This window comes from Hyperolius riggenbachi, chromosome 11 (genome assembly GCF_040937935.1).
Source record: "Hyperolius riggenbachi isolate aHypRig1 chromosome 11, aHypRig1.pri, whole genome shotgun sequence".
Lineage (NCBI taxonomy): Eukaryota > Metazoa > Chordata > Amphibia > Anura > Hyperoliidae > Hyperolius > Hyperolius riggenbachi.
Genome location: NC_090656.1, coordinates 16,485,813 through 16,557,901, shown reverse-complemented (window position 1 = coordinate 16,557,901; position 72,089 = coordinate 16,485,813). Strand labels below are relative to the sequence as shown.

The window sequence follows — 72,089 nt, the reverse complement described above, 5'->3', positions numbered from 1 at the left end:
GGACGCGTCGGGAGTTCATCGGCCGCCGGATCGACCCGTGTATGCCCAGCATAATACACCTACATATAATAGAGGTTGTGGGTGATTAAGCAGACCACATCTGCAAGGTAAGGTATTGGCGTACAGCAGAAGTACAGGGGTGGGGAACAAAGTACAGAGATATAGGGCAAGGATGCAACCCTATACAGGAACACGTACATAGACTACCAGTACACATATATAATAGGTTGAAAGTCAAAGTAGGTGGTGATCAGGCAGAGCCCCAGGTGTAGGGGCTGCAGAGTGGGAACACTATACAGATGGGTCTGTAGACCAATGTAGACAGATTTACATTACCAGTACATATAAATTATACAGGGGTAGGCAAGTGATGAGGCAGAGGCAGGAGTACAGGTGAGTATAGGGGTGGCAATACATTACAGATAGATGGTGTGGGGGAGGGGGGGCAGATCTATGTAAGCAGATTATATACATTACCAGTACAGTACATATACAGGTGTAGGTAGTGATGATGCAGGGGCAATAGGACAGGTAAGTATAGGGGTGGAAATAATGTACAGATATGGGGGAGGGAGGCAATCTTACGTAGACTGATTATATGCATTATCTGCAAGGAATTTGTATGTTCTCCCTGTGTCTGTATGGGTTTCCTCCACGCACTCAGTTTCCTCCCACATTCCAAAAACATACAGTGGTGGGGGCCAGCAGGACAGGTGAGCACAGTCAGTGGTGGGGCCAGCAGGACAGGTGAGCACAGTCAGTGGTGGGGCCAGCAGGACAGGTGAGCACAGTCAGTGGTGGGGCCAGCAGGACAGGTGAGCACAGTCAGTGGTGGGGCCAGCAGGACAGGTGAGCACAGTCAGTGGTGGGGCCAGCAGGACAGGTGAGCACAGTCAGTGGTGGGGCCAGCAGGACAGGTGAGCACAGTCAGTGGTGGGGCCAGCAGGACAGGTGAGCACAGTCAGTGGTGGGGCCAGCAGGACAGGTGAGCACAGTCAGTGGTGGGGCCAGCAGGACAGGTGAGCACAGTCAGTGGTGGGGCCAGCAGGACAGGTGAGCACAGTCAGTGGTGGGGCCAGCAGGACAGGTGAGCACAGTCAGTGGTGGGGCCAGCAGGACAGGTGAGCACAGTCAGTGGTGGGGCCAGCAGGACAGGTGAGCACAGTCAGTGGTGGGGCCAGCAGGACAGGTGAGCACAGTCAGTGGTGGGGCAGCAGGACAGGTGAGCAGTCAGTGGTGGGGCCAGCAGGACAGGTGAGCACAGTCAGTGGTGGGGCCAGCAGGACAGGTGAGCATAGTCAGTGGTGGGGCAGCAGGACAGGTGAGTACAGTTAGTGGTGGGGCAGCAGGACAGGTGAGTACAGTCAGTGGTGGGGCAGCAGGACAGGTGAGTACAGTCAGTGGTGGGGCAGCAGGACAGGTGAGTACAGTCAGTGGTGGGGCAGCAGGACAGGTGAGTACAGTCAGTGGTGGGGCAGCAGGACAGGTGAGTACAGTCAGTGGTGGGGCAGCAGGACAGGTGAGTACAGTCAGTGGTGGGGCAGCAGGACAGGTGAGTACAGGGGTGGTAACACAGTACAGACAGACAGGTGGGGGTGGGGGGGATGCAGGCAGATAATACACATTAGCAGTACAGCACATATACAGTCTCCGGGCAGCACTCACCGGTGTGGGCGGCGATCAGGCGGGGCCCCAGCTGCAGGGGGTGCGGATATCCCCTCTCCTCCCCCGCGGAGCTGCCCCCTCGCTCAGGCTCGGGCCGGTAGAGGGGGCCCCCGGCCGGGTGGTGCTCCAGGCCGGATACGGAGGAGACGGAGCGGCTGCGGAGCCCCATAGCGCTGTAATGTGAGGCCGGAGGGACGGCCGAGTCATCAGAGGAGACTCCGGGGAACGGAGCCCGGGAGCGGCTGCTCTGCTTCCCCCCCATCACTCTGCGCCCATCCCGGGGGCCGCGCTCCGGCCTCTCCCCGCCCTGCACTGTATGTCCGCGGAGCTGTGCGGCCTCCTCACCGCTACTGCCGCTTCTACCCGGGCTGCAACAATGGGGCGCGTCACTGCGCATGCGCGGCTCCTCTACAGCGGCCTGACCCCGCCCCCTCCTGTAACCCCTTCACTGCCTCTTCCCTCTGTGTGTAACCCCTTCACTGCCTCCTCCCTCTGTGTGTAACCCCTTCACTGCCCCGCCCCTCTGTGTGTGTAACCCCTTCACTGCCTCACCCCTCTGTGTGTGTAACCCCTTCACTGCCTCGCCCCTCTGTGTGTGTGTGTAACCCTTTCACTGCCCCGTCCCTCTCTGTGTGTGTAACCCCTTCACTGCCCCGCCCCTCTGTGTGTGTAACCCCTTCACTGCCCCTCCCCTCTGTGTGTGTAACCCCTTCACTGCCTCACCCCTCTGTGTGTAACCCCTTTACTGCCTCACCCTTCTGTGTGTGTAACCCCTTCACTGCCTCACCCCTCTGTGTGTGTAACCCCTTCACTGCCTCGCCCCTCTGTGTGTGTGTGTAACCCTTTCACTGCCCCGTCCCTCTCTGTGTGTGTAACCCCTTCACTGCCCCGCCCCACTGTGTGTGTAACCCCTTCACTGCCCCTCCCCTCTGTGTGTGTAACCCCTTCACTGCCTCACCCCTCTGTGTGTAACCCCTTCACTGCCTCACCCTTCTGTGTGTGTAACCCCTTCACTGCCTCCTCCCTCTGTGTGTGTAACCCCTTCACTGCCCCGCCCCTCTGTGTGTGTAACCCCTTCACTGCCTCACCCCTCTGTGTGTGTAACCCCTTCACTGCCTCGCCCCTCTGTGTGTGTGTGTGTAACCCTTTCACTGCCCCGTCCCTCTCTTTGTGTGTAACCCCTTCACTGCCCCGCCCCTCTGCGTGTGTAACCCCTTCACTGCCCCGCCCTCTGTGTGTGTGTAACCCCTTCACTGCCCCTTCACTGCCTCCTCCCTCTGTGTGTGTAACCCCTTCACTGCCTCACCCCTCTGTGTGTGTAACCCCTTCACTGCCTCACCCCTCTGTGTGTGTGTGTAACCCCTTCACTGCCTCACCCCTCTGTGTGTGTGCGTGTAACCCCTTCACTGCCTCCTCCCTCTGTGTGTGTAACCCCTTCACTGCCCCGCCCCTCTGTGTGTGTAACCCCTTCACTGCGTCCTCCCTCTGTGTGTAACCCCTTCACTGCCTCACCCCTCTGTGTGTGTAACCCCTTCACTGCCTCACCCCTCTGTGTGTGTGTGTAACCCCTTCACTGCCTCACCCCTCTGTGTGTGTGCGTGTAACCCCTTCACTGCCTCCTCCCTCTGTGTGTGTAACCCCTTCACTGCCCCGCCCCTCTGTGTGTGTAACCCCTTCACTGCGTCCTCCCTCTGTGTGTAACCCCTTCACTGCCTCACCCCTCTGTGTGTAACCCCTTCACTGCCTCACCCCTCTGTGTGTGTGTGTAACCCCTTCACTGCCTCCTCCCTCTGTGTGTGTAACCCCTTCACTGCCTCACCCCTGTGTGTGTAACCCCTTCACTGCCTCCTCCCTCTGTGTGTAACCCCTTCACTGCCTCACTCCTCTGTGTGTGTAACCCCTTCACTGCCTTACCCCTCTGTGTGTGTAACCCCTTCACTGCCTCACCCCTCTGTGTGTGTAACCCCTTCGCAGGCGCAGTAGCAGCTTTTCGATGGGTTCCAGTGGAAATAAGCCAAGCCCAATCGGGTCTGCTCAACTGCGCAGGCGTGAGGACCCAATCAGGGTCATCAAAATTCTTAAAATACTTTGATGTCTCTCTGCTAGCAGAGGATTTACTGTGTGAACTGAAAGCAGGAGTCCTGTTATAGTCTCACACTGCCCTCTAGTGACAAGTGGCCATAAACACACATTACAGCAGTGAGAGAGGGTGAGATAGCCATGCCCATTCCAGCTTACAATCTAAAGGGAGCACAAGGATGACAGCTTGCTCAGCCATGTTACATGATATTACAGGCACTTTATTAGACATGGCTCGAACCTCCGATTTTCGGTTCGCGAACCTCGAACGCGAACTTCCGTAAAAGTTCAGTTCGCGCAAACTTTCGCGAACCGCAATAGACTTCAATAGGGATGCGAACTTTGAAAACTAGAAACATTTATGCTGGCCACAAAAGTGATGGAAAAGATGTTTCAAGGGGTCTAACATCTGAGTTTTTGCACGGGTGAGTGGGATAGACGCCAAAAGTCCCGGGGAAAAATCTGGATTTGATGCAAAGCAGCGTTTTAAGGACAGAAATCACATTGCATGCTAAATTGGATGCCTAAAGAGTGTACTGCTTCACCCTCTCGCCCCCCCCGCCCCCCCCCCCCCCCCCCCCGCCCCGAGACACTCATATAGCCGGCGGTCATTGCTTCATTTTGATACACAAACCCCTTCACCACGGCAAGGTAACAATCACGAAGGGGAATTGACACATGTACATGCCTTTTGTTTTGTTGTTGCAGCTGCAGTGCAGCAAGAAAATTAGGCAGGCATGTGCACGCACCAGAAAAATTATTATAATTCAGGAATCCGCCAGGAGTCCTGGACCCGGTTGGTGGTGGCGGAGAAGGCAGTCAAGCGGCCTGCAGGCAGAGATGCTGTGTGGGGACCGACTTAGTCTTGGGGCAGGCAGCCAGTCACACGGCGTGCAGGCAGAAATGCTGTGTGTGGGGACTGACTTAGTCTTCGGGCAGGCAGTAGCCCTCCAGGATCCATGCCTCATTCATTTTGATAAAGGTGAGGTACTGAACACTTTTGTGACTTAGGCGACTTCTCTTCTCAGTGACAATGCCTCCAGCTGCGCTGAAGGTCCTTTCTGACAGGACGCTTGAGGCAGGGCAAGACAGAAGTTGGATGGCAAATTGTGACAGCTCTGGCCACAGGTCAAGCCTGCGCACCCAGTAGTCCAAGGGTTCACGGCTGCACACAGTGTCTACATCCACACTTAAGGCCAGGTAGTCGGCCACCTGCCAGTGCCAGTCGAGGTGTTGGTGGAGGGTGGATCCGGAAGGGCTAAGGTGAGGCGTTGGACTAAAGAATGTCCGCATGTCCGACATCACCACGAGATTGCTAGAGCGTCCTGTCCTTGCCTGCGTGGACATGGGAGAAGGATTACTGGCAGTGGTACCTTTATTGCGTTGTGCTGTGACATCACCCTTAAATGCACTGTAAAGCATAGTTGCCAGCTTGTTCTGCATGTGCAGCATCCTTTCTGACTTCAGGTAAGTTGGTAACATCTCTGCCACTTTGTGCCTATACCGAGGGTCTAGTAGCGTGGCCACCCAGTACAGCTCATTCCCCTTGAGTTTTTTTATACAGGGGTCAACAACAGGCTGGACAGCATGAAAGACGCCATCTGCACAAATTTGGATCCAGATGTACTATCCATCTCCTCTTGCTCTTCATCAGTGACGTCAGGTAAGTTCTCCTCCTCCCCCCAGCCATGAACAATACCACGGGAACGTTGATTAGCACAAGCCCCCTGCGACGCCTGCAGCAGTTGTTCTGCTGCCTCCTCCTCCTACAAAAAAAAAACACCTTCCTCATTATCATTTGACTCCTCTTCCCCACACGACCCTTCCTCCTCCTCCTCCCCCCTCAACCACGTACTCCCTGCTTGCCAGCGGTCACCAGGATGACCCAATGGGCTGTGTAAGTAATGTACCTGCCCTGACCGTGCTTGTCAGACCAGGCATCCGTGGTCAGATGGACCCTTGACTCAACGCTGTGTGCCAGAGAAGACACCACTTGCCTTTCAACTTCATGGTACAGTTTGGGTATCGCCTTTTTTGAGAAATAATTGCGGCCTGGTATCTTCCACTGCAGTGTCCCAATGGCCACAAATTTTCGGAAGCCTCAGAGTCCACCAGCTGGTATGGTAACAGCTGGCGAGCTGACAGTTCCGCCAAGCCAGCTGTCAGACGCCGGGCAAGGGGGGTGACTGGCAGACATTGGCTTCTTCCGCTCAAAGATTTCCCTCACGGACACCTGGCTGCTGCTGTGGGCAGAGGAGCAGGAACCGCTCAAGGTGAGAGGCGGAGTGGAGGGAGGGTGGCTGTGATTGTGAGGGTGCAAGGGAGAAAGCGGCTGAAGATGATGCACCTGAAGGAGGCAAGAGGAGAAGGAGGGTGGCTTTGCTTTTGTGTGCTGCTTTTCCTCTGGTGCTCTTCCCATTGCAGTTTGTGCCTTTTTTCCATGTGCCTTCGTAAGGCAGTTGTCCCTATGCGGCTGTTGGCCTTTCCACGGCTCAATTTTTGGAGGCAGAGAGAACAGATGGCATTGCTCTGATCTATGGCAGACACACTAAAAAATTTCAATACCGCTGAGCCCCCTGGGGTGATGGCACTATGGTGGCATCAGCTTCTGACGTTGAAGGGCATGTTGGCTGGCTGTCCATAGGTGGCGATACATGGCACCGGACACTGCCACCAGCTGTTTCTGACGATGAGCTCCCCCTGCTTCTTTCAGGGACTCGTCTCCTCCTACTCCTCTCTGACTCCCCCTCTGAACTGTCCCCTTGGTCATCTTGTCTATTAGGATCCCACGTTGCATCCGTATCATCATAATCATCCTCCCCAGCTTCGCTTGCCTCAGACACCTCATAAACTGCACCAACAGCAGGTGCTTCATCATCTTCACACGTTACATCCATAGTGTCGCCTAACTCAGACATATGAGGTGGTGTAACTTGCTTAGCGCCTTCATTTGGTTGTAACAATAATGTCTGTGAATCAGTTAATTCCCCATCAAATAACTCCTGCGAAGTGTCAAATGCAGCAGATGTGGTGCTTGTAGTAGCGCTGGTGGCTGCGGAAGATGAGGTGTTCTGTGTAAAATAGTCAACCACCTCCCTGACAATCTTGGGAGTTGATGGAACGTGCCTTCTTCAGAGCATTGTACTTTGGTCCAGGGCGGCACAAAATCTCGTCAGCTCGACTTCGAAAGACCAGCCGGGTGGCCTGCCTCTGGGTCTGCCCCTGCCTCTACCTGTTTTTGTCCATATATAGCGCCGGGGGGGGGGGGGGGGGGGGGTTGAATGTAGTGAAAGGTATGCAACTGACTTGACTAAAACAATGTGCAGTCACACAGGTGCAGTGAAAGATATGCAGTGACTGGTATTACAATACAATGTGCAGCTGTCACACAGGTGCAGTTAATAAGTATGCACGGACTGGTATTTTACATAGCGTGCGGTAGTGTTGGGCGAACATCTAGATGTTCGGGTTCGGGCCGAACAGGCCGAACATGGCCGCGATGTTCGGGTGTTCGACCCGAACTCCGAACATAATGGAAGTCAATGGGGACCCGAACTTTTGTGCTTTGTAAAGCCTCCTTACATGCTACATACCCCAAATTTACAGGGTATGTGCACCTTGGGAGTGGGTACAAGAGGAAAAAAAAATTTAGCAAAAAGAGCTTATAGTTTTTGAGAAAATCGATTTTAAAGTTTCAAAGGGAAAACTGTCTTTTAAATGCGGGAAATGTCTGTTTTCTTTGCACAGGTAACATGCATTTTGTCGACATGCAGTCATAAATGTAATACATATAAGAGGTTCCAGGAAAAGGGACCGGTAACGCTAACCCAGCAGCAGCACACGTGATGGAACAAGAGGAGGGTGGCGCAGGAGGAGAAGGCCACGCTTTGAGACACAACAACCCAGGCCTTGCATGAGGACAAGAAGCGTGCGGATAGCAATTTGCATTTTGTCGCCATGCAGTCATAAATGTAATACAGATGAGAGGTTCAATAAACAGGGACCGGAAACGCTAACCCATCACAGATGTTCATTGTTCATGTTACTTGGTTGGGGTCCGGGAGTGTTGCGTAGTCGTTTCCAATCCAGGATTGATTCATTTTAATTTGAGTCAGACGGTCTGCATTTTCTGTGGAGAGGCGGATACGCCGCCGATCTGTGACGATGCCTCCGGCAGCACTGAAACAGCGTTCCGACATAACGCTGGCTGCCGGGCAAGCCAGCACCTCTATTGCGTACATTGCCAGTTTGTGCCAGGTGTCTAGCTTCGATACCCAATAGTTGAAGGGTGCAGATGGATTGTTCAACACAGCTACGCCATCTGACATGTAGTCCTTGACCATCTTCTCCAGGCGATCGGTGTTGGAGGTGGATCTGCACGCTTGCTGTTCTGTGTGCTGCTGCATGGGTGTCAGAAAATTTTCCCACTCCAAGGACACTGCCGATACCATTCCCTTTTGGGCACTAGCTGCGGCTTGTGTTGTTTGCTGCCCTCCTGGTCGTCCTGGGTTTGCGGAAGTCAGTCTGTCGGCGTACAACTGGCTAGAGGAGGGGGAGGATGTCAATCTCCTCTCTAAAGTCTCAACAAGGGCCTGCTGGTATTCTTCCATTTTGACCTGTCTGGCTCTTTCTTCAAGCAGTTTTGGAACATTGTGTTTGTACCGTGGATCCAGAAGGGTATAAACCCAGTAATTGGTGTTGTCCAGAATGCGCACAATGCGTGGGTCGCGTTCAATGCAGTCCTAGGCCGAAGAGGTCATAGCCTAGGGTCACAAAACCTGTTTATTGGGCAATTTCAATGGTGGCGAGTCTGACGTACATAAATCGCAGCAATGGCCGTTAGCAACGTCTGAATCTCACGAAATGTCTCATGCAGGTAGAAGACATATTGTTAGACTTGGGCTCCAAAGATGGGTTCCCTACATCTCTGCAAACCAGAGTTACAGGGCTCCAAATTTGGTAAAATCCCCCATAGGCTTTCATTGGGCCTCCTATTTACAGTTCCAAAATCTCACATCTTTTCAAAGGGCAATTGCTCAGCAGTGGCAAATTTTCTAGCATTGTAGGGACCCTTAGGGGGAACATGACTGGTGAGTTTCGGGCCCCTAGGCCAAAGAGGTCATAGCCTAGGGTCACAAAAACCTGTTTATTGGGGCTATTTCAATGGTAGTGATGGTGACGTACATAAATCGCAGCAATGGCCGTTAGCAAAGTCTGAATCTCACAAAATGTCTCATGCAGGTAGAAGACATATTGTTAGACTTGGATTCCAAAGATGGGGTCCCTACATCTCTGCAAACCAGAGTTACAGGGGTCCAAAATTGGTAAAATCCCCCATAGGATTTCATTGGCTCCCTATTTCACTTTCCAAAATCTCACATCTTTTCAAAGGGCAATGGCTCAGCAGTACCAAATTTTCTAGCATTGTAGGGACCCTTAGGGGGAACATGACTGGTGAGTTTCGGGCCCCTAAGCCGAAGAGGTCATAGCCTAGGGTCACAAAAACCTGTTTATTGGGGCTATTTCAATGGTAGTGATGGTGACGTACATAAATCGCAGCAATGGCCGTTAGCAAAGTCTGAATCTCACGAAATGTGTCATGCAGGTAGAAGACATATTGTTAGACTTGGATTCCAAAGATGGGGTCCCTACATCTCTGCAAACCAGAGTTACAGGGGTCCAAAATTGGTAAAATCCCCTATAGGATTTCATTGGCTCCCTATTTCACTTTCCAAAATCTCACATCTTTTCAAAGGGCAATGGCTCAGCAGTACCAAATTTTCTAGCATTGTAGGGACCCTTAGGGGGAACATGACTGGTGAGTTTCGGGCCCCTAGGCCGAAGAGGTCATAGCCTAGGGTCACAAAAACCTGTTTATTGGGGCTATTTCAATGGTAGTGATGGTGACGTACATAAATCGCAGCAATGGCCGTTAGCAAAGTCTGAATCTCACGAAATGTCTCATGCAGGTAGAAGACATATTGTTAGACTTGGATTCCAAAGATGGGGTCCCTACATCTCTGCAAACCAGAGTTGCAGGGGTCCAAAATTGGTAAAATCCCCCATAGGATTTCATTGCCTCCCTATTTCACTTTCCAAAATCTCACATCTTTTCAAAGGGCAATGGCTCAGCAGTACCAAATTTTCTAGCATTGTAGGGACCCTTAGGGGGAACATGACTGGTGAGTTTCGGGCCCCTAGGCCGAAGAGGTCATAGCCTAGGGTCACAAAAACCTGTTTATTTGGGCTATTTCAATGGTAGTGATGGTGGCGTACATAAATCTCAGCCATGGCCGTTAGCAACGTCTGAATCTCACGAAATGTCTCATGCAGGTAGAAGACATATTGTTAGACTTGGATTCCAAAGATGGGGTCCCTACATCTCTGCAAACCAGAGTTACAGGGGTCCAAAATTGGTAAAATCCCCCATAGGCTTTCATTGGGCCTCCTATTTACCGTTCCAAAATCTCACACCATTTCAAAGGGCAATGGCTCAGCAGTGGCAAAACTCACCAGTCATGATCCCCCTAAGGGTCCCCTACAATGCTAGAAAATTTGGTACTGCTGAGCCATTTGCCCTTTGAAAAGATGTGAGATTTTGGAAAGTGAAATAGGGAGCCAATGAAATCCTATGGGGGATTTTACCAATTTTGGACCCCTGTAACTCTGGTTTGCAGAGATGTAGGGACCCCATCTTTGGAATCCAAGTCTAACAATATGTCTTCTACCTGCATGAGACATTTCGTGAGATTCAGACTTTGCTAACGGCCATTGCTGCGATTTATGTACGTCACCATCACTACCATTGAAATAGCCCCAATAAACAGGTTTTTGTGACCCTAGGCTATGATCTTCGGCCTAGGGGCCCGAAACTCACCAGTCATGTTTCCCCTAAGGGTCCCTACAATGCTAGAAAATTTGGTACTGCTGAGCCATTGCCCTTTGAAAAGATGTGAGATTTTGGAAAGTGAAATAGGGAGCCAATGAAATCCTATGGGGGATTTTACCAATTTTGGACCCCTGTAACTCTGGTTTGCAGAGATGTAGGGACCCCATCTTTGGAATCCAAGTCTAACAATATGTCTTCTACCTGCATGAGACATTTCGTGAGATTCAGACTTTGCTAACGGCCATTGCTGCGATTTATGTACGTCACCATCACTACCATTGAAATAGCCCCAATAAACAGGTTTTTGTGACCCTAGGCTATGACCTCTTCGGCCTAGGGGCCCGAAACTCACCAGTCATGTTCCCCCTAAGGGTCCCTACAATGCTAGAAAATTTGGTACTGCTGAGCCATTGCCCTTTGAAAAGATGTGAGATTTTGGAAAGTGAAATAGGGAGCCAATGAAATCCTATGGGGGATTTTACCAATTTTGGACCCCTGTAACTCTGGTTTGCAGAGATGTAGGGACCCCATCTTTGGAATCCAAGTCTAACAATATGTCTTCTACCTGCATGAGACATTTCGTGAGATTCAGACTTTGCTAACGGCCATTGCTGCGATTTATGTACGTCACCATCACTACCATTGAAATAGCCCCAATAAACAGGTTTTTGTGACCCTAGGCTATGACCTCTTCGGCCTAGGGGCCCGAAACTCACCAGTCATGTTCCCCCTAAGGGTCCCTACAATGCTAGAAAATTTGCCACTGCTGAGTAATTGCCCTTTGAAAAGATGTGAGATTTTGGAACTGTAAATAGGAGGCCCAATGAAAGCCTATGGGGGATTTTACCAAATTTGGAGCCCTGTAACTCTGGTTTGCAGAGATGTAGGGAACCCATCTTTGGAGCCCAAGTCTAACAATATGTCTTCTACCTGCATGAGACATTTCGTGAGATTCAGACGTTGCTAACGGCCATTGCTGCGATTTATGTACGTCAGACTCGCCACCATTGAAATTGCCCAATAAACAGGTTTTGTGACCCTAGGCTATGACCTCTTCGGCCTAGGACTGCATTGAACGCGACCCACGCATTGTGCGCATTCTGGACAACACCAATTACTGGGTTTATACCCTTCTGGATCCACGGTACAAACACAATGTTCCAAAACTGCTTGAAGAAAGAGCCAGACAGGTCAAAATGGAAGAATACCAGCAGGCCCTTGTGGAGACTTTAGAGAGGAGATTGACATCCTCCCCCTCCTCCAGCCAGTTGTACGCCGACAGACTGACTTCCGCAAACCCAGGACGACCAGGAGGGCAGCAAACAACACAAGCCGCAGCTAGTGCCCAAAAGGGAATGGTATCGGCAGTGTCCTTGGAGTGGGAAAATTTTCTGACACCCATGCAGCAGCACATAGAACAGCAAGCGTGCAGATCCACCTCCAACACCGATCGCCTGGAGAAGATGGTCAAGGACTACATGTCAGATGGCGTAGCTGTGTTGAACAATCCATCTGCACCCTTCAACTATTGGGTATCGAAGCTAGACACCTGGCACAAACTGGCAATGTACGCAATAGAGGTGCTGGCTTGCCCGGCAGCCAGCGTTATGTCGGAACGCTGTTTCAGTGCTGCCAGAGGCATCGTCACAGATCGGCGGCGTATCCGCCTCTCCACAGAAAATGCAGACCGTCTGACTCAAATTAAAATGAATCAATCCTGGATTGGAAACGACTACGCAACACTCCCGGACCCCAACCAAGTAACATGAACAATGAACATCTGTGATGGGTTAGCGTTTCCGGTCCCTGTTTATTGAACCTCTCATCTGTATTACATTTATGACTGCATGGCGACAAAATGCAAATTGCTATCCGCACGCTTCTTGTCCTCATGCAAGGCCTGGGTTGTTGTGTCTCAAAGCGTGGCCTTCTCCTCCTGCGCCACCCTCCTCTTGTTCCATCACGTGTGCTGCTGCTGGGTTAGCGTTACCGGTCCCTTTTCCTGGAACCTCTTATATGTATTACATTTATGACTGCATGCCGACAAAAAGCATGTTACCTGTACAAAGAAAACAGACATTTCCCGCATTTAAAAGACAGTTTTCCCTTTGAAACTTTAAAATCGATTTTCTCAAAAACTATAAGCTCTTTTTGCTAAAAAAATTTTTCCTCTTGTACCCACTCCCAAGGTGCACATACCCTGTAAATTTGGGGTATGTAGCATGTAAGGAGGCTTTACAAAGCACAAAAGTTCGGGTCCCCATTGACTTCCATTATGTTCGGAGTTCGGCCATGTTCGGCCCGAACCCGAACATCTAGATGTTCGCCCAACACTACACGTGACCCGTTCGGCCAATCACAGCGCTAGCCGAACGTTCGGGTAACGTTCGGCCATGCGCTCTTAGTTCGGCCATATGGCCGAACAGTTTGGCCGAACACCATCAGGTGTTCGGCCGAACCCGAACATCACCCGAACAGGGTGATGTTCTGCAGAACCCGAACAGTGGCGAACACTGTTCGCCCAACACTAGCGTGCGGTCATACAGGTACTGTGAACAATTATGCAATGACTGCTATTACAAATTTGCAGCTGTCACACACACAGGTACCGTGAAAAGGTGCAGTGACACTGCGTGCGGTCACGTAGGTAGGTAGGTGCACTGAACAACAACAGGTGGGTATGCAGTGATTGGTATTACAAATGTGCACCTGTCGCACACAGGTACTGTGAACAGGTGCAGTGACACTGCGTGCGGTCACGTAGGTAGGTAGGTGCACTGAACAACAACAGGTGGGTATGCAGTGATTGGTATTACAAATGTGCACCTGTCGCACACAGGTACCGTGAACAGGTACAGTGACACTGCGTGCGGTCACGTAGGTAGGTAGGTGCACTGAACAACAACAGGTGGGTATGCAGTGATTGGTATTACAAATGTGCACCTGTCACACACACACAGGTACCATGAACAGGTGCAGTGACACTGCGTGCGGTCACGTAGGTAGGTAAGTGCACTGAACAACAACAGGTGGGAATGCAGTGATTGGTATTACAAATGTGCAGCTGCCTGTCACACACACAGGTAGTCACTGAATGCGCTGGACCTGGCAGTGGCACAGTAGGAATTACCAAGGCTGTATATGCAACACAAGTGTCTGTGGGACACACACACACACACACACACACAAAAAAATAGATCACAAGAACAACATTAGCTCTCAAAAGAGGATAAGGAGTGCTTTTTAGCAATAATATCAGCAAGAAGGAGCAAGTTAACAAGCCTAACACAAGAGCCTAACTAAGCTTTCCCTATGTCAGCAGCAGCAAGGTTCTCTCCCTTCTCTAATTACTGCAGCCACACGAGTGAGTGAAATGGCTGACGCTACCTGAGTTTTACAGGGGGAGGGGCTCCAGGAGGGAGTGTGCCTGCTGACTGTGATGTAGAGGGTCAAAGTTGACCCTAATGATGTAATATAGGGGGCATGTTCAACCGCCATAAAGTTCGAGTTCGATCGCGAACCCACCGAATTTCGTGCAAATAAGTTTGCATGCGAACTGTTCGGGCCATCTCTACACTGTATTTGACTTGAGGAAGTGGCCTCTCTATCTGCGAAATGTATTTTCCCTTGTCCTATAAAAAAATCAACCTATTGTATTTGTACTGCACCATGCATGTACCATCCTCCACGCGTGCGCCCTCCAGTCACTGCCACGGCCAAATGCGGTGGCCTATCACAATGAGATGGAACAGGAGGGGTGTGTCTGCAATAGACAGACAGACACACTTACATAAGGACGGCTTGAAAATTATTATTAAAGATATTACCTCCAAGCGCCTAACTAGAGCACAAATCTGTGTTCTTCAAAGTAGCCTGTTACATCTAGCGAATGGTTATGGTATATCGTGGCGATGTAAGGTGGCTGATTTCCACATTTGAGCTGAGTAATCATTCTTTACTATCTTGCAGTAGTACATTGAGTGGAAAACTATAGCACAGGGGCGTAACAATAGACCCTGCAAGGGATGCAGCGCAGGGGGGGCCCAGACGCAGCAGGGGGGGGGGATGTTTTTTTTTCCCTGTCCTGAGAGACTGACAACTGAGGGCATAGATTTGTAGACGGTCCCTATTCAGTGTGTAGAAGGCTCTTGTGCAGGGGCGTAACAATAGACCCTGCAAGGGATGCAGCCGCAGGGGGGCCCAGAAGCCACAGCGGGCACTGTGGGGAAAGACTGACAACTAAGGGCATGGAGAGAAAAAAAATTCTGCTCTCTGCACAATTGTTCTAATGACTGCATCTGCTCAGCCACTGATGGGGAATCATACAAAGTTTTGCAGACAAAGATTTATAGACAGTCCCAATTCAGTGTTCAGCAGGGTCTTGTGTACAGCTCTGCTCCACCCCCAACCTTTCTACACCTCCGCAAGTGCTGTGTACTGTAGTAATGCTGGAGGAGTCTGAGCACAGAGAGAAAAAGCTTTCTATTCTCCGCACAATTGTTCTAATGACTGCATCTGCTCAGCCACTGATAAGGAATCATACAAAGTTTTGTAGACAAAGACTTGCAGCCATTCCCTATTCAGGGCAGAGGAGGGCCCCTTCCAAAGTTTTGCAGGGGGCCAAGTGATTTCTAGTTACGCCCCTGCTCTTGTGTACAACGCTTGGCCCACAAATCTCCCTCCTCCTCCCCAAGTGCTCTGTACTGTAGTGATGCTGGAGGAGTCTGCAGAGCAAGTTCTGCTCCATTAGAGGTGGACAGAGTGAGTGTAATAAGCTGAGGCTTCGTCTGTCGGTTTTCCGCATGCGTTTTCTGCACACCATGTGTGTCTGTAAGTGTGAAAGCATGCACGTTTTATCACAGAAGGTAATGTAATTGAAAGAGAAAATGTCCGCAGTGCTTCACTGCTGTCTGTTTTTATCTGCATGGGGGAAAAAAAAAACATTCAAGTGTGCACTGGCCAATTGATTAACATTGGTTGTGTTTACCTGTGCAGAAAGCAGGGGGAAGGGGACCCCATCCAAAGTAGTTTTGCAGGGGGGCCGGGTGATTTCTAGTTACGCCTCTGCTATAGCAGTTGGTTTCATGCCCTTTTGCCCACATCCCATCAGACATCCCTCTGACGCCCTCCCAGCCACAGAATGACTGCTATCCCCTTTTCCGTGTAATGTATACAAAACTGCAAAGAAAAAAGAAAAACAATCCTCCTAATTTCTCACATACAAAAAGTAAAGCTACAGTATTGCACTGGTCTGAGCAAAATTATGGCTGCCAGGGTGGTGACAGGTTCTCTTTCAAGGGACCAAGTGGGCTGCTCTATAGCCTAGGTTCTCAAAGTGTGGTACGCGTACCCCAGGGGGTACTTCTGATAGTTCCAGGGGGTACTCAGGCTTGATATACTTAACCAAGAATAATAAATTTAGTTTTAGAATGATAAATCTTATTTAACCAGCATAAAATTAGTGTTTTAGCTAGTTAAAAGCAATAATAAATGCTTGGAAATTGTTTAGAACCAATTATCATGTACCACAATTAAATATATATTTGTCAAGGGGTATTTGTGATAATGTTTACTATGCTAGGCGGTACATGGTGCAGAGTACAGAGCTTAAAAAGGGGTACATACCAATAAAATGTTGAGAAACACTGCTCTATGGTGACCCCAGGTGGCCGTAAAGGGGTAGAACACCCTCAGTGTGCACAGCGCAGAGGAGCAGAAAGTGACGATGTTGTGTCTGAGTGATCACGCTGCCCTAAAGATTACGCTGTCGCGCATGCGCAGTATAAAAATCATGTAGAGTTACACATGGTGGTTTAGCACATGTGCAGGTGCAGTAGTTTTAAGCTGCACAGACTGGCTGCAGAGTGTTTCTTCTTGTGTACTGTTATTGGCTGGCTGCAGAGTGCTTCCTGTGTTGTGGACTGGAGGAGGTCACTGATGACTGGAATAATGGATGCTTCACTGTGTTCCTCGCTGCTGGACAAATCCTACTGACTGGCCTGTAGCTTTTTAAAAAATGTGCTGGCAGCTTAGGGGTTAAAGGACTTACAAGCCCAAATCACAAAAAAAAGGTCTGTACCTGCATGAATTTTGAAGGCACGGAGGACGCCATCCACGCTCTCCGTGCAGTTCCGCCCGGGTCCCCATTGCTTATTCTCCCCCTGGCCGGATCCCTATCCTACAGCCCGAAGATAGCTCTCCGGATCTGGGCCCAGGTATCCGGATCCGGATCTGACCCGGATAGCAGAAAAATAGTCGGATACCTCCCTCCCCCATCCACGCTACAGGCTATCTCCTGTAGCGTGGATCGGGGGGGGTGGCCCTAGAGCTGCGCAGCTGCAGACGCGTCTGTGTGGACTGCGCAGCCGCGGCCTCCTCCGGCGGCCATATTTGAGGAGGCAGGAGAGCCCGACCCGGGCTGTGGGGTCGGGATCCGGCCAGGGGGAGAATAAGCAGCGGGGACCCGGCGGAACTGCACGGAGTTCATGCAGGTACAGACCTTTTTTTTGTGATTTGGGCTCGTAAGTCCTTTAAAGACATCTGATGCAAAAATTCCCTCGTGGAAGGAGCTGTCCAGCCTGGCTGGGCTGGGGGTGCACTCTGGTGCTGCTAGAGAGCAGCCTGCTGCAGACTGTGCTGTGCATCATTTCTGTACTATTATATACAGCATAATGTGTGTACTGTGCATGTCTGTGTCCCTGTGGTGGTCTTACTGACATTCACCATCATAACCCCCCCCCCCTCCGCCCCCATCCCTCCCAGCCTGTCATCAAACACAATTTCTGACATAATGGGGAGCCCTCTATACCCCTGTCTGTTGCACATCATTGCTGACTGAGTCCTCATGTACCTCTGTCATCTCATACCCTTACTGGCACATGCAGACCCCTCTATCTTTTTTGTCATCTTACATCCTTACTAACACATCAGTCACATCACCTGTTTGTCACCATACAAGCTTATTGACACATGGAGACCCCCTCTACTTCTGTCTGCCATTGTGCATTCAAACTGTCACATAGGAGACCCCTCTGTACCTAGGTCTGTGATCTTTACTGACTCATGCAGATCACCTGTACCGTTCTTTTGTCATTTTACATGTTTACTGGCTTATAGAAACCCCCTTTATTTTTATCTGTCATCATATGTCATTAATGCCACGTGAAGACCCCTTTATTTCTCTGTCTTTGTACTTTTAAAATGACACGTGAAAACCCCCTCTACCCCTGTCTGTCACCATACATCATTAGTTACTGATCATACACCATACATCATTCTCACTGACACATGGACACCCCTCTGTTTTTTTGTCACCATAGATCATCACTGACAAATTGCAATCTCAGTATAGCAGTTTGTGTTATCGTATTTCTTTAGTGACGTGACAATCCCTTGTCCCTGTTAGGTCTATAGTAATAATTGTACTCTTTGTTCTGCAGACTGTGGCTTTGACCTCACATTTAAAGAAAACCTGTACTGAAAAAAAGTTCCCCTGGGGGGTACTCACCTCAGTAGGGGGAAGTCTCTGGACCCTACTGAGGCTTCCCCCGTCCTCCTGTGTCCCACGGCGGTCTCGCTGCAGCCCACGGAACGCACAGGCGACAATTGTCGGGCTGTGTAATATTTACCTTTTCTGGCTCCAGCGGGGATGCTTTTCCCACGGAGATAGGCGAAAATAGCCGATCTCCGTTGGGTCCGCTCTACTGCTCAGAAGCAGGAAACTTGCGCCTGCGCAGTAGAGCGGCCCGACGGAGATTGGCTATTTCCGCCTATCTCAGAGCGGAGAGCTTATACTGCACCTGCGCTGGAGCCAAGAGGTTAATATTTACATCGCCGCCGCTCCGGGAGGATTTTCGCCACCGCTGTGGGACCGAGGAGGACGGGGGAAGCCTGAATAGGATTCGGAGGCTTCCCCCACCCGAGGTGAGTGCCCCCCAGGGGAGGTTTTTTCATTACAGATTTTCTGACAGCAATGCAATGCAGGTTACAGTCATCTGTCCTCCTGCGCTCTCCTCCTGTGTCCTGTCTTCATCCTCACCGGTGTGTCTGTTCCCCCTGAGCTAACAGCATGGATGTGACTATGGAGAACATGTAGCCAGCTGGGATGGAGAAAGGACGCAGGAGGAATCACACCAGCGGACAGCAATAGCTGTAAGCCGAATTCCGTGTTACACCAAGTCGATGGCATCCTGGAGGGGGAGAAGTAATTAATGCCACTGGGACTTTAGCAAGAGCAGGGTGAGGCAGTTTTCAGCTTTACCCTGTGTCCGAATTTCCCGCGGCCCTAATTACATGTGTGCCACAGAGGGATCTATCTCTTGTTCGAATCTGGGGGTCATCTGTCAGTGTATGGCCACCTTTAGTTTATTGGAGGGAAGTCAATTAACCTATTTTGGTTCCTGGACGTAGAAACTACGTCCAGGAACCATGCGTGCTACCGCGCGATTCCGCGGCCGATCGCGCGCGTGCACGCGCACTCCCGGCCGCGCATTCGGTAGCCACGGAATCAGTGTATCGGGCTATGGTGCCCGATCACTGATTCCTCTCCCCCGCTGAAAAAGCGACAGCTTCTCTCGGAAGCTGCGCCTTTTCTGGCTGTTCCCTCCCCGATGCGTCACTCTAAGCGCGTGTTACGCTTAGAGTGACGTCATGTAAAGAAACTCATGGCCGCCATCTTGTGGCCAAAAAGTAATACTACATCTGAAAGTTAAAAAAAAAAAAAATTAACACACATTTACATTATAAATCTATTGTTTACCTCCCACCCTCCCAAAACTACCCAAATAAAATGTTTACTATAAAAAAAAAAAATTACAATAAAAAAAAACAAAACATGAAAATATTTACCTAAGGGTCTAAACTTTTTAAATATCAATGTAAAGTCGAAATATTTCTATATTTTTTTTATTTTAAACTTGTAAATAGTGATAGATGCAAAATGGAAAAAATGCACCTTTATTTACAAATAAAATATTGTCGCCATACATTGTGATAGGGACATAATTTTAACGGTGTAATAACCGGGACAGATGGGCAAATACAATACGTGAGTTTTAATTATGGAGGCATGTATTATTTTAAAACTATAATGGCTGAAAACTGAGAAATAATTAATTTTTCCATTTTTTTCTTATTCTTCCTGTTAAAATGCATTTACAGTAAAGTGGCTCTTAGCAAAATGTACCCCCCAAAGAAAGCCTAATTGGTGGTGGAAAAAACAAGATATAGATCAGTTCATTGTGATAAGTAGTGATAAAGTTATAGGCTAATGAATGGGAGGTGAACATTTCTCACGTGAAAACGACGGAACCTGAATGGGTTAACTAACCACTATATTTTTGAGATATGGGATGCAACTAAAGCTTCTGGACGAAACTCACAGTAACACAGGGTGGAACCAACAAAGTCCATACAATACTTTATTGCCATCTCATATCTGCTGCAGTGTACATCTCAATGGTAAAGCAATCCCATCCAATACTAGTGCTTCATCCCCTCAGCCTTCCCTTATTATGCCAGCGCCTTCTCCATGATGTTCAGCCTCTTCATCTTCAGCATCGTCTTCCTGCACACGAAGGAGAAATCTGAGAGGCTGCTGGTTCCACGCAGCATCGAGAGCGAGGCCTGTCCACAGAGGCCAGCGGGCAGCAGCAGGGCACCATGGAGAAATTCCACTTTCCATTTACGTTTAGTAAATTTGGAGTCATCATTCTGTCATGACTGTATTGTCCGCCATATGACACACTTTTTCTCCTTTAAAAAATGGCGAGAAAATCACTGCATCTTATACTCCAAAGGCAGGGAATCCCCGACTTACAAACTCCCGCCGTTATGATCCGCAGGCATGTCGGGTATTCCATGCCTGTGTGTTTGCTTCCCCCTCTCCCTCCCCTTGTATCTCCTGCCCTCCCCCCCCCCCCCCCCGTATGTAGCGGCAGCTTGCCTCATCCATGTGCCTGTGACGATGGCAGACCTCCGGGCTCCTCACGCCTGCCTCCACTCCCCTCCTCTCCGTGTCTCCCATTCCCCTTTTTTCCCGTGTGTTGCTCTGTGTAGTGGTAGCTTACCTATCTCCTGTAAGTATTGCAGACCTCTGTCTCGGTACTGCATCTTCCTTTAGTGAATGACTTGTAACGATAGCGTCATCAGTACAAGCTGCTCACTAGAGGGAGAAGTGCAGAGGAGACGGAGGTCTGCAATCCTCGCGGGCGCATGGGTTAGATAAGCTGCAGCTACACACCGCAACACACGGGGGCTCAGGAGGCATGCGGGGGGAAAGGGGAACGGACACAAGAGGATGCAGGAGGAGACATGGGGCACACAGGACTACACCATTTGGGGGAGAACTTGTGCTAGATGCGCCTGGAACATGGCTGCACCAGGTTTAATATATATATATATATATATATATATATATATATATATATATATATATATATTCACCCTCTAAACCTGGTTGCTTCTTATATTCTGGAGTGTTTTATAAGGCTGAAAATACGGTATTCCTGGAGGGGGTTAGGATTAGGAATTGGGGGAAAGCAAAGATGCAGGAACCAGTGACACTTCTGGCCCTCTCTAGACTCTCATGTGTCACTTGTTTTTGTAATCGGGGGTGTTTTGGACTTTCCTGGACACTTGAAAATGTATTTGATTCTTTAAAAAAAAGAAACAATTTTTCCTGCCCATTTCCATAGTTCCTGCATTCCTCCTGCTCGTGTTTTTGTTCGTTGCCTACAGTGTCCTTTTCAGCAGTAATGAGAAGATAAAGTGTGGGTATGCTACAAGTTTAAAGTTTAAAGCGGATCCGAGATGAAAAACTAACTATAACAAGTAAATTGTCTATATATCTTATCTAAAGTTTAGATCGTTTACACAACAAATCTAGCTGCAAACAGCTAAAAAAGTTTATGGTTATTTATTCCTGTGATACAATCAGGGCAGCCATGTTCTGTTTGTCACATTGTCACAGGCTGAGGGCTGGAGATGCTATCAGCTTGCCTGTGTGTATGAAAACACTTGCCTATGTGATGAAAAACTAATTATAACAAGTAAATTGTCTATATATCTTATCTAAATTGTAGGTTACATAGCAAATCTAGCTTCAATAGTTTATGATGATTTTTTCCTGTGATACAATGAGGGCAGCCATGTTCTGTTTGTCACAGGCTGAGGGCTGGAGAAGCTATCAGCTTGCCTGTGTGTAATGTGGCTGAATAGAGTACTGGTTAAGGGCACTGCCTTTGACATGGGAGACCAAGGTTTGAATCCTGGCTAGGGTCAGTACCTACAGTAAGGAGTTCAAGGCAAGACTCCCTAACACTGCAGGGTGGCCTCCTGAGCGCGCCCCAGTGGCTGCAGCTCTTGAGCGCTTTGAGTCCGACAGGAGAAAAGCGCTATATAAATGTTCGGATTATTATTATAATGTGACAAATTCAGTCCCCTCTCCTCCTCCCCTCTGCCTCTGAAATCTATGGGTAGTGACCTCCTCCTCCTGCCCAGACTGAGCTCCCATAAGCCCTTGCTACAGTGCCAAGGCACTCGAAAAAGCTGTGGGCGAGGCTTGTTTAGTTTATAGGGAATTAGAGTATTAAAACAAAACAAACACTAATGGATAACCAATACTGCTACGTGTGCATGAAAAATTACAAAATTTATTACGTGACAATTTCCACCACTTACACTGGTCAAGGTTAGGAAAAAAGACTTAAAAACATACCTAAAAACATGAACCAGCAAGGAGAGCGCATGATGTTAACATTCTAATTGACCTCGGATTGTGTGCAATTTTTACCCAAATCGCCTGGACCAAGCCAATGCGAAATATGGGTAGTGCTACAATCTTCCTTGGTCTAGTTATTATACTGTATCTAATTATTAATATCCACAGACCATAAGATGGTAAATAGTCTGTCCAAAATCGCCCGGCTTGATGCCTATGCTAAAAATGGACGACCCACCAATCTTAATTGGTCATGTGTGATCCCACCACCGACGCACACCGAGGCCTCATGGCATGCCTGTTAGTTTTAATGTAGGTGTACACAAGGAAGGAGTGTTCTCCCGGAGATATCTTCAATATTGAGACATGTCCCCTTTAAAACACTTGCTGCGAGTGTCTAGCATGACTAACTTTGTGCTGTGTTTCTGACTGATCTCCTATTCCGGTTGCTGACAAGGATCCTTTCCGTTCTGTGTCTCACCATATACCGTATATACTCGCATACAAGCCGAATTTTTGACCCCCAAAAAGGGGGTCAAAAGTTGGGGGGTCGGCTTGTATGCGAGTTTTCCCTGGTGGTCTAGTGGTGGGTGGTCGGGTGGTCCGCGCCCCGCTCCCCCCCCTCCCCGCTCCCCCCGCGGCCGCTGCTGCTATTACCTTGTTAGACAGCAGCCGCTTCCTAATCCGCGTTCCTCTTCTTCCTCAGAGTGTATCACAGCAGCGCGCCCGGCGCTGCTGCTGTGACGATGCAGGGGGCAGGAAAGAGCGGTTCCCTTGGTAACGGCGATACAGATCGCCGCTATAGGGAGCCGCGCTCTTTCCTGCCCCCTGCATCGTCACAGCAGCAGCGCCGGGCGCGCTGCTGTGATACACTCTGAGGAAGAAGAGGAACGCGGATTAGGAAGCGGCCGCTGTCTAACAAGGTAATAGCAGCAGCGGCGGCCGCGGGGGGAGCGGGGGGGGGAGCACTACCCACCTATGCTGGGCACTATACTGGCTAAACTGGGCACTATACTGGCTAAACTGGGCACTTTACTAGCCATACTTGGGTACTATACTAGCTAAACTGGGCACTATACTGGCTAAACTGGGCACTATACTGGCTAAACTGGGCACTTTACTAGCCATACTGGGGCACTATACTAGCTAAACTGGGCACTATACTAGCTAAACTGGGCACTATACTGGCTAAACTGGGCACTATACTGGCTAAACTTGGCACTATACTAGCTAAACTGGGCACTATACTAGCTAAACTGGGCACTATACTGGCTAAACTGGGCACTATACTAACTAAACTGGGCACTTTACTAGCCATACTGGGACACTATACTAGCTAAACTGGGCACTATACTAGCTAAACTGGGCACTATACTGGCTAAACTGGGCACTATACTGGCTAAACTGGGCACTATACTGGCTAAACTGGGCACTATACTAGCTAAACTGGGCACTATACTGGCTAAACTGGGCACTATACTAACTAAACTGGGCACTTTACTAGCCATACTGGGACACTATACTAGCTAAACTGGGCACTATACTAGCTAAACTGAGGCACTACCTACCCATACTGGGCACTATACTGGCTATACTGGGCACTTTACTAGCTATACTGGGCACTATACTAGCTATACTGGACACTACCTACCTATACTGGGCACTATACTAGCTATATTGGGACACACTGGGGGGCTGCACCAATCCAGCATTTCCTACCCCCGGCTTATATGGGGGTCAATCATTTTTCCCTGTTTTTTCAGGGAAAAGTTGGGGGGTCGGCTTATATGCGGGTCGGCTTATATGCGAGTATATACGGTAACACTTGAACAAATGGAATTTCGTGTAGCATGTCTGTTAGGGCAACTCATGAAGAACTTACAGTCTGGTGGCGTTCGGCGGCGGTGAAACAGACTTCCATATGCGTGGATGGACGCACTGGCCGTCCCAACTCTTGCCTCACCTCTCAATTCAGGGCTCCGATACCTTTGGGGGATTTGCGGAGAGGCGTCCCTTCAATCCGCTCCACTACCCTTGTATCCCGTTGCCCCGGTCCGGATCGTGGTGTGTAAATTTCCAATGGGGGGCCGTGCTGGCGGCCGTGCATCCAGGCGTCCACGTGAGCGCTCACGCTTGCTCTTTCGCCGCCTCCTGCTGACGCGTTTCGCCCCGCCCACGGGGCTTTTTCAAAGCAGTGACGTGTTCAGCTTCCTCTATCCCGTTCTCTTATACTGCCATTTACGTGGGAATTTACATTTAAAGCGTACATATCTATAACTTTGTGCAGACAGCTTATTTAGCATTTGTCTACACGAATTGTCTATGCTTGGCCTTCAGAACATTACTTTGAGGAGTAATTAGTTGTATCTTTTTCTCATTATTGCAAAAAATATGCCATATTCAGATCTGAATTAAGTCCATACGGGATTCTTGTCCCCAAACGGTAAATCCATCCTGCTTCGATCTTGTATAGCTCATTTTCTATATTGCCACCCCGTTTTGGGATTTTCTGTTTTACTATTCCCTTGAACTTCAAACCTTTAGGATCTCTATTATGAAATTTCTCAAAATGCAAGCCGAGGGGACTGTCCTTTGTAGCATTCTCAATATTGTTTATATGTTCACCAATTCTAACACCCAGTCTCCTCTTGGTTTTCCCTATTTACATCAGATTGCAAGGACATGTAATACAATATACAACCCGTTCAGAATTGAAGTTTATATTATCTCTTATCTCATAACATTTATTACCTTTAGCATTTTTAAAAAGTTTCGTTCTTTCCACATATCTACAAACATTACATCCGCCACATTGGAACATCCCAAGTCTGGCGGGAATGCTACCAAGCCACGTTTGTTTCATTTTGGAATTAAACTCCGATCGAACTAACAAATTCTTTAAATTTGGGGCTCGTCTGGCCGTCATGTATGGCCTATTCCCAACTATTCTCTCAATTCAAATCAGAGGGTACCCAACTGATTTAATAGAAAAGGAATTCCAAAAAGCAAAGGATAAAGATAGGAGAGATGTTTTATGTGGTAAAAGAAATCGGAAGAAAAAAGAGGGCCCTATTAGGTTTATAACCACTTATGGTAGCCATTGGTATGAGCTCCAGACAACTCTACAAAAGCATTGGAATGTTCTTTTGTTGGATCCAAGAATTGAGAGAATAGTTGGGAATAGGCCATACATGACGGCCAGACGAGCCCCAAATTTAAAGAATTTGTTAGTTCGATCGGAGTTTAATTCCAAAATGAAACAAACGTGGCTTGGTAGCATTCCCGCCAGACTTGGGATGTTCCAATGTGGCGGATGTAATGTTTGTAGATATGTGGAAAGAACGAAACTTTTTAAAAATGCTAAAGGTAATAAATGTTATGAGATAAGAGATAATATAAACTTCAATTCTGAACGGGTTGTATATTGTATTACATGTCCTTGCAATCTGATGTAAATAGGGAAAACCAAGAGGAGACTGGGTGTTAGAATTGGTGAACATATAAACAATATTGAGAATGCTACAAAGGACAGTCCCCTCGGCTTGCATTTTGAGAAATTTCATAATAGAGATCCTAAAGGTTTGAAGTTCAAGGGAATAGTAAAACAGAAAATCCCAAAACGGGGTGGCAATATAGAAAATGAGCTATACAAGATCGAAGCAGGATGGATTTACCGTTTGGGGACAAGAATCCCGTATGGACTTAATTCAGATCTGAATATGGCATATTTTTTGCAATAATGAGAAAAAGATACAACTAATTACTCCTCAAAGTAATGTTCTGAAGGCCAAGCATAGACAATTCGTGTAGACAAATGCTAAATAAGCTGTCTGCACAAAGTTATAGATATGTACGCTTTAAATGTAAATTCCCACGTAAATGGCAGTATAAGAGAACGGGATAGAGGAAGCTGAACACGTCACTGCTTTGAAAAAGCCCCGTAGGCGGGGCGAAACGCGTCAGCAGGAGGCGGCAAACCAGCAAGCGTGAGCGCTCACGTGGACGCCTGGATGCACGGCCGCCAGCACGGCCCCCCATTGGAAATTTACACACCACGATCCGGACCGGGGCAACGGGATACAAGGGTAGTGGAGCGGATTGAAGGGACGCCTCTCCGCAAATCCCCCAAAGGTATCGGAGCCCTGAATTGAGAGGTGAGGCAAGAGTTGGGACGGCCAGTGCGTCCATCCACGCATATGGAAGTCTGTTTCACCGCCGCCGAACGCCACCAGACTGTAAGTTCTTCATGAGTTGCCCTAACAGACATGCTACACGAAATTCCATTTGTTCAAGTGTTATATGGTGAGACACAGAACGGAAAGGATCCTTGTCAGCAACCAGAGTAGGAGATCAGTCAGAAACACAGCACAAAGTTAGTCATGCTAGACACTCACAGCAAGTGTTTTAAAGGGGACATGTCTCAATATTGAAGATATCTCCGGGAGAACACTCCTTCCTTGTGTACACCTACATTAAAACTAACAGGCATGCCATGAGGCCTCGGTGTGCGTCGGTGGTGGGATCACACATGACCAATTTAGATTGGTGGGTCGTCCATTTTTAGCATAGGCATCAAGCCGGGCGATTTTGGACAGACTATTTACCATCTTATGGTCTGTGGATATTAATAATTAGATACAGTATAATAACTAGACCAAGGAAGATTGTAGCACTACCCATATTTCGCATTGGCTTGGTCCAGGCGATTTGGGTAAAAATTGCACACAATCCGAGGTCAATTAGAATGTTAACATCATGCGCTCTCCTTGCTGGTTCATGTTTTTAGGTATGTTTTTAAGTCTTTTTTCCTAACCTTGACCAGTGTAAGTGGTGGAAATTGTCACGTAATAAATTTGGTAATTTTTCATGCACATGTAGCAGTATTGGTTATCCATTAGTGTTTGTTACATTATACCAGTATTAACCAGTACAGCTCCTCGTATTGAGCAGTGCACTCTGTAGCTGGGTGGACGCTCACAGTAATAATTGTTTGTGGTTATACATAAAGGTTGAGCGATACACCCTTTGTGTTTGGGTAGATATTATCTACCAGTGAATGATTTGTTCTGCGACAAATCCTCACACACAACATTAAAGGTCCAAATAGGTTGGTAATTGTCTTTTTACAGGTCCAATTGGGTGGGTATTAAAATGGCGTACATGCTAAGTGCAGACATTGAGGACGATATCAGTGAGGCCTTTCAGAGTCAGACTGGGGGTAAATTAGAAAAAGAAAATGATATGAAACAGGAAATAGATCCACTTTTCAGAGAACATAAAAAATTGATCATGAAATCATTAAGACGAAAATGGGATGTCTCCACTAGTGTTGGGCGAACAGTGTTCGCCACTGTTCGGGTTCTGCAGAACATCACCCTGTTCGGGTGATGTTCGAGTTCGGCCGAACACCTGACGGTGCTCGGCCAAACCGTTCGGCCACATGGCCGAACTAAGAGCGCATGGCCGAACGTTCCCCGAACGTTCGGCTAGCGCTGTGATTGGCCGAACGGGTCACGTGGTTCGGGCCCGAACGCGCTCTGATTGGCCGAACGGTCACGTGGTTCGGGTAAATAAATACCCGAACAACGTCATATCTCCGCCATTTGTCTGTGGGTTTAGCTTTGGGTAGGCAGGCAGGGTAGTTCGCTCTCCAGCCACGCTAGCCAGGGTCCCCCCCAGTCATTGTGTGTCGCTGCTGGGAACAGTAGTACACCGCTCGCTCAGCCACACTATATATAGCATTGTTTACTGCCACTGTGTACCTCGCTCAGCCACGCTATATATATAACATTGTGTTTTCTGACACTCTGTGTACACGGCTTAGCCTGACTAATATAGCATTGTGTGTACTGCCACTGTGCACCTCGCTCAGCCACGCTATATATAGCATTGTGTGTACTGCCACTGTGCACCTCGCTCAGCCACGCTATATATAGCATTGTGTGTACTGCCACTGTGCACCTCGCTCAGCCACGCTATATATAGCATTGTGTGTACTGCCACTGTGCACCTCGCTCAGCTACGCTATATATATAGCATTGTGTTTTCTGACACTCTGTGTACACGGCTTAGCCTGACTAATATAGCATTGTGTGTACTGCCACTGTGCACCTCGCTCAGCCACGCTATATATAGCATTGTGTGTACTGCCACTGTGCACCTCGCTCAGCCACGCTATATATAGCATTGTGTTTTCTGACACTCTGTGTACACGGCTTAGCCTGACTAATATAGCATTGTGTGTACTGCCACTGTGCACCTCGCTCAGCCACGCTATATATAGCATTGTGTTTTCTGACACTCTGTGTACACGGCTTAGCCTGACTAATATAGCATTGTGTGTACTACCACTGTGCACCTCGCTCAGCCACGCTATATATAGCATTGTGTTTTCTGACACTCTGTGTACACGGCTTAGCCTGGCTCTATAGCATTGTGTGTACTGCCACTGTGCACCTCGCTCAGCCACGCTATATATAGCATTGTGTTTACTGCCACTCTGTGTACACCGCTCAGCCAGACTATATACCGTTGTTTACTGACACTCTGTGTACACCGCTCAGCCAGACTATATACCATTGTTTACTGACACTCTGTGTACACGGCTCAGCCTGACTATAAAGCATTGTGTGTACTGCCACTGTGCACCTCGCTCAGCCACGCTATATATAGCATTGTGTTTTCTGACACTCTGTGTACACGGCTTAGCCTGACTAATATAGCATTGTGTGTACTGCCACTGTGCACCTCGCTCAGCCACGCTATATATAGCATTGTGTTTTCTGACACTCTGTGTACACGGCTTAGCCAGACTATATAGCATTGTGTGTACTGCCACTCTGTGTACACCGCTCAGCCAGACTATATAGCATTGTGTTTACTTCCACTCTGTGTCTGCTGGGCCTGGGAACAGTAGTACACCGCTCACCCGCCACTGTATAGCATTGTGCTCTGTGTCGCTGCTGGGAATAGTGGTACTGTATAGCATTTCTGTACTGCCACTGTACTGCTGCCAGTCAGCGTGTACTGTAAGGATAAGTGAAATGAGGAAGAAATCCGGTGAAAGAGGAAGGGGCAAGGGAAGAGGTGTTTCCCCTGACGGTTCACGTACAGGCCACAGGGGAGCACCCAAGAAAACCCACTCAATACCGCCCATGTTGTCCAGGACAACAACCCTCACAAATCCAAAAGAACAGGACCAGATAATTACTTGGATGACCTCTCAAGCGTCCAGCAGTGGGTTAAGCAGCACCAGCACATCACGCACGAGGTCCGAGTCCTCAGCCAGTTACAAGGAGCCAGTGGGCACAAAGCTGACACAACCGGCAGCGACACCACGCACACAACTGCCAGATAACCAGTCCTATGAATTACCTCAGGACACAATGGGGTATTCGCAGGAGCTATTCCCAGCCCAACAAACTTCCACCTATGAAAGGTCAATGGAGGAACAGCCAGAAATGTTGTGCCCGGATTCACAACCATTAACTGTGGGAAATGCACCGCGCACTGAAATACAAGGCGAGTCCGAGGAGGACTCGGAAACCCAAATCCCAGAGCAAGTTGGGCAGGAGGGGTTGCAATTGCAGGAGGTCGGCCGACAAGATCTGGAAGACGACGTTGGAGTGAGCTGCGCAGAGGTTGTTCTGGGGAGCTCTACTCCACGGCGGCGGCCCCCCACAATGACATATGACGAGTTTGAGGAGATGGAAGAGGAGGGTATGGACAATGTGGACAGAGACCCAGATTTTATTTGTGAACGAGAACATCGTCGTCGTAGCAGCAGCACAGATGAGTCTGTTGAAGAACCCACTGCTGCACGAGTTCGCCTTGTGCCACAAGGTAGGCGGCGCGCAATTTCAGGCACCACAAGCGTGGAAGTTAGAGTGAGAGGCAAAAGAGGAGGAAACAGAAATCGCCAGCAAGGAGGCAGGTGCTCCAAAGTCTGGGCTTTCTTTGAAGACTGCACTGAGGATGTTACCATGGCGATTTGCAAGGTGTGCAAGACTCGCCTGAGCAGGGGGAAAAGTATTAACAACCTCTCCACCACCAGCATGAGCCGCCACATGCTATCCAAACATCCCACTCTGTGGGCAAACGCGGCAGGACAGGGTACCAGCAACACTGCCTCCCTTGGGTTCACCAGACTCACCACCAGACCCGCCTCAGCAGCAGCAGTAGCCCAGCCATTGCGTGGTTCACAACATTCACAAACATCAGACGACGCTGACACTGTCACTTTCCGGAGTAGTGCTCTTGAGGTCTCCCAGTGTTCATCAAACACAACAACCAACAGCCCTTCCGTGTGCAGCGCTACGGTTCAGTTGTCTGTGTCGGAGATGTTTGAGCGCAAGAGGAAATTGCCAGCAAATGACCCCCGGGCCGTGGCAGTAACAGCCAGCATAGCCAAGCTTCTGGCCTGCGAAATGCTGCCATATCGAGTGGTGGAGACAAACAGCTTCAAGGGCATGATGTCAGTGGCCATCCCACGTTACGTGGTTCCCAGCCGCTACCACTTTGCGCGCTCTGCAGTGCCTGAGTTGCATGAGCACGTGGTCAGCAAAATAACCCGAAGCTTGAAGAATGCCGTTGCCTGCAAGGTTCACCTCACCACTGACACTTGGACGAGTGCGTTCGGCCAGGGTCGATACATCTCCCTTACCGCGCACTGGGTGAACCTTGTGGAGCCTGGCAGCGATTCCTCACCTGCTACGGCGCGGGTGTTGCCCACGCCGCAAACAGCTGCACCGCCGTCCCTCCCACTGGATAACAACAGCAGCACCTACCTCTCTGACTCCTTCTCCTCCAACGCATCTCAAAGCTGTACCTCATCCGGAAACGCTAACCCAGCAGCAGTAGGATCGTGGAAGCAGTGCAGCACAGCTGTTGGCATGCGTCAGCAAGCGTTGCTGAAGCTGATCTGCCTTGGGGATAAGCAGCACACAGGGGAGGAAATTTGGAAGGGAATAAAGGAACAGACGGATTTGTGGCTGGCACCGCTGGACTTGAAACCGGGCATGGTTGTGTGTGATAATGGGAGTAATCTCATTCGCGCTTTAAAGAGACTCCGTAACAAAAATTGCATCCTGTTTTTTATCATCCTACAAGTTCCAAAAGCTATTCTAATGTGTTCTGGCTTACTGCAGCACTTTGTACTATCACAGTCTCTGTAATAAATCAATGTATCTTTCCCTTGTCAGACTTGTCAGCCTGTGTCTGGAAGGCTGCCAAGTTCTTCAGTGTTGTGGTTCTGCTATGCACTCCCCCCTCAGGGGGGAAAGAAACACACAAATGATCTCTTGAGATTCAAAAGGAATGCTGTATACAGCCTGCTTGTGTATGGATGTATTTTCTATGTGTGGACATACTGTACATCAACCTACTTCCTGTTTTGGTGGCCATTTTGTTTGTTTATAAACAAACTTTTTAAAACTGTTTTTAACCACTTTTAATGCGGCTGGGAGCAGCGAAATTGTGACAGAGGGTAATAGGAGATGTCCCCTAACGCACTGGTATGTTTACTTTTGTGCGATTTTAACAATACAGATTCTCTTTAAGGTTGGCTAAGCTGACACACATCCCTTGCCTGGCGCACGTGATGAACCTAGTAGTTCAGCGGTTCCTGAGGACATACCCAGGCGTGGCCGATCTTCTGTTGAAGGTGCGTCGAGTGGCCAAACATTGTAGAAATTCCAGTACTGCTTCGGGGGCACTCGCCAAGATGCAGGAGCGCTTCAATCTCCCCCACCATCGCTTGCTGTGTGATGTCCCTACGCGCTGGAATTCTACGCTGCACATGCTAGCACGCTTTTGCGAGCAGAAGAGTGCAGTGGTCCAGTACATGACGGCGCAGTACCGAGGCGCATCCGGACAGCTGCCAAGCTTCTGTGGATCCGATTGGGCCAACATGTTGGACCTCTGCCAAGTCCTCCAAAATTTTGAGCAATCCACGTTGCTTGTGAGCAGTGACAACTCTTCAGTCAGCATTACCATACCACTGCTGTGTTTACTGAAGAGGTCAATGTTGAAAATCAAGGAAACAGCTGTCATGATGCAACTGGGGGAATCTGAAGGAGAAAACGATCAGCGTGATGGTACCAACATCAGGCCATCCGCCTCAGGGAACGCTGGCCCCAGCAGCTATGACGAAGAAGAGGAGGAGGAACAGCTGGAGTTGGAGCAGGAATTTCATGCCACCACTGACGAGGGCCAGAGCGGTGCACGTTGGACTTCCACAATTCAACGCGAATGGTCAGCAGAAGCAGACCAGGAGGAAGGTGACGACTATGATGCATCACAACAACTATCACAACGCTCACAAGAGGATGATGAGGATTCTGGTAGGACTCTGGCACACATGGCTCAATTCATGCTAGACTGCATTAAACGTGACCCACGCATTGTGCGCATTCTGGACAACACCAATTACTGGGTTTATACCCTTCTGGATCCACGGTACAAACACAATGTTCCAAAACTGCTTGAAGAAAGAGTCAGACAGGTCAAAATGGAAGAATACCAGCAGGCCCTTGTGGAGACTTTAGAGAGGAGATTGACATCCTTCCCCTCCTCTAGCCAGTTGTACGCAGACAGACTGACTTACGCAAACCCAGGACGACCAGGAGGGCAGCAAACAACGCAAGCCGCAGCTAGTACCCAAAAGGGAACGGTATCGGCAGTGTCCTTGGAGTGGGAAAATTTTCTGACACCCATGCAGCAGCAGCCCACTGAACAGCAAGCGTGCAGATCCACCTCCAACACCGATCGCCTGGAGAAGATGGTCAAGGACTACATGTCAGATGACGTAGCTGTGTCGAACAATCCATCTGCACCCTTCAACTATTGGGTATCGAAGCTAGACACCTGGCACGAACTGGCAATGTACGCAATAGAGGTGCTGGCTTGCCCGGCAGCCAGCGTTATGTCGGAACGCTGTTTCAGTGCTGCCGGAGGCATCGTCACAGATCGGCGTATCCGCCTCTCTACAGAAAATGCAGACCGTCTGACTCAAATTAAAATGAATCAATCCTGGATTGGAAATGACTACGCAACACTCCAGGACCCCAACCAAGTAACATGACCAATGAACATCTGGGATGGTGTAGCGTTTCCGGTCCCTGTTTATTGAACCTCTCATCTGTATTACATTTATGACTGCATGGCGGCAAAAAGCATTGCTGCTATATCCGCACGCTTTTTGTCCTCATGCAAGGCCTGGGTTGTTGTGTCTCAAAAACCGTGGCCTTCTCCTCCTGCGCCTGCTCCTGTTCCATCACGTCTGCTGCTGCTGGGTTAGCGTTGCCGCGTGGTCCCTGTTTATTGAACCACTTATCTTTATTACATTTATGACTGCATGGCGGTACAAAGCATGCTATCCGCATGCTTCTTGCCCTCATGCAAGGCCTGGGTTGTTGTGTCTCACAAAGCGTGGCCTTCTCCTCCTGCGCCTCCTCCTGTTCCATCACGTCTGCTGCTGCTGGGTTAGCGTTGCCGCGTGGTCCCTGTTTATTGAACCACTTATCTTTATTACATTTATGACTGCATGGCGGTACAAAGCATGCTATCCGCACGCTTCTTGCCCTCATGCAAGGCCTGGGTTGTTGTGTCTCACAAAGCGTGGCCTTCTCCTCCTGCGCCTCCTCCTGTTCCATCACGTCTGCTGCTGCTGGGTTAGCGTTGCCGCGTGGTCCCTGTTTATTGAACCACTTATCTTTATTACATTTATGACTGCATGGCGGTAAAAAGCATGCTATCCGCACGCTTTTTGTCCTCATGCAAGGCCTGGGTTGTTGTGTCTCACAAAGCGTGGCCTTCTCCTCCTGCGCCTCCTCCTGTTCCATCACGTGTGCTGCTGCTGCTGCTGGGTTAGCGTTGCTGGTCCCTGTTTATGGAACCTCTTATCTTTATTACATTTATGACTGCATGGCGGTACAAAGCATGCTATCCGCACGCTTCTTGCCCTCATGCAAGGCCGGGGTTGTTGTGTCTTACAAAGCGTGGCCTTCTCCTCCTGCGCCTCCTCCTGTTCCATCACGTCTGCTGCTGCTGGGTTAGCGTTGCCGCGTGGTCCCTGTTTATTGAACCACTTATTTTTATTACATTTATGACTGCATGGCGGTAAAAAGCATGCTATCCGCACGCTTTTTGTCCTCATGCAAGGCCTGGGTTGTTGTGTCTCACAAAGCGTGGCCTTCTCCTCCTGCGCCTCCTCCTGTTCCATCACGTGTGCTGCTGCTGCTGCTGCTGGGTTAGCGTTGCTGGTCCCTGTTTATGGAACCTCTTATCTTTATTACATTTATGACTGCATGGCGGTACAAAGCATGCTATCCGCACGCTTCTTGCCCTCATGCAAGGCCGGGGTTGTTGTGTCTCACAAAGCGTGGCCTTCTCCTCCTGCGCCTCCTCCTGTTCCATCACGTCTGCTGCTGCTGGGTTAGCGTTGCCGCGTGGTCCCTGTTTATTGAACCACTTATCTTTATTACATTTATGACTGCATGGCGGTAAAAAGCATGCTATCCGCACGCTTTTTGTCCTCATGCAAGGCCTGGGTTGTTGTGTCTCACAAAGCGTGGCCTTCTCCTCCTGCGCCTCCTCCTGTTCCATCACGTGTGCTGCTGCTGCTGCTGCTGGGTTAGCGTTGCTGGTCCCTGTTTATGGAACCTCTTATCTTTATTACATTTATGACTGCATGGCGGTACAAAGCATGCTATCCGCACGCTTCTTGCCCTCATGCAAGGCCGGGGTTGTTGTGTCTCACAAAGCGTGGCCTTCTCCTCCTGCGCCTCCTTCTGTTCCATCACGTGTGCTGCTGCTGGGTTAGCGTTACCGGTCCCTTTTCCTGGAACCTCTTATATGTATTACATTTATGACTGCATGCCGACAAAAAAACATGTTACCTGTGCAAAGAAAACAGACATTTCCCGCATTTAAAAGACAGTTTTCCCTTTGAAACTTTAAAATCGATTTTCTCAAAAACTATAAGCTCTTTTTGCTAATTTTTTTTTCCTCTTGTACTCACTCCCAAGGTGCACATACCCTGTAAATTTGGGGTATGTAGCATGTAAGGAGGCTTTACAAACCACAAAAGTTCGGGTCCCCATTGACTTCCATTATGTTCGGAGTTCGGGTCGAACACCTGAACATCGCGGCCATGTTCGGCCTGTTCGGCCCGAACCCGAACATCTAGATGTTCGCCCAACACTAGTCTCCACATTACAGTTTTATATAAAAGAGAAAGAGGTACCCTGGGGTTTACGAGAACGTATAATCCCTGCAGAGCATCTGCATACTGAGAGGTTTATGAAAAATTGGAAGGAGAGTTGTATTGCAAGGGAGATCATTATCATGAAATTGATTGTAGAGGAGGAGGAATTGCAGTTAATTGAATTAAAGGAGGAAATTGATTCTAGCAAGGTTGAGCTGGATAAGTTCCAAGAACATCCAAAATTCGAAAAATTAAATAAACAATTAAAATTGGAAGTGGAGAGGAATCAGACAAAAATCAAAAGAGAGAAATTGCAAAAATTTCAGGAAGATGTTAACTCATGGAATAATGGTGAATTTTTCGAATGTAAGAGAGGGAGAGCTAGGAGTAGATCTAGAGGTAGGAATCAAAGTAGAAGACGGGCTAATGAGAGGGCAGAAGATGAGTTTCAAGGTAAATTGGTGGCTTTTTTAGACCAAAACAGAGAAAGCGAAGGAGAAGAGGTAGAGGAAAACACAAGGAAAGAACAGACCGAGATGAACACCAGAAAGGTGGGCACAAAAGCACAGGGGAAAGTAAGAGTTCAGCCAGTGAGAGGAAACAAGTAGAAGATAGCCATGTCTCTGAAAACATTGTAATAAATCTCACTGATATCGACCTTGATGCAAACTGCATTAGTTTGTTATCCAGAGGCCTTACCTTTGCACCAAACACTGGAGGAGATGAATTTGAGGTATTCAAAGACCTCACCTTTTTTCTTAGAAGGGTCGCCTTAAAACTAATGTTTGATGATAAGAAGCCAACCAGTGAAATTGAAATAAATGGAGAAAACTTTGAGGACCCAATTGAACATTTAGGCCAATGGTCAGTGAAAGATAGAGCCTCTTTGAGAGACTTGGAGCAGCTGCTAGATGAAGGAGCAGGACAGAATGAGGTATTATCCATTGATTTTGAACATCTTAATCCCAATCCCTTAGATATAAGAGCTAAATCAAAATTCATGCCACAATTGAATCACAAATTAAAGGCCTTCAGGGATTTAGTTCAGAGAGATTTACAAAAAATGGCCTGGAAACCAAAGAAGGGATGTAAAGATAATCTTACCCCAGCTGAAAGGATAGCTCTCAATTTCCTGAAGAACAGAGATGATATAGTAATACGACCTAGTGATAAGGGAGGCAATGTGGTTATATTGACTGAGTCTTATTATAGATCTGAATGTTTGAGATTACTAGGGGACTCCAAAACTTATGTCCGGCTTAAGGATAACCCATTTTTGACAATTAAGACAAAGGTGAATACATTGGTTGACAGTGGGAGAGAAATGGGGGTGCTCACGAAGGGTGAAGCCGATTTTTGCGGGGTGACCAGCTTTAGGACACCTATTTTTTATGTTATCCCCAAGATCCACAAGTGCAGGGAGGCCCCTCCTGGGCGTCCAATAGTGTCCGGCAATGAGGGACCCCTAGAGAGGATTGGCAAGTACCTAGACGGGAAATTAAAACGCATCGTGGAGGGGCTACCCTCATATGTCAGGGACACAGGCGATGTATTGGTGGTCCTGGCGGGTTTCCCTGTACTTGAAAAGGATATTTTGGTAAGTATAGATGTGGAGGGGCTATATACCTCGATTCCACACGAGGTAGGGCTGGCAGCCACCGCAGCGTTCCTCCATGAGCAGTTTCCTGACTCCCCACTGCACAACCAATTTGTTATTGAAGCATTACAATTGGTGTTGGAATTTAATTGCTTTATGTTCGATGGACGATTTTACCGCCAGGCCAGGGGCACGTCGATGGGGGCATCTTGCGCTCCTGCCTATGCCTGTCTACATCTGGGCTGGTGGGAGCGCAGAGATGTATACCCCCTTGATCTCTTCCAGAGGTATGTTGGCCTCTGGCTGAGATTCATTGACGATGTGCTGCTGGTCTGGAGGGGGAGTGTAGAAGAACTAAATATTTTCATGAGTGAATTGACTAATAATGAGAGGAACCTACGGTTCACATACGAGTATAGTCATAGTGAATTATCCTTCCTAGATTTGAAAATCCGGAAGGAAGGTGACAGGCTTGTCACCTCTACTCACAGAAAGCCCACAGCGGGTAATACTTTACTCCATTATGAAAGTCATCACTTGATATCACAGAAAAGGGCTGTACCAGGTGGACAGTTTCATAGGTTGCGCAGAAATTGCGCCCGAGAAGACGAATTTATACGAGAAGGGGAGGATTTGAGTCAGAGATTAAAAGAAAGAGGGTACCCAACTGATTTAATAGAAAAGGAATTCCAAAAAGCAAAGGATAAAGATAGGAGAGATGTTTTATGTGGTAAAAGAAATCTGAAGAAAAAAGAGGGCCCTATTAGGTTTATAACCACTTATGGTAGCCATTGGTATGAGCTCCAGACAACTCTACAAAAGCATTGGAATGTTCTTTTGTTGGATCCAAGAATTGAGAGAATAGTTGGGAATAGGCCATACATGACGGCCAGACGAGCCCCAAATTTAAAGAATTTGTTAGTTCGATCGGAGTTTAATTCCAAAATGAAACAAACGTGGCTTGGTAGCATTCCCGCCAGACTTGGGATGTTCCAATGTGGCGGATGTAATGTTTGTAGATATGTGGAAAGAACGAAACTTTTTAAAAATGCTAAAGGTAATAAATGTTATGAGATAAGAGATAATATAAACTTCAATTCTGAACGGGTTGTATATTGTATTACATGTCCTTGCAATCTGATGTAAATAGGGAAAACCAAGAGGAGACTGGGTGTTAGAATTGGTGAACATATAAACAATATTGAGAATGCTACAAAGGACAGTCCCCTCGGCTTGCATTTTGAGAAATTTCATAATAGAGATCCTAAAGGTTTGAAGTTCAAGGGAATAGTAAAACAGAAAATCCCAAAACGGGGTGGCAATATAGAAAATGAGCTATACAAGATCGAAGCAGGATGGATTTACCGTTTGGGGACAAGAATCCCGTATGGACTTAATTCAGATCTGAATATGGCATATTTTTTGCAATAATGAGAAAAAGATACAACTAATTACTCCTCAAAGTAATGTTCTGAAGGCCAAGCATAGACAATTCGTGTAGACAAATGCTAAATAAGCTGTCTGCACAAAGTTATAGATATGTACGCTTTAAATGTAAATTCCCACGTAAATGGCAGTATAAGAGAACGGGATAGAGGAAGCTGAACACGTCACTGCTTTGAAAAAGCCCCGTGGGCGGGGCGAAACGCGTCAGCAGGAGGCGGCGAACCAGCAAGCGTGAGCGCTCACGTGGACGCCTGGATGCACGGCCGCCAGCACGGCCCCCCATTGGAAATTTACACACCACGATCCGGACCGGGGCAACGGGATACAAGGGTAGTGGAGCGGATTGAAGGGACGCCTCTCCGCAAATCCCCCAAAGGTATCGGAGCCCTGAATTGAGAGGTGAGGCAAGAGTTGGGACGGCCAGTGCGTCCATCCACGCATATGGAAGTCTGTTTCACCGCCGCCGAACGCCACCAGACTGTAAGTTCTTCATGAGTTGCCCTAACAGACATGCTACACGAAATTCCATTTGTTCAAGTGTTATATGGTGAGACACAGAACGGAAAGGATCCTTGTCAGCAACCGGAGTAGGAGATCAGTCAGAAACACAGCACAAAGTTAGTCATGCTAGACACTCGCAGCAAGTGTTTTAAAGGGGACATGTCTCAATATTGAAGATATCTCCGGGAGAACACTCCTTCCTTGTGTACACCTACATTAAAACTAACAGGCATGCCATGAGGCCTCGGTGTGCGTCGGTGGTGGGATCACACATGACCAATTAAGATTGGTGGGTCGTCCATTTTTAGCATAGGCATCAAGCCGGGCGATTTTGGACAGACTATTTACCATCTTATGGTCTGTGGATATTAATAATTAGATACAGTATAATAACTAGACCAAGGAAGATTGTAGCACTACCCATATTTCGCATTGGCTTGGTTTAGGCGATTTGGGTAAAAATTGCACACAATCCGAGGTCAATTAGAATGTTAACATCATGCGCTCTCCTTGCTGGTTCATGTTTTTAGGTATGTTTTTAAGTCTTTTTTCCTAACCTTGACCAGTGTAAGTGGTGGAAATTGTCACGTAATAAATTTTGTAATTTTTCATGCACATGTAGCAGTATTGGTTATCCATTAGTGTTTGTTACATTATACCAGTATTAACCAGTACAGCTTCTCGTATTGAGTAGTGCACTCTGTAGCTGGGTGGACGCTCACAGTAATAATTGTTTGTGGTTATTAAAACAAAACAACAAAAGTATTTGACAGTATCAGACAGACACAGAGATATGCAACAGTTCAAATGCAATATAATGATAATAACAGAGGCCCTGGAGTACTATTGTGCTTGTGTCTAATGTGACAGACAATCATAGTAATGGGCACAGCTCTTGGTGGGTGCCTGTGGAGTGTCGCACAAAAAAAATAAAATAAAAAAACAGCAGAAGGATAAAGTAGCCCTCAGAAGGACTGTTTGGGATGCTTTAACACCAAGTCAGTGAGTGAGGATCAAAATAAACAGGCCTAACTAATGCTTTCTCTATCTCCAGCAAGCTCTGTCCCTTCCTCTCACTATTCCAGCCGAAGACAGACTGGAACATGGCAGGTGTTAGTGCGTTTTTATAAGGGGAGGGGGTCCATGAGGGAGTGCAGGCTGATTGGCTGCCATGTGCCTGCTGACTGTGATGTAAGGGGTCAAAGTTTAGCTCAATGATGATGTATGGGGGCGGGTCAAATATCGCCATGTGCTCAGGGCGTAGATCTTGCCGATCTTTTCCGGGTAGTGCTTGCCGATGAAGCGTTCCGCAAGCCCCCAGCAGCTGTCCTGTCCCGCGCCGAGTCTCCACGAGTCTCCGTTCCCCAGCAGCCGCTCCGTTCTGTACCTTGTAAGTCGAGGCCAGCGCAGCCCTGCCAAGCGTATCCTTTCTTTGCGTTCCCCTCTGCAATAGCGGGGAACACGAAGAAAGGATACGCGTGGCCGGAGCCACGTAGGCGCAGTGGCCCGGCGGCGAAACCGAAAGTAGCTGGTGGCGGGAAAACGGACTCTCGTCGAGGAGCGGCGCGGGACAGGACGGCTGCTGGGGGCTTGGGGAAGCCCCAGGTAAGTGAAACACTGTGTTTAATTTGAATCTACGGTTCCGCTTTAAGGTAGCCATACATTTGGCGATGATGGGCAGATTCGACCAAGAGACAAATCTGTTTAGAGTGAGCGCTGCTGATTTCCGATTAATTTCAGCATGAATTCTCTCAGGAATCGTCCGAGCCCACCGTGTACGCCGCCTCGCCGCTGTTAGTGTATGTATGTAATGTATAAATGTGATGAAATGTACGTTAATACATTACCTATCTAGTGTTGCGTTGGCCGTACGTCTTCACCTGCTCTTCAATCAGCCGCATACACATTGCTGGAGTGGCACGTGAGTGTGGTCGTCTCGCACCGGCATGCTATGCGGCTAATAGAAGAGCGGAGGAAGACAGACTGGCACCGCCACACAGGACAAGGAATGTATAAATGCACATTACAGCACATTATACATTGTGCAAACAATGCCAGGAGTTTTGTCGCTGTTACCGATATAGTTTCGAATAAACAATGCGCACCTGATCATGCAAGTCAGCCCGACATCTAGCAGCATGTCCAACCAATTAATACAACAATTTCAGACTGAAATGGGTCGCATCGTTAATCGGGCATGCACTTAGTGTCACCCTAAAAGGACAGGTGATAGGAGAAAAAGAAAAATAAGATCTACTTACCTGGGGCTTTCCTCTAGCTCTGGCAGCCTATCTGTCCCTCGCCGCAGCTTTAGTGTCCCGGGATCCCCTCCGTTGCTCTAGACCACGTGAGTGCGATGGCGATGCCTGGCGAGGTCGGCATCTGTCTAAAGGACACCAGAGCCAAAAAGATAATGAGAAACGGAGGGAGCTGGCATGTACGATGAGCTGATATGTAAAAGGTAACGAGATCTGGCGCCCCTCTATCAGAAACTTGTAACTCGGCTGCAAGCAGATAAGACTATATATAGCCTCAAAGATCCAACATGAAAACACTGCTGCGCTGAAGTACCAATGGATCAAACTGATTCTGTGCCGTCCCTCCTCCTGGTAAAACTCTGCAGACACTTATACCAGGGAAACATAAAACAGATATGCGGAGGGCTCCCTCAGTTTCAAATGCAGATCCAACTTTAATAAGCAAAGTAAAATAGTACAGAAAGAAGACATTCACATTTGTGGGTCCTATATCCCATAGGACAAACCAGCAATAATCGCTTCCCACAGGTGGTGGTATTAACACACCTCACCATTGGCACGTAGAGCTTGTATTTGCCCGCTCTCAACCCGACCGGTTTCGGCCTTCTGTCGTCCTCAGGGGTATTGAGAGCGGGCGGGCAATCAAGTCTTTTATATAAAAAATATATTAGCCACATTACCTGCCATCCATTCGCCGCCGCCAGCATCCACCTCCGGTTTACACACGCGGAAGTGAATGCGTTCCAGCTTGGTTACTGTTCACTTCCAATGCTGGCTGCCGTGCGTGTCAACTACGACACCTCCCGACGTCATGCGTGCGTTGTATGCGTCTCAACTGCCGCATGGGTAGCGTTCCATAGGAAACTTTATTGAGCTTATTGCGACGTTATCGTCGCACCCTAAACTCAATACTATCCAAACTAAACCCAGTGCGACTCTAAGGTTGCACCAGAAGGATTTTTCAAAACTAAAGTGCAGCGTGTAATTAGTGTTCCTGAGCTTGGATGGCAGCAATGAAAATAATAAAACTATCTAAAAGTATCTAAAATACAAATTCCAAAATATTCCTAAATTACTACATACAGTAAAAACAACATGGCACAGCCCCTATAGCCTACACAATAATCCCTATGTATATATATCATACACATATTCAACAATTCCAATACATAGTATTAAAGTGACCTCTAGTGGTGCATTTCAATATAGCATGGTAGATACATAATATTCATAAAAACCAATACATTAAATATCCTAGCCTACCTTATCTTCAGTCCATCATGCATTAGCTAAAAAAAACTATTAAGTAAGATCAGAAATGTAGGTTGGACAGGTTTTGTGGACGAATTTGTAGGTCAGACACAATATCTTGAATCTGATTCTGGACTGGATAGGAAGCCAGTGGAGGGATTCACGGAGGGGAACCGCCCTGGTGGAGCGATGGGAGGAGTGGATAATTCTGGCTGCCGCATTCACGATGGACTGCAGTGGGGCTATTCGGGTCATAGGGAGACCAGACAGAAGGGCATTGCAGTATCGAGGCGGGAAATTATGAGGGCATGGATGAGGAGTTTGGTGGTGGCAGAGGTCAGGAAAGGGCGAATCTTACAGATGTTACGGAGGTGGACGTTGCAGGACTTTGTGAGGTTTTGGATGTGGGGAGTGAAGGAGAGTGTGGATGTGTGGGAGCCAGGAGGGAAGGTTGTCGAGAAATTGTTGTGTGGAGCCCGGAGGGCGGTATAAGACTGCAACAATGGCTGGGAGGGGATTGTAGAGGCGGATAGTGTGGGCCTCAAATGATGTGAATTGTAGGGAGGAAGGTGGAGTGAGGACATGGAATGTGCAGGATGGGGAGAGGAGCAGACCCACCCCTCCCCCTGGCCTGTTGACTGGTCTGGGGGTGTGACTGAGGTGAAGACCCCCCCCCCTCCCCGTAGAAGAGGGCAGCCTCTGCGGCAGAGTCAGAGGGGGGTGAGCCATGTCTCAGTGAGTGCAAGAATGGTGAGGGATTTGGAGAGGAAGAGGTCATGGACCGCTGTAAGTTTATTGCAGACGGATCTGGCATTCCAGAGACCGCAGGGTAGGGGGAGCATGTGTTTGTGAGTGGGATGGATGGAAATAAGGTTGGGGCGAGGATGGATGTTGAGGTTATTTGTGGACAGAGAGCTGTGAAGCGGGTCAGCAGGGGATGCTTGTCTGGCAGCAGGCTGTGGCCCAGGATTGGGTGATATATCACCAGCAGCAAGTAAGAGTAGGAGGGAGAGAGTAAGCAAATGTGAATGGGATTTAAATGTTTGTGAGGTTTTTGAGTTGCTGGAGGGAGAGAGATTTCAGTTCATGTGAAGCTGAGTAAGGTGAGGAAAGCAGAGCAGGTGAAATGAATATGGAGTGTGGTACACTGGGAGGATGCATATTGCAATGCAACTTGTAGATGTTTGCAGACAGGCAGAACATAAGAAAAAGTGCAGTAAACATGGTAAGTGTCAATGATTATCAGCAGGAAATTTCCAACCCCTAAACAGTTTATATGAGTATGCAGTTAGTGCAAGCAAACCTGTGTACATAAAGAGTCTACTTGGTTGTGCAACATATGTCCAGCAGTGGCATTTTGAGCAACAGCATTGGAGGCAGTTCTGGATGCAGAGTAGTAGTTTCCAGCAGAGTCCTGTGGCTGTTGAATCCTGTTTGAATTCCTGGGTGAATTCTTGGTAAATTCTTGGTAAGTTGTTGCAAAGCACTTTGTAATAAATGGCACTTAGGAATTAAATGGCACCAAATGACCTAGGCCACAAGTGACCTTCTTGCAGCGTTTAAATAGGTATGATAGCTGCCATGGCTGAAATGGAAGTGATTCTCAATTAGAAATTGCGAAAACAGTTCAGCTGGGGATGGGAGTGGCTACCAAAAAACAGGCCTGTAATAAATAATTGGTGGTCACTGGGCTGGAACACAAGCAGCAACATATAGTAATATGTTGGTGCTTTATAAATACAATAAATAATAATAATAATAATAATGTGTAATATGGGAGTTTACAAACATTCTTAGTAGCAATGTATGCAGCAAGCGTACCAATTAAACGTGAAGATAATGATTGCAGTCACAAATTGTAAGGCAGACTTTTGCAAGGGAGCAGCAAGCGTACCAATTAAACGTAAAGATAATGATTGCAGTCACAAATTGTAAGGCAGACTTTTGCAAGGGAGCAGCAAGCTTACCAATTAAACGTGAAAAATACTTATGCACAAATGCAAATATGATAACCGTATGGCATATAAAAAGTAGGAAAACATGTTTTTATTGAATATGATGTCAGGGTTTTAAACCGCTTTAATTTTATATGTTATGAGACCTGTGCTGTCTTTAAATTCAGTCGTTCTTCTTTTTACTTGTTTGCAATTTTTACATGCATGGCACGTGCCACACTTAAAGAAGCCAGTCAGTTCCATAATTCTCTCTGATTTTTGTTTTGGAATATCAATCGCACTGCTGGTAAGTAAATCTCTCAGATTAGACGACCTCTGATACACTACATTTGGCTTTTCCCCGATGACGTCTCTCAATTCAGGATCTGTCTGCAGCACATGCCAGTGTTTCTTTATGATGTCTTTTATTTCTCTGTGCTGTATGTTAAAGTCAGTAATGAGCAAGACCTTTTCATCTTTCTTACTTCCGTCTTTACTAGTTTCCTGGATGACTTCACTTCTGTCCCTAATCATAATATCATTCTGGATTTCATGAATATCTGATTTACTGTATCCCTTCTCCAAAAATCTCAGTTAAAATGTTCGCCTCTGTATTAAAATCATCCATTGTAGTACAGTTTCTATATAGTCTCATAAATTCACCTTTGGGCACTGATCTTAACCAATTGGGGTGATGGCAGCTGTTTGTGGGAATTTAACTATTCCTATCAGTTGGTTTTAAATATGTGCTTGTTTGTATCATTCTCTTTTCCATAGAAAGTTTCAGGTCCAGAAAGTTTACACTGCTCTTGCTATATTTGCAATTAAACTTCAAATTTACGTGATTTCTATTAATGTGCTCTATGAACAACAAAAAGGGATTCCTCACCGCCATCCCACATAAAAAATACATCATCAATATACCGTTTCCACATCCTTAATTGGGGAAATGTTTAAAAATCAATAAAAAAACTTTCCTCCATTTGGCTACATATAAGTTCGCGATCATAGCCACACCTATATTCTGTGTGTAACATACTCCATTTTACCAAAAGTAATTTCTATTCATAGCAAATACTAAAAGTTTTAATAAAAATGTCTTTTGTTGCTCAGTAAAATTAATTTCTTTAAGATAAAACTGTACCGCTTCTGCGCCTTTTTCTTTATTAATAATTGTATATAAAGAGGTCACATCTGCTGTAATTAAAAAAAAGAGCAAGAAGTTTTGCAATACCCCATTGCTGTAATTAAAAAAGTTGAGGGTTCATGTTTCAATCTATCTAAACTCTTAAAGAAAACTTGTACTGAAAAAAAGTTCCCCTGGGGGGTACTCACCTCAGTTGGGGGAAGCCTCTGGACCCTATCGATGCTTCCCCCGTCCTCCTGTGTCCCACGGCCACGGCGGTCTCGCTGCAGCCCCCTGAACGCACAGGCGACAAATCCGACAGCCTGTGCAATATTTACCTTTTTGGGCTCCAGCGGGGGCGCTGTAGCGGCTCTTCTGACGGAGATAGGCGAAAATAGCCGATCTCCGGCGAATCCGCTCTACTGCGCAGGCACAGGAGACTTGCGCCTGCGCAGTAGAGCGGCCTGACGGAGATCGGCTATTTTCGCCTATCTCCGTGGGAAGAGCGTATACTGCGCCTGCGCTGGAGCCCGAGAGGGAAATATTTACATCGCCGCCGCTCCGGGAGGATTTTCTCCGCCGCCGTGGGACCGAGGAGGATGGGGGAAGCCTCAATAGGATCCGGAGGCTTCCCCCACCCGAGGTGAGTACCCTCCAGGGGCGTTTTTTTAATTACAGATTTTCTTTAATCAGTTCTTTAGAGTCCTTCAGATAAGATGGATTTTTTTTCACTGGGGGTTGTAAAAATACGTCATTGAATTCTCCCAGTCTTTCGGTACTAGACCCTATGCCGCTAACAATAGGTCTTCCCGGAGGGTCAGTTGAATTTTTGTGTATCTTGGGAAGACAATAAATAACTGGGGTCCTATGGAATGAAGGTACTAAATGGTCTGCTTCTTTTTGAATCAGGACCATATCATCTACTTCACTTTTCACTAGCTGTTTTAATTCTTCCATATATTCCGCAGGTGGGTAGTTTTTTAGAATACTATACGTTTTTCCATCTTGCAACAGGTCATTCATCATTTTTTCATATTGTTCTTTATTCAATATCACAATTCCTCCACCTTTATCCAAGGGTTTTATTATATTTTTTTCTTTTACTTAATGGCAGTTCTTTCTGTATTTTGTCTTGGCACTTTAAAGCTGCACATAACCAGGACCCTGGAGGACTGTTGTTTTGTGTTATTAACCAAATTAAAAAATAATTGGCGGGGTTTTTATGAATATTATGTATCTGCTATGCTATATTGAAATGCACCACTAGAGGTCACTTTAATACTATGTATTGGAATTGTTGAATATGTGTGGGATATATTTACATAGGGATTATTGTGTAGGCTATAGGGGCTGTGCCATGTTGTTTTTACTGTATGTAGTAATTTAGGAATATTTTGGAATTTGTATTTTAGATACTTTTAGATAGTTTTATTATTTTCATTGCTGCCATCCAAGCTCAGGAACACTAATTACACGCTGCACTCTAGTTTTGAAAAATCCTTCTGGTGCAACCTTAGAGTCGCACTGGGTTTAGTTTGTATAGTATTGAGTTTAGGGTGCGACGATAACGTCGCAATAAGCTCAATAAAGTTTCCTATGGAACGCTACCCATGTGGCAGTTGAGACGCATACAACGCACGCATGACGTCGGGAGGTGTCGTAGTTGACACGCACGGCGGCCGGCACAGGAAGTGAACAGTAACCAAGCTGGAAGGCATTCACTTCCGCGTGTGTAAACCGGAGGTGGATGCTGGCGGCGGCGAATTGCGCCGTTATGAGGTAATGTGGTTGATATATTTTTTTTATAAAAGACTTGATTGCCCGCCCGCTCTCAATACCCCTGAGGACGACGGAAGGCCGAAACCGGTCGGGTTGAGAGTGGGCATATACAAGTACTACGTGCCAGTGGTTGAGGTGTGTTAGTTCCACTACCTGTGGGAAGCGAATATTGCCGGTGGGTCCTATGCGATATAGGAGGACCCACAAATGTGAGTGTATTCTTTCTGTACTATTGTACTTTGCTTATTAAAGTTGGATCTGCATTTGAAACTGAGGGAGCCCTCCACATATCTGTTTTTATGTTTCCCTGGTGTGAGTGTCTGCAGAGTTTTACCAGGAGGAGGGATGGCCTAGAATCAGTTTGATCCATTGGAACTTCAGCGCAGCAGTTTTCTACATGATGTACGATGAACTATTCAGATGCCCACCACTCCCCCGCTCTCCTCCTTTGCCTGAGACTGCAGAAGTACAGTCTCAGCTGTGCTGTCTGATTGCGCCGTTGTAATGTCTGATTGCGCTGCCTCAAAGCTGCCCTCAATGGCAGACATGCGCAGACATTACTTGCCGTCTCTCTGCAGAATGAGCAAGTAATGTCTGCGCATGTCTGCCATGGAGGGCAGCTTTGAGGCAGCGCAATCAGACATTACACCGGGAACTACAAAGGCTATTGAGGGGGGAAGAGCGTCCCTCCCACCATATAGTGATGGGAAGTCCGGCTGTTTTCAATCAATCGATTCATTTGACTCAATTCATTAAAAAGAACCGGATCATGAACTGAATCATTTGATTCATTTCACTGGGGAGGGTGTGGCTAGCAGTAACCATAGCCGGCCTTTGATATGAGCGACCGGAGCGGTCGCTCAGGGCGCCAGCTTCCAAGGGGGCGCCTATAGCTGGTTGTCTATACTGAGGTCACCTACACCTGATTTCCTATACTGAGGGCACCTATAGCTGGCTACCTTTACTGAGGGCTCCAACACCTGGCTACCTATACTGGAGGCACCTACGCCTGGCTACCTATGGGGGTGATGGAGACCTTCAACTGACTTCCTATACTGGGGGCACATATGCTTGGCAACCTATATTGAGGGCGCCTACACATGAGATCCTATACTGGGGGCACCGATAACTGGCTACCTACCTATACTGAGTCTGAGGGCGTTTTGGGGGGTGAGGGGGGCACTGCGGCTATAACGCATGGTGCAAATTGTCGATGTTGTGCTTTCATTCTAAATGGGGGGGAGGCGGCTAACTGCCCCACTTTTTATTAATATTCCTGAAAGGTTCTAGCCTTCAATTTTAAGTGTATTCAGGATAATGCACTCTTTCCATCCATTCGTGGTTTTTAATAGTATTTTTTCTACTATACATACGTGACACAGAGATCTGAGCATTTGGCGTGATGTGTCACAACGTCAAAAAAGTTGGAAACCACTGTCCTAGGAGATATCTCAGGAGAAAAGGGGAATTGCATATGGGCCTGTGTGTGTGTATACGTGCGAGCAGGTGTGTATATGCACGTGGGAAGAGGATGAGGGGGGGGGCACAAAAACCAGGTTTCGCTCAGGGCGCTGTGAAACCTAAGGCTGGCCCTGGCAGTAACTCTTTGCTAGTCACTCCCCTCCCTGCTAATTGGCCCAGACATCTATTATTCCTCCTTCTGGCTCCTTCTCCTTCAGTTGTGTGTGGTCCCTTTTTCCCTCGCTGCGTCACTAGCAATGTAGCAGAAGGGAGGTGGGTGTGGGGCTGAGTTATCTGTGTTGCTTTTACTGATGGTACAAGCCTCTCCTGCTAGAGGCCTGCAGCGGGTCGGGTACCCGCGGGCAGGCTTGCTCAAATCACGAATTCGGATGAAATCCGAATAGGTGTTATTCAGATTTCATCCACTTAATTACAGCACCTGTGCGGGTGGGCGAGGGGGGGTTAATCTTACCCATCAGCCGTCTTCTTGCTCCGTCCCTCACCGCTGTGTTCCCCCTCGCCCACCCGCACAGGTGCTGTAATTAAGTGGATGAAATCTGAATAACACCTATTCGGATTTCACCTGAATTTGTGATTTGACCAAGCCTGCCCGCGGGTTACTAGAGATGGCCCAAACAGTTCCCAGCGAACTTCCGTGGTTCGCGTTCGCGGAGAACCGCAAACTTTTCCGGAAGTTCGGTTTGCCCCCATAATGCACCATTAGAGACAACTTTGACCCTCTACATCACAGTCAGCAGGCACATTGTAGCCAATCAGGCTACACTCCCTCCTGGAGCCACTCCTTATAAAAGGCAGGCAGCGCTGGCCAGTGTTGCCAACCTCGGAAATACATTTTTACTGACAAAGCACAAAAAAATTTACTGACAGAACACTTTTTTTTACTGACATCTAATATTATTGCAATTAAATGAAAAATATCACACATGCACCTTACGTGCAATACACTGGCAACCACATGGGGCTCGAATGAAGAAGAAGAGTGCAGTGGCGGACACCGGACAGGTGAAGTAATAATGCACAGCATCTGGAGGGGGGGGGCACTTTGATACATTTACATTTGGGGGATGCGACCGGGGGTTTCCTTCACATTTTTTCTCGATTATCGCAGCCCTTACCACTGCACGCCTAATTGAGCATGCCAACCTGAGATTTTCCAGCATGTCCGATTGTTAAATGCGATCGATACATGCAACCAATTTCGGCCCGAAATTGATTTGATTGTCAACTAGGCATGCTTTTTAGTGGCACCGATTTTTATAATCTCAATAATAATTGTCTTTTCTGATGGTTGATCGGCCGCCAAGTCTACAGATGTATGGCCACTTTAGCTAGAGCAGTGTACATTCCAGAGTGATACGTGAACTGATAAGCAGGAAGTGCTGTGATCTTCTGGGAAAGAGAGAGGGGCTTTTTTTTACTGACACCACAAATGTTTTCATGGACTTTACTGACAGCCCAGATTTGTTGACTTTTTTACTGACTGTCAGTAAATTTACTGACGGTTGGCAACACTGCACCTATTATGCCTGGCTACCTATACTGGAGCACCTATCTATGCCTGGCTACCTATACTGGAGCACCTGTTATGCCTAGCTATCTATGCTGGGGCTCCTATTCCTGGCTACCTATACTGGGGCCAACTATACCTGGCTTCCTATAACAGCGGTCACTAATACCTGGCTACCTACCTACAATGAGTGAGGTTTGTTTGTTTTTTTAATTTTGCCATAACATGCAGTGCAAATTGTGGGTGCTGTGGGATCATTCAAAATGGGGGTGGGGGGGATATAACTGGGCCCTCGACCTCTTTATTTCCTTTGAAACAATACACATTGCCTGTCTGTCCTGCTGACCCTCTGCCTCTAATACGTTTAGCCATAGACTCTGAACAAGCATGCAGCAGAACAGGGGTTTCTGACATTATTATCAGGTCTGACAAGATTAGCTGCATGCTTGTTTCTCATGTTATTCAGACACTACTGCATCCAAATAGACCAGCAGCGTTGCCAGGCAACTGGTATTGCATAAAAGGAAATAAATATGGCAGTCTCCATATCCCTCTAACTTCAGTTGTCCTTTAATCCAAATACCTCGCAATATTCTCTTATTACCAGGCAATACCAATATCAAGCAAAGTTCAGTTCCTTGGATCAGTAAATGCATGTTTCACCGTGGGTTTGCTGTCACAGAGTTCCAGTAGTGTCAATATTCCCACAAACAGGACTGCGCACGCCACCTTTAAATCATAACCTGCAAATATATAATTCACTATGCATAGGGTTTGCTTCACTAAAACAAGTAGCACGCCTTATCAGAGTTAACACGCCTTATCAGAGTAGCATAGCGAGCGCTACAAACTTATGCCTGCTAATTGGCAATGACGAGAGCTCCACTCTTCCTGCTCTGAGCCCCTGCGGGTCCAATCACTTTACAGGACATAATCCCCGCACTTTGATTGGCCCAATAGGCTGCCTGTCAAGTTTCCTGTCAGGTGACAGGCAGCCTATTGGGTCAATCAAAGTGTGGGGATAATGTCCTTTAAAGTGATTGGACCCGCAGGGGCTCAGGGCAGGACGAGTGGAGCTCTCGTCATTGCCAATTAGCAGGCATGAGTTCGCTCGTAATGCTACTCTGATAAAGCATGTTAACTCTGATAAGGCATGCTATTTATCTTAGTGAATGAAGCCCATAGCGTGATACTGCAATCAAGTTTAAACTTCAATCCAGAACACCCGACTGTGTTTAGTGCTCCACACGTGCTTCACAATACCTTGCACCATATAGCTATATATTGTGTCCGCTCTCCAGATGTAGATCACCTAAGGGAGCAGGTGGATCTAAGGTATTATCAATGCAGGTTCCAGTAGAAAACACTTCTCAGGCTCAGATTGCTTCACATGTTTTAATCTGTATAGCTTCCATAAAAATCCAAGATAAAACGACACATGGCATAAACCTTTTATAAATGATAAAAGCGCTGCACTCAGTGCGCACTTACACTCACCTAAAGGATTCTTAGGAACACCATACTAATACGGTGTTTGACCCCCTTTCACCTTCAGAACTGCCTTAATTCTACGTGGCATTGATTCACCAAAGTGCTGAGAGCATTCTTTAGAAATGTTGGCCCATATTGATAAGATAGCATCTTGCAGTTCATGGAGATTTGTGGGATGCACATCCAGGGCACGAAGCTCCCGTTCCGTCACATCCTATAGATGCTCTATTGGGTTGAGATCTGGTGACTGTGGGGGCCATTTTAGTACAGTGAACTCATTGTCATGTTCAAGAAACCAATTTGAAATGATTCAAGCTGTGTGACATGGTGCATTATCCTGCTGGAAGTAGCCATCAGAGGATGGGTACATGGTGGTCATGAAGGGATGGACATGGTCAAAAACAATGCTCAGGCAGTCTGTGGTATTTAAACTATGCCCAGTTGGCACTAAGGGGCTTAAAGTGTGCAAAGAAAACATCCCCCACACCATTACACCACCAGCCTGCACAGTGGTAACAAGGCATGATGGATCCATATTCTCATTCTGTTTATACCAAATTCTGACTCTATCGAGACTCATCAGACCAGGCAACATTTTTTCTGTCTTCAACTGTACAATTTTGGTGAGCTTGTGCAAACTGTAGCCTCTTTTTCCTATTTGTAGTGGAGATGAGTGGTACCCAGTGGGGTCTTCTGCTGTTGTAGCCCATCCGCCTCAAGGTTGTGCATGTTGTGGCTTCACAAATGCTTTGCTGCATACCTCGGTTGTAACGAGTGGTTATTTCAGTCAACGTTGCTCTTCTATCAGCTTGAATCAGTCGGCCCATTCTCCTCTGACCTCTAGCATCAACAAGGCACTTTCGCCCACAGGACTGCCACATGCTGGATGTTTTTCCCTTTTCACACCATTTTTTGTAAATCCAAGAAATGGTTGTGCGTGAAAATCCCAGTAACTGAGCAGATTGTGAAATACTCATATACTTTGTAGAAGGAAAGGGGCTGGCACTACATAGACATCACTTTTGTTGCGAGCAGGGTCGAGGCAGTAGTACAGGTCTCTCCCTGCAATACTGCCACTTCAGTGTGCTCTGGTATCAGAAACTTGAAATGAAGCAACTGTAGAGGATGAAAAGTGAACCAGCACTGCTGTAAACGTATCTTTTATTGCAAGTGTAAAACATTTGCTTGTCAGGCATAATTTCATTGCATAAATAGGTGGATGGTAATTGCACATACCATGTGGGTGAGAGCTGATCTGGGTGCGGTGCATGCTGGGAGCAGGAGCCTGACGGCCGTTTCGAGCCGAATAGCGCTTCTACGGAGGCAACGGGGCGGTACTCGCAGGCTACTATCATTTGTAGCCCTTCAACATCAACGGGGCGTTTGACGCGGGTTGGGTCCGTCCTTCCGCTTCTTGTCAGTCACGTCGCACGCCCCATGGGGAGCATATGCATTCCAACGACGTAATACGGCGCAAACGACGTAAAATAGGCATCCAGAACGTCGCATCCCATTGGGCGACGCTGTGACATGTATTATGTCTGCCGAGCGCAAGTATATGGACATGAATTAGTGGGGGAAACCCCATCTAGTGTCCAAAATTCAGAATGCAGCTAGCGGCGATGGCAGGCAGGACCTATAGGCAGCAAAGAAATGAAACAAAGTAAAATGAAATAAATAAAAAAAATTGAGTTAAAATAAGAGTGAAATGATGTGAACAAAAGTGTAGAATTAAAAAGAGTGAATAGGGATTAAGTGGTAAGAGTGGAATCAACAAAGGAAACCAGTAAAAAGTGAAAGGTGAATGTGAAGTGAAACAGTGCAAAGTGGAAGTTAAAGGAGTCATCAGAGGAAAAAGTCTAAAATAAGTGGTACTTACCGGGGGCGTCCTCCAGCTCCAAGCTCCCAGGACGTCCCTCGCCACAGCTCTGCCTTCAGCCGATCGCCGCAGGTCCATCCCGGTCCCCGGCGATGACGTCAGATGACATGGTACTCTCCAGCCCACGTGGCGGTTATTGACAGCGCCGCTCGCACAGGCGCAGTACAGAGCGACCTGGAGGTCGCTCTGACGTCATCGCCAGGGATCGGGACAGGCCTGCGGCGAGGGACGTCCTGGGAGCTTGGAGCTGGAGGAAGCCCCTGGTAAGTACCACTTGTTTTAGACTTTTCCCCCTGATGACTTCCTTAAACCTAAGGTGAAGGCAGAGTCTTCACTGAAAATAGTGTCCATCGTGCCATACGCCTTTAACGGCTCCATAAGTGATAGCAGTGAGGTGATCACTTGTGTATAAATGTAAGAAATGCCTGTATGGCAGAATATAAAAAACTGACATCACATAAAATACACTTAACCCCCCTGGCGGTTTGCAAAAAATCCGCCAGGGGGCAGCAAATCTTTTTTTTTTATTTATTTTTTTTTTTTTTCATGTAGCGAGACAAAGTCTCGCTACATGATAGCCGCTGCTCAGCGGCATCCCCCCAGCCCCTCCGATCGCCTCCGGCGATCGGAGATCAGGAGATCCCGTTCAAAGAATGGGATCTCCTGGAGGGCTTCCCCCGTCGCCATGGCGACGGGCGGGATGACGTCACCGACGTCATCGACGTCGTGACGTCAGAGGGGACTCCGATCTGCCCCATAGCGCTGCCTGGCACTGATTGGCCAGGCAGCGCACGGGGTCTGGGGGGGGGGGCGGCCGCGGCGAGAGGAATTGCGGCGGATCGGCGGGTAGCGGCGGCGATCAGATGCTACACGCAGCTAGCAAAGTGCTAGCTGCGTGTAGCAAAAAAAAAATTATGCAAATCGGCCCAGCGGGGCCTGAGCGGTGCCTCCCGGCGGCATAGCCCGTGCTCAGCACGGGCTTACCGCCAGGGAGGTTAAAGGACAACTGAAGAGAGAGGTATATGGAGGCTGCCATGTTTATTTCTTTTTAAGCAATACCAGTTGCCTGGCAGCCCTGCTGATCCTCTGCCTCTAATACTATTAGCCATAGCCCCTGAACAAGCATGCAGCAGATCATGTGTTTCAGACTTTAAAGTCAGATCTGACAAGACTAGCTGCATGCTAGCCCTCCCCAAATTACCAGTTTTGGTCAAAAGGAGGGACGGGCAAGCACAGTTATCTGAGTGTACCTCTCCTTGGAAGGGATGGCCGACCTGACACATAATAAAGGAGATGGAGAAAGCCAGGAAGCTAATTCGTACAGTCAACAACTTCAGATGCAGTATATATAGGGGAGCATAAAAATACAGATGGAGAGAGTCAGACAAGACCCTAATAGAAGTTGATTATCCAAGAATACAATATCTAATCTGAATCATCGTTTGCCATTCTTGCATATGGAATGAATTCAGAATCGTTACGCCACAGATGTGAGAAGCAGAATCGTTATGCCACAGATGTGAGATGCAGAACCGTTATGCCACAGATGTGAGATGCAGAATCGTTATGCCACAGATGTGAGATGCAGAATCGTTATGCAACAGATGTGAGATGCAGAATCGTTATGCCACAGATGTGAGATGCAGAATCGTTATGCCACAGATGTGAGATGCAGAATCGTTATGCCACAGATGTGAGATGCAGAATCGTTATGCAACAGATGTGAGATGCAGAATCGTTATGCCACAGATGTGAGAAGCAGAATCGTTATGCCACAGATGTGAGATGCAGAATCGTTATGCCACAGATGTGAGATGCAGAATCGTTATGCCACAGATGTGAGATGCAGAATCGTTATGCAACAGATGTGAGATGCAGAATCGTTATGCCACAGATGTGAGAAGCAGAATCGTTATGCCACAGATGTGAGATGCACGAATCGTTATGCCACAGATGTGAGATGCAGAATCGTTATGCCACAGATGTGAGATGCAGAATCGTTATGCCACAGATGTGAGATGCAGAATCGTTATGCCACAGATGTGAGATGCAGAATCGTTATGCCACAGATGTGAGATGCAGAATCGGTATGCCACAGATGTGAGATGCAGAATTGTTACGCCACAGATGTGAGATGCAGAATCGTTATGCCACAGATGTGAGATGCAGAATTATTACGCCACAGATGTGAGATGCAGAATCGTTATGCCACAGATGTGAGATGCAGAATTATTACGCCACATATGTGAGATGCAGAAACGTTATGCCACGGATGGGAGATGCAGAATCGTTCTGCCACAGATGTGAGATGCAGAATCGTTACGCCACACATGTGAGATGCAGAATCGTTACGCCATGGATGTGAGATGCAGAATCGTTACGCCACAGATGTGAGATGCAGAATCGTTACGCCACAGATGTGAGATGTAGAATTGTTATGCCATGCATAAAGAAACCGTTACCACAGATGTGAGATAAAGAAACCGTTACCACAGATTTGAACAACCTGGCACAGACTTTACATGGATCAATAAATCAAATCAAGCTCCATCTCAATCAATAGTTAAACGTCAAGTGTAAATGTAGTTAGTTAGCATGTGAGCGAATTTAAATTGTGTTTTCTGTGATAGCATCAGGTAGAAAAGCTAATCTGGTACAAATTTTCGAACGCTCTCTGTCCCGCCCTCCTTTTGCAGTGGCTGACGTCAGCAACAATAGGATTGGCTAAGGGAAGCTTGTGTTGTCCCTATTGGCCAGATTCTCCCCTCGCTGTTTCACTGCCTGAACATACGTGTGGCACATAGGAGGGGGACCCAGGATCACGGCGGGAAGGGAAGGAGGGAGCCAACCAGCAGAAGAGCGAGGCCCCCCTTAGATTGAAGCCCCAAGCGGAGGCTTGGTTCGCCTGTATGCTGGCGGCGCCCCTGTGATCCTCCTACGTTCCAGAGTATCCCTTGGCATGAATTCACCTAAAAAATGAACACACGAAATCAAATAATAGTGCAGACGGTTTACATAGGTTTGTACACCACTAGTGAGATCACATAAAATATATAGAAACCACTCGTCTCAAACCTGCTTGCAGCTTTCACCTCAAAATACGCACAATATGCCTCCAATGTGTAAAATCAACAATAATTATATCTTAAATGTAAAAGTAATGAGTGTACATGTATGTCACGGAACAGCCGTGAGAAACGAAAACGCAACCGCAATCGGTTTCCTACCTCGATTGCCTTGCGCTGCCCAATCAGAATCTCATGTCTGTGGATACCATTCAGTCCAGCCTGGAGGGTCTCTGCTGTCTTCATAAGAGCAGCAGAGTTCTTTTCATGAAACCTGGTGCCTGTGACCTGTTAGCCAGAGGTGTAAACTCAAAGCTTGTCCCAGCTGATTTCACATTCAGATGCTAATTACAGGAACCATCTTTCATACAGGGCATGCCAGGAAGCTAGTCACAGCTTGAAACTAGACATCCTGGCTGCAGCAAAAAGCAGGAAGAAATGAATGTTGATGTTGTATTTGTTTTTTTGCATATTTAAGGAATACCGTTCAGGTGAGAAATGTGAAAGTTATATCATTCTGCTGGTCCGGATCTTGTGAGTATTTTGATATTAAATTGGGGCCACTGGCATAACCAGAACTCGGGGGATTCCACCGTTTTTTAACCGGGCATGCAAACATGCCCAAGTTTGGTATCATATGAACTGGCCTAGTCTGAGAAATATGAATATGTGATGGTCATGTGTGTGCAGAAAGCGTAAGCCGAGATATGGCAAATGTCATATTTGGTGGGCATAGAGCACCCCTCCACGGAGCTCACCGCCTCTGTCCAACCCCTGGGCTGTACTTGAGGCTCCACCCAAAGGTGGGCATTGTTCAAAAGTGTTTGCAAGGAACCACTCCTTCAGTCCTCCACATTCCATCTGTACAGAGCTGTCTGGTGCTAGCCAGAGGACACATGGCTAGCGGCCATCTTGATCGGCCATCTTGTCGGAGCTGAAACATAGGGCACATGGCTAGCGGCCATCTTGTCGGAACTGAACAAAGGACATCTTCCATATTGCTTGGATTTTAAACTTTGCTGAACTGAACAAAAGGAACTCTACAAGTTTTCCCAGAACGGACATATTTCCTCCATTTTTCCACCTTCATGAACACACGGCCACCGTGAGGAACAAGTGGTGGCCATTTTGATTGAACTTAGCTGAAACAAAGAACTCTGCGGAACTTGAAATCAAGGACTTGATGATTTTCCCACAAAAGGACATTTTCCATGAAACTAAGGATATTTTCTCCCCTTTATTTTCATACTGTGTTATCTCATGTCTCAATAATTGTTGATTTTAATAATTTTCTGTATATATTAATTATTTATATTGCTTTCAATAAACCGACGCTATCGTCAGTTGTTGTTCTAGCTACCCTATGTGAGAAAACGCGGAAAAACCGCCGCGTGTACTCAGAACAAGGCAGCTGAGTCCGCATCCAACGCGGCGGCTTGCATGCGTGGGCCTGCATACAGTAGTGTAGCCGAACACGGAGGAACCGCCGCATGCCTTGATAGCGGTGCGGCGGATTCCGCGTCCAGCGCGGCGGGTGCTTCACAACACATGTCTGGTGTGGCTGGGACTGATAGTCCACACAGGTTCAGAAGGACGCGCGCGCACGCTGAGAGGCAGAACTTTTATGACAGCCAGAAGGGAGTCAGCTGACCAAGCCGGTCAGCTGACGATTCAGACAGTTTCCATTGGTCCAGCACTTAGGGGAGGCGCTGGAGAGCACTTTACTATATATACTGGGTGCTGGTCATTTTCTGGTTGTCTGCCGTTGCGATCACTACGTGGTAGCACTCAGACCTTGTCAGTATCTGTGATATTTTCTGTGTTATTACTTTAGACTAGTTCCAGGGTGTTGATGATCAAGGAGCTCACACCCAAGACTAGGGAACTGTATTACCATTCTGTTATACCTCAGACTAGTTCCAGGGTGTTGATGATCAAGGAACTCACACCCAAGACTAGGGAACTGTATTACCATTCTGTTATACTTCAGACTAGTTCCAGGGTGTTGATGATCAAGGAACTCACACCCAAGACTAGGGAACTGTATTATCACTCTGTTATACATCAGACTAGTTCCAGGGTGTTGATGATCACGTAGCTCACACCTAAGACTAGGCATTGTTATTATCTGTTATGACTTTCTGCTTTCCTGACCATTCTCTTGATCTCTGATTTGGTACTTCGCTATATCTGATACTCTGTTGCTGAACCCTGCTTGTCTTGAGATTCCGTATCTGTCTCCTGTCTCTGTACCTGATCTGTCTGTCTGTTGCCGACCTGGCCTGTCCGACCTCGAGAACTATCTTCCCTGCTTGGAGATAGTTCACAGATCTGTCAGTGACACTTCACCTTTGGTGTCACTTACTCTCTGGTCCTTCCCACTCTCAGCCTGGCTCCGCCCCTTGGGGAGCATCAGGCCATTGGAAGGAATCTGTTCTCTGAGCAGTATCCCTTACTGCCTTACACCCTCTACACGGGTGCTCTCCTCAAAGTATTACTGTTGCACCAAACACTCATATTACTCAGGTGTCCAGAGGTTAGTGATATATCTGATTATCGGTGATACTGCAGATCATTAATAATCGGGTATATATCTGTATTCTCGGTGATACTGCAGATCACCGGTAATCAGATCCTCTCTGTGTTACACCGATCGTTACACCCTATTATTCAGCATACACAGAAACTGATCCCAGGTCTCTGAAGAAACGCTACTATTGTTTGTTGTTGGCTAGACAGAATACAGCGTGTTTTAACCGTTTTTATTTGTAGATCTAGGCACAGACAGTCAGTGGGCTCCTCTGTCCCATGGTAACGGAGGTGGTGGCAGTTATACCCTGAACTAGTGTGTAAAGTTGTAATTACCGTACCTCACAGGCTCCCTTCTGGTTTGTCTGCGGCCAATTCCCAACGGTTCCTACGCATTGACTGCGACCAGAGTTCGCACGATCCGTGCACTGGCACCGTTTGGAAGGCATTTTGCGGTCTGACCACAAGGGCTCCTGTGACAATGTAGTTAAAAGTTAAAAGCATATCACAAGTATAGTACTGATCCCCCGCTCCAGGGCTACGGCTAATCCTCGTCCCTGTCTGTCAATAGCATTCACTGTCCTCCTCGCTGTTCCCTAGGCTCCACCCTATCAGTTTCGTCACCGTTGTGACTCATCAGGGGCTTGGGACCATGCGTCAAGAGGACGTCTAAATACTCTGAAATCGTGAGCTTAGGGGGTGTTTCTGCACCACGTCATGTTGCAGTCCATCCCACTTTGTATAACTCCGCCCGCCTTATCCACCGACTCCGGTTGTTTACTACGCGAATGGAGATAGACCCCACGTAACCATCCTAGGGAGCGTCCTCATTCACGCACACATAATTACAAATCCCTATTGCTAGAAATGTCCTCCCCCCCGTTCATCCGCAAATGCCCTCCCCTTGGCAACATCAAGATGTGCCCTCCCACTTTAGATTTAACCGTTCCAGCCGCAGCCTATAACTAGGCGGGCGATCTGTTTACATTCAGAATTCACCAGGGGACAGTGCCACTCCAACGTACATACCATACTAATCCTATTTCTAACATCAATAAATGTCTACCCTGCTTTCCTTCCATGCTTTATCTCATATCTATGTATAAACTTATATTTACAACCTATGAATATAAATTACCACAACCCGTATGATATCATTAAACCACATGCATTTATATTAGCAATCAATACTTATGAATACTCATACTGCACTGAATGTACGATAATAGAATAATCAGAGTCAGTAAATACTGCTATAACCTAAAAATGATGATAAAATTGCTTAATAAAACTGTATTTAATACCTTAGATACACATTATCCCATACATTATAGAGGCCTGTGTATATATCTTGAAACACGTCTATATGGTCACTGTGTTATATAACTGAGCCTTATACTGTATATACCTCCACATGGCGGTCCCTATATTCACATTGTGCACATCTTTGACAGTAGGCAGCGCCTCCACACAATCAATCTCTTAATCGTTTGTAAGGAAACAGTTATATCTAAGTCAATGTTTAACCCATCTGGGTACATACTCCGCAATGTATAAATCCATTTAGTTTCAGCTTGGCATCGTGTATGTAGTTTGTGACAGCTACTCCAGTTGGGCAGGATATTTCAATCGCACAAGCTTTCAAGTATTTTGGGTTAGATCCGTGCTTAATTTTAAAGTGCCTAGAGACACTATGATTTTCGTGTCCTTTTGTAATTCTGTATATGTGCTCCCCTACCCTTTCCTGCAGGGTTAGAGTTGTTCTTCCCACATATCTATACCCGCAGGTGCACCATAGCAGATAAACCACATGATTGCTCCTGCACATAATAAATTGTTCTATTTTATATTCCCTAGTATCCCCTGTGGCCGAAAAGGAATCCGTCCTGAATGTGATCCTCATTTTGCATGCCTTACAGTCCCTGCAGGGGGAAAAAACATTTTGCCTCCACCTAGGTACCTCCACTTGTACTGGAGGGTTCACACAATTTGGGACTAACCTGTCCCTCAAGTTAGGTTGGTGCTCTGCGATATATAAATTTCACGTTTAGGTAATATCGCTTGTAATTGTGAATCACTTTTCTTTTTTTCTGATAATTTTCTCTACTGCTTTGTATTCTTTTGAGAAATTGCTTATGAATGCCAATTGAAAACCTCCATCTTCCTGCATTGTAACACAAGAGGAGTGTGTTTCTATCAATACTTCCCACTTGCTGTACTGTTTGCTGGATCTCCTCATATCTATATCCCTTTTCCACAAATCTTGCACTGAGTATTTCTGCTTGTTGCATATAGTCAACCATATTTTGCAATTCCTGTCCGTCTTTATAAAGGATACCCGAAGTGACATGTGACATGATGAGATAGACATGTGTATGTACAGTGCCAAGCACACAAATAACTATGCTGCGTTCCTTTTTTTCTTTCTCTGCCTGAAAGAGTTAAATATCAGGTATGTAAGTGGCTGACTCAGTCCTGACTCAGACAGGAAGTAACTACAGTGTGACCCTCACTGATAAGAAATTTCCCTTTTTATCTCTTTCTTGCTCTCAAAAGCCATTTTCTGGTAGGAAAGTGTTTTATAGTTTGAATTTCTTATCAGTGAGGGTCACACTGTAGTCACTTCCTCTCTCTAATTCAGGACTGAGTCAGCCACTTACATACCTGATATTTAACTCTTTCAGGCAGAGAAAGAAAAAAAGGAACACAGCATAGTTATTTGTTTGCTTGGCACTGTACATACACATGTCTATCTCGCCATGTCCTATGTCACTTCGGGTATCCTTTAAAGAAGCATTTAGTAATCAGCTTAGTATTTGTGACGTCAGGCGACGCCCAGTCGTCCAAAACGCATAAAAATCGCAGATCCAGCAGTCGTTTCTGGTCACCGTAATCGATCGCACATCTATTGCAGGGCTCAGAATGACAAACTTTGGTTTTAAGATAGACAGTTCTGGGAAAGGTAGTTAATTGCGTTTAGCACTCCCCTTCCCTCCCTGCCGCTCTGTGTGGCCAATGTTTTCCCCTCATGCGCTGCGACCCTTTCTGCCTCCAAAAGGGCCCTGTATGAATGTAGTTTTATATATATATATATATATATATATATATATATATATATATATATATATATATATATATATATATATATATATATATATTAGGCCCCTCTAAGGGCTTGTTTACACTGCAGGCATTTTCAGCTTTTTTTCACCCGTGTGCAGTTTTTAAAAACGCCCCCGACCGTGTGCACAATGAATGTCTATGAGAAGGTTCATATCAGCGCGGGTCGTACGCTGTGCGGCTAGCAAGGCGGTGCGTCTACCATTTTTAAGGCAATTCTGCCTCAATGGAAAGTATAGGAGAAACGCAAAACGCTCACAAAATAGTTTTGTGTAGCGATCGCGTTTGCGTTTTTAAGAATAAATATATTGTATTTACAAACACAATTACAAAACCGCTCTGAAAAAATGCTTAGAAAACCGCTAAGCACAAAAACGTATCGCCCACCCAAGCGACAGGAATCGGAAAAAAAAAAGACGCTCAATGTGGACGGACACGCGAGCCGAACGCAATGTGAACAAGGCCTGAGGGACAGTTGCTGACAAAACAGTGTGTGTGTGTGTGTGTGTGTGTGTGTGTACAGTGGTTTGCAAAAGTACCCGGCCCCCTTGAAGTTTTCCACATTTTGTCACATTGCTGCCACAAACATGAATCAATTTTATTGGAATTTCACGTGAAAGACCAATACAAAGTGGTGTACATGTGAGAAGTGGAACAAAGAACAAATCTGATTCCAAACATTTTAAAAAAACAATAATTGCAAAGTGGTGTGCATAATTATTTAGCCCCCTTTGGTCTGAGTGCAGTCAGTTGCCAATAGACATTACCTGATGAGTGCTAATGACTAAATAGAGTGCACCTGTGTGTAATCTAATGTCAGTACAAATACAGCTGCTCTGTGATGACCTCAGAGGTTGTCTTAGGCCTTATTTCCACAGACTGTTGATAGGCAGTGAAATGCCTCTCAAACTCTCACAACTTCTCACTGCTGCCTGCTAAACTGCTTGTTGCTGCCTGCTAACTGCTCACTGCTGCCTGGTAACTGCTTGCTGAGCACATAGCTCAACAGTTCGTGGAAAGGGGGCCTAAGAGAATATTGGGAGCAACAACACCATGAAGTCCAAAGAACACACCAGACAGGTCAGGGATAAAGTTATTGAGAAATTTAAAGCAGGCTTAGGCTACAAAAAGATTTCCAAAGCCTTGAACATCCCACAGAGCACTGTTCAGGCGATCATTCAGAAATGGAAGGAGTATGGCACAACTGTAAACCTACCAAGACAAGGCCATCCACCTAAACTCATAGGCCGAACAAGGAGAGCGCTGATCAGAAATGCAGTCAAGAGGCCCATGGTGACTCTGGACGAGCTGCAGAGATCTACAGCTCAGGTGGGAGACTCTGTCCATAGGACAACTATTAGTCATGCACTGTACAAAGTTGGCCTTTATGGAAGAGTGGCAAGAAGAAAGGCATTGTCAACAGAAAGCATAAGTCCCGTTTGCAGTTTGCCACAAGCCATGTGGGGGACACAGCAACCATGTGGAAGAAGGTGCTCTGGTCAGATGAGACCAAAATGGAACTTGTTGGCCAAAATGCAAAACGCTATGTGTGGCGGAAAACTAACACTGCACATCACTCTGAACACACCATCCCCACTGTCACATATGGTGGTGGCAGCATCATGCTCTGGGGGTGCTTCTCTTCAGCAGGGACAGGGAAGCTGGTCAGAGTTGATGGGAAGATGGATGGAGCCAAATGCAGGGCAATCTTGGAAGAAAACCTCTTGGAGTCTGCAAAAGACAAGAGACTGGGGCGGAGGTTCACCTTCCAGCAGGACAACAACCCTAAACATAAAGCCATTGGAATGGTTTAAAACAAAACATATCCACGTGTTAGAATGGCCCAGTCAAAGTGCAGATCTAAATCCAATCGAGAATCTGTGGCACGATCTGAAAACTGCTGTTCACAAATGCTGTCCATGTAATCTGACTGAGCTGGAGCTGTTTTGCAAAGACGAATGGGCAAGGATTTCAGTCTCTAGATGTGCAAAGCTGGTAGAGACATACCCTAAAAGACTGGCAGCTGTAATTGCAGCAAAAGGTGGTTCTACAAAGTATTGACTCAGGGGGCTGAATAATTACGCACACCCCACTTTGCAGTTTTTTGTTTTTTTAATGTTTGTAAACATGTATGATTTTCGTTCCACTTCTCATGTGTACCCCACTTTGTATTGGTCTTTCATGTGGAATTCCAATAAAATTGATTCATGTTTGTGGCAGTAATATGACAAAATGTGGAAAACTTCAAGGGGGCCAAATACTTTTGCAAACCACTGTATATATATATACACAGTAAATAGATTAGGCCCCTCTAAGGGCTTGTTTACACTGCAGGCGTTTTCAGCTTTTTTTCACCCGCGTGTCGTTTTTAAAAACGCCCCCGACCGTGTGGACAATGAATGTTTATGAGAAGGTTCATATCAGCGCGGGCCGTGCGCTGTGCGGCTAGCAAAGCGGTGCGTGGACCATTTTTGAGGCAATTCTGCCTCAATGGAAAGTATAGGCGAAACGCAAAACGCTCACAAAATTGTTTTGTGTAGCAATCGCGTTTGCGTTTTTAAGAATAAATATATTGTATTTACAAATACAATTACAAAACCACTCTGGAAAAATGATTAGAAAACCGCTAAGGACAAAAACGAATCGCCCACCCAAGCGCTGGGAATCGGAAAAAAAAAATGACCAACTCAGACGGACACGCGAGCCGAACGCAATGTGAACAAGGCCTGAGGGACAGTTGCTGACAAAACAATGTATTCTGTACAGCGCTGCGTAATATGTCAGCACTATATAGATGAATAAAACACCCACAAGAACATGCGCCGGTCTGCAGGCGCTCCTGGAGGAGAGGACCCGCCGCAGATCACAAGTTACAAGTAGATGTCGGGCAGCCACACAGAGAGCCCTGCGTGCAAGTCTATAGGCGTCTGTGCTGTTGCTGTATGATTTGCTGCCTGCCCGCCTTTTTGCAAAAAATGATTTGCTGCCTGTGTCAGTATAGCTGCAATGAGTAGCAGCAGAGTTTTTTCCTCCACATGGAATGCACACATTATATATATATATATATATATATATATATATATATATATATATATATATATATAATATATATATATATATATATATATATATATATATATATATATATATATATATATATATATATATATATATATATGTATGTATATATATATATATGTATATATATATATATATATAATACACATCTGGTACACACCTATATATTCTTTCAGTTCTGATGTGTAAATATTCATAAATAAAATGCCTATGTTATAACTTAACAAACAATTTATTGCCTGAGGTCAGCTGATGGGATCTGGGCTCGCTGATTGGTTCTACAGCGTGTTGGTGAAGCTGTTCTATAGTGTCTGCAGTCCTGGGCTTCTCCAGTATCTGTTGGTCCTCGGAAAGATGGCGCCCAGCTTTCCTGCACAGGAGATGCAGCAGAGGGAGCTCTAGCGCTGGGGAGGGCGGGAAGAGCGGGGCGGGGTGACGCTAGGGATGCTGGGAGGGAGAAGTCCAGAGCGGGGAAACTTCTGGAAGAGGGAGGAGGGCGGGAGAGGGGCTCTGCGTGCTGAGCGTTATGTGGAGAGATATGGCTGGGCTGTTGCTGGGGAGAGCTGGGATGTGAGAAGGGAGGATTGGGAGCAGTGAGTGTATGAGGAGAGGGAGCCTCCAGCACTGCAACGCTGTGTGCTACCCTGCATGACATACAGATATAACATTGCCCCTGCAGGGAAGGGAGATGGAGATGGGAGGACAGCAGATAGATACGTGTGTGATTATCATTTATCATTATACAGTCAGAGAGAGAGAGAGTGTAAGAGAGAGAGAGAGAGAAGTGTCAGTGTAAAGGAGGGACAATGATTTATTTATATACATACATAATGTACTATATAGAGAAGGGTGATTTTTATATAGAGGAGGGACTATGATTTATCTATACATACCTAACATGCTTTATAGAGGAGGGTGATTTATATATAGTCTCTATATAGAGGAGGGGCCATGGTTTATCTATACGTACCTAACATGCTATATAGAGGAGGGTGATCTATATATAGTCTCTATATAGAGGAGGGGCCATGATTTATCTATACGTACCTAACATGCTATATAGAGGAGGGTGATTTATATATAGTCTCTATACAGAGGAGGGGCCATGATTTATCTATACGTACATAATATGCTTTGTAGAGGAGGGTGATTTATATATATAGTCTCTATATAGAGGAGGGGCCATGATTTATCTATACGTACCTAACATGCTATATAGAGGAGGGTGATTTATATATAGTCTCTATATAGAGGAGGGGCCATGATTTATCTATACGTACATAACATGCTTTATAGAGGAGGGTGATTTATATATAGTCACTATACAGAGGAGGGGCCATGATTTATCTATACGTACATAATATGCTTTATAGAGGAGGGTGATTTATATATATAGTCTCTATATAGAGGAGGGGCCATGATTTATCTATACATACCTAACATGCTATATAGAGGAGGGTGATTTATATATACTCTCTATACAGAGGAGGGGCCATGATTTATCTATACATACCTAACATGCTATATAGAGGAGGGTGATTTATATATAGTCTCTATATAGAGGAGGGGCTATGATTTATCTATACATACCTAACATGCTATATAGAGGGTGATTTATATATAGTCTCTATATAGAGGAGGGGCCATGATTTATCTATACATACCTAACATGCTATATAGAGGAGGGTGATTTATATATAGTCTCAATATAGAGGAGGGGCCATGATTTATCTATACGTACCTAACATGCTATATAGAGGAGGGTGATTTATATATAGTCTCTATATAGAGGAGGGGCCATGATTTATCTATACGTACATAACATGCTTTATAGAGGAGGGTGATTTATATATAGTCACTATACAGAGGAGGGGCTATGATTTATCTATACATACCTAACATGCTATATAGAGGAGGGTGATTTATATATAGTCTCTATGCAGAGGAGGGGCCATGATTTATCTATACATACCTAACATGCTATATAGAGGAGGGTGATTTATATATAGTCTCTATACAGAGGAGGGGCCATGATTTATCTATACATACCTAACATGCTATATAGAGGAGGGTGATTTATATATACTCTCTATACAGAGGAGGGGCCATGATTTATCTATACATACCTAACATGCTATATAGAGGAGGGTGATTTATATATAGTCTCTATATAGAGGAGGGGCTATGATTTATCTATACATACCTAACATGCTATATAGAGGGTGATTTATATATAGTCTCTATATAGAGGAGGGGCCATGATTTATCTATACATACCTAACATGCTATATAGAGGAGGGTGATTTATATATAGTCTCAATATAGAGGAGGGGCCATGATTTATCTATACGTACCTAACATGCTATATAGAGGAGGGTGATTTATATATAGTCTCTATATAGAGGAGGGGCCATGATTTATCTATACGTACATAACATGCTTTATAGAGGAGGGTGATTTATATATAGTCACTATACAGAGGAGGGGCTATGATTTATCTATACATACCTAACATGCTATATAGAGGAGGGTGATTTATATATAGTCTCTATGCAGAGGAGGGGCCATGATTTATCTATACATACCTAACATGCTATATAGAGGAGGGTGATTTATATATAGTCTCTATATAGAGGAGGGGCCATGATTTGTCTATACGTACATAACATGCTTTATAGAGGAGGGTGATTTATATATAGTCACTATACAGAGGAGGGGCCATGATTTATCTATACGTACATAATATGCTTTATAGAGGAGGGTGATTTATATATATAGTCTCTATATAGAGGGGCCATGATTTATCTATACATACCTAACATGCTATATAGAGGAGGGTGATTTATATATAGTCTCTATATAGAGGAGGGGCTATGATTTATCTATACATACCTAACATGCTATATAGAGGGTGATTTATATATAGTCTCTATATAGAGGAGGGGCCATGATTTATCTATACATACCTAACATGCTATATAGAGGAGGGTGATTTATATATAGTCTCTATATAGAGGAGGGGCCATGATTTATCTATACGTACCTAACATGCTATATAGAGGAGGGTGATTTATATATAGTCTCTATACAGAGGAGGGGCCATGATTTATCTATACGTACATAATATGCTTTGTAGAGGAGGGTGATTTATATATATAGTCTCTATATAGAGGAGGGGCCATGATTTATCTATACGTACCTAACATGCTATATAGAGGAGGGTGATTTATATATAGTCTCTATATAGAGGAGGGGCCATGATTTATCTATACGTACATAACATGCTTTATAGAGGAGGGTGATTTATATATAGTCACTATACAGAGGAGGGGCCATGATTTATCTATACGTACATAATATGCTTTATAGAGGAGGGTGATTTATATATATAGTCTCTATATAGAGGAGGGGCCATGATTTATCTATACATACCTAACATGCTATATAGAGGAGGGTGATTTATATATACTCTCTATACAGAGGAGGGGCCATGATTTATCTATACATACCTAACATGCTATATAGAGGAGGGTGATTTATATATAGTCTCTATATAGAGGAGGGGCTATGATTTATCTATACATACCTAACATGCTATATAGAGGGTGATTTATATATAGTCTCTATATAGAGGAGGGGCCATGATTTATCTATACATACCTAACATGCTATATAGAGGAGGGTGATTTATATATAGTCTCAATATAGAGGAGGGGCCATGATTTATCTATACGTACCTAACATGCTATATAGAGGAGGGTGATTTATATATAGTCTCTATATAGAGGAGGGGCCATGATTTATCTATACGTACATAACATGCTTTATAGAGGAGGGTGATTTATATATAGTCACTATACAGAGGAGGGGCTATGATTTATCTATACATACCTAACATGCTATATAGAGGAGGGTGATTTATATATAGTCTCTATGCAGAGGAGGGGCCATGATTTATCTATACATACCTAACATGCTATATAGAGGAGGGTGATTTATATATAGTCTCTATACAGAGGAGGGGCCATGATTTATCTATACATACCTAACATGCTATATAGAGGAGGGTGATTTATATATACTCTCTATACAGAGGAGGGGCCATGATTTATCTATACATACCTAACATGCTATATAGAGGAGGGTGATTTATATATAGTCTCTATATAGAGGAGGGGCTATGATTTATCTATACATACCTAACATGCTATATAGAGGGTGATTTATATATAGTCTCTATATAGAGGAGGGGCCATGATTTATCTATACATACCTAACCTGCTATATAGAGGAGGGTGATTTATATATAGTCTCAATATAGAGGAGGGGCCATGATTTATCTATACGTACCTAACATGCTATATAGAGGAGGGTGATTTATATATAGTCTCTATATAGAGGAGGGTCCATGATTTATCTATACGTACATAACATGCTTTATAGAGGAGGGTGATTTATATATAGTCACTATACAGAGGAGGGGCTATGATTTATCTATACATACCTAACATGCTATATAGAGGAGGGTGATTTATATATAGTCTCTATGCAGAGGAGGGGCCATGATTTATCTATACATACCTAACATGCTATATAGAGGAGGGTGATTTATATATAGTCTCTATACAGAGGAGGGGCCATGATTTATCTATACATACCTAACATGCTATATAGAGGAGGGTGATTTATATATAGTCTCTATATAGAGGAGGGGCTATGATTTTTCTATACATACCTAATATGCTATATAGAGGAGGGTGATTTATATATAGTCTCTATATAGAGGAGGGGCCATGATTTGTCTATACGTACATAACATGCTTTATAGAGGAGGGTGATTTATATATAGTCACTATACAGAGGAGGGGCCTTGATTTATCTATACGTACATAATATGCTTTATAGAGGAGGGTGATTTATATATATAGTCTCTATATAGAGGGGCCATGATTTATCTATACATACCTAACATGCTATATAGAGGAGGGTGATTTATATATAGTCTCTATATAGAGGAGGGGCTATGATTTATCTATACATACCTAACATGCTATATAGAGGGTGATTTATATATAGTCTCTATATAGAGGAGGGGCCATGATTTATCTATACATACCTAACATGCTATATAGAGGAGGGTGATTTATATATAGTCTCTATATAGAGGAGGGGCCATGATTTATCTATACGTACCTAACATGCTATATAGAGGAGGGTGATTTATATATAGTCTCTATATAGAAGAGGGGCCATGATTTATCTATACGTACATAACATGCTTTATAGAGGAGGGTGATTTATATATAGTCACTATACAGAGGAGGGGCCATGATTTATCTATACGTACATAATATGCTTTATAGAGGAGGGTGATTTATATATAGTCACTATATATAGCAGAAGGAGTCATGATTTAGATATATTTATGTAACATGCTATATAGAGGAGGGTGAGACATATAGTTTATACAGGAGGAGGGATTAGTATTTATATATACATACGTAATGTACTAGATAGATGAGAGTGATTTTTATATATAGTCTCTATACAGATGAGGGACTTTGATTATGTTATATATACATATGTAACATGCTATATATAGGAGGGTGATTTATATATAGTCCATATACAGGAGCAAGGATCATGATTTATAAATACTTATGTAACGCTATATAGTGCAGGTTGAGTTATATATGTCTATACAGTAGGAAGGCTTGCTGTGATAGATGGAACCATGAATTCTACTGTCTACCAAAAAATCCTGAAGGAGAATGTCCGGCCATCTGTTTGTTAACTCAAGCTGAAGCGATCTTGGGTGCAGAAGCAGGGCAATGACCCAAAACACACCAGCAAATCCACCTCTGAATGGCTGAAGAAAAACAAAATGAAGACTTTGGAGTGGCCTAGTCAAAGTCCTGACCTGAATCATGTTGAGATGTTGTGGCATGACCTTAAAAAGGCGGTTCATGCTAGAAAACCCTCAAATAAAGCTGAATTACAACAATTCTGCAAAGACGAGTGGGCCAAAATTCCTCCAGAGCGCTGTAAAAGACTCGTTGCAAGTTATCGCAAACGCTTGATGGCAGTTATTGCTGCTAAGGGTGGCCCAACCAGTTATTAGGTTCAGGGGGCAATTTCTTTTTCACACAGGGCCTTGTAGATTTGGAGGTTTTTTTTCTCACTAAATAATAAAAACCATCATTTAAAACTGCATTTTGTGTTCAATTATGTTATCTTTGACTAATAGTTAACGGTTTTTGATGAGAAGAAACATTTAAGTGTGACAAACATGCAAAAGAATAAGAAATCAGGAAGGGGGGAAATAGTTTTTCACACCACTGTGTGTATATATATATATATATATATATATATATATATAATCTATTTATATCTATATATATATATATATATATATATATATATATATATATATATATATATATACATATACACACCTTATATGTGCTATACAGAGGAGGGGCCATGATAT

At 46.1% G+C, this 72,089-nt stretch overlaps 1 protein-coding gene and 1 long non-coding RNA gene across 2 annotated transcripts in view; both read right to left on the bottom strand.

Annotated features, from left to right (window-relative positions):
• Positions 1-2,067, bottom strand: part of ZNRF1 (zinc and ring finger 1) — a 71,604-nt gene extending 69,537 nt beyond the window's left edge. Inside the window, exon 1 of the mRNA XM_068259500.1 lies at positions 1,666-2,067. Within this exon, the coding sequence (XP_068115601.1) occupies positions 1,666-2,062 (397 nt within the window). The 5' untranslated portion in view covers positions 2,063-2,067. The remainder of the gene's footprint in view (positions 1-1,665) is intronic.
• A 17,971-nt stretch (positions 2,068-20,038) lies between these two features.
• LOC137538483 (uncharacterized) lies at positions 20,039-65,997 on the bottom strand. The gene is made up of 3 exons (XR_011024803.1): positions 65,839-65,997; positions 41,362-41,486; positions 20,039-20,386 (listed from the first exon to the last, which is right to left on the bottom strand). It is a non-coding gene; the product is annotated as an uncharacterized lncRNA (long non-coding RNA).
• Between the last annotated feature and the right edge of the window lie 6,092 nt (positions 65,998-72,089).